Here is a 72089-nt window from a genome sequence, read left to right as displayed (position 1 = left end):
AGCTTTCAACAGTGTAGAAACACATGCTGTCCTCATTCGTTGTTCATACATATACCTACGAAAAGCACTACAATGTAACTCATATGAATTCCATACAAATTACTGTAGAAATGTATTCCATAGCAAAGAAGGCAATCAGGTGACCTAGTATAAGAATGCCAAAATCCGCATAGGGAGTAGAGCCGGGCTGGTGCATGGGTCCTAAAACACAGGCAGACTTTCACCCAGCGGACCAGTGTTTATGTACTGGAAGTACTAAGCCAAACCACAGTGAAGTGTATGCCTAGCTTGAGGTGTGTGCCAGGATTATGGTAACATGCGTGATAGCTTAGGGGGGATCTGTGGCGTGTGCACAAACTGTGAGAGTCAGCTCTGAACTGAGCGGATACGATATCAATCAATCAATCTATCGGAGCATAATGTCGGATTCAGTGAATATGATCAAACAAATGTTGCCAACTGCGCGTTCAACCAAATAATTTTGGTGCCTAAACATAAGCATCACATTTTGTTTAAGGGGCCACATAACGGTGGTTTTGGTGCCTGAATCTCACTGTCACGGAAATGTACCAGTCTCCATATGACAGTGTTACTTAAAATGTCATATTGCGGAGGATTTATTGATGAGAATCGATGAAAAACAACATACCAGTCTTCTATCAGTGGATAGAGATGTCTTTGACTTGATTTAAGAAAGATGAAATATTTTTAAAAACATGTTTAAACTGGATGAACATCTGCTGATGAAGATTGTGCGATGTGGTTGAAAGCTCTGGGGGAAAACCCGGTAAGTTTTTCTTTTTTCATCATGCTACATATTCTAGCACTTATATCATCCATTTAATCATTTAAATCATCAAATACCACTTTATCCAATACCCCTGTGTAGAATTATTGTAATTATCCTTTAGCCTATTAAGCTAATAAGCTAATGCATGTTTCCTCTTTTCCCACCAAATGGAAGCTTTTAGATTAGACAAATGTGTCTCCCTTTCCTTTAAGACATGGCTTTGATCCTCTCAGGTAGGCAGGGGGTACAAGAGTCCCCCTGAGGGACGATCGCCCCCTGATGGGAGAATTGTTTTACCCCAGCTGTGATTTGCTTGTGCTGCAACATCTAATTCCAAATAGTATTTTGTCAAATCAATGCCTGGACTTTGTCTTATTAAGGCTGGTCTGGTTTCCTATTCCAAGCAGGGTGCCAGGGAGGCAAGCTGAGGCTGCCCCTTACAACAAAACAACACATCACTCCACATGACACTTCCTCGACCAGTAAATGAGATGAAAGCTTGAAACCATGAAAATAGTGGTTTGAAAAGCTTCTGAAGCCCTGCTAGCACAGAATAAAGATGGGCTGTCCAACCGCAACAAAAGTAAGAAAAACATCAAAGTGTAATTTTGTCAGGGGAGAAAAGGGGTACCCACTGAGAAAAACGCAGGAGAATTTTCAGGTAATAGCCCATTGCTGTTCGACGCTGCGGTTTATTTGTGTTTCTAACTTTTCCATACTGTGATACCTTTCATTAGGAGTGTTAAACCTTAACCTCTTACAATGTTTTTACATCTTTAAACCTATACATTTTACTAAGAGTTGAATTAAGACCCACTTTTTTAGCATAAGATCATTAGATTATATACAGTATATACATGATTTTGTATATTTTCTGTGGACTTCTGCACACTACAAAGTAAAAAAGTTCAAATGTAGTATTTTTTAAAATTCATTTTAGGAACAAAGAACAAAAATAAGCACATCCTGTACTACACATTAATATACAGTATTTAATTCAACTGACAAGGTTCGGCTTGATTTTGGCATCTGTGAAGAAAGTGAATTTGATCCTACCTCACGTGTTGTTAAGAATAAGGGGACAACAGTCGAGTTTTTGTTCTCCATCCACAGGTGGATTTACCTGGCTATGTGCAATATGATCACTCTTTGATCCAAGTTAAACTACAAGGAAAGGGCTTAGCTTAATAAGGTGTGAAATTCTTTAAACAAGGACCTTTTTGTGGCACTTTGAGTAAACAGCGCACTCAAAAGAAACTGTCATAGTGTAATTGAAAGTCAGGATGGTAAATTAAATAAAGAAATATGAGCGTAAATATAAGTCTATTAAATTATATATCCTATTAAAATTTCCTTTATAATGTTCTGTGTTGAAAGAGAAGCACACAGCAAAATTATGTGAATCATTTCTAGGAGAACATCAGAACATTCAAATGATTTGGAAATGATTGTGATGGCATATAGCAAAACAAAATATAGCGTAGTATATGCACAAACTATTGCTATGTTAAGATGTGTTTAGCTGTGCCAGGTAGGCTTACACAGACATACAGACATATGATCAAATGAAATACAAAAAATCTTTCCAGCCTTTACTGTATATACAAAGTAGATATGTTTTTTTTTTCTCCATGATACTGTGTAATTTTGCATTTGATTGTATAGAATCCATTACTATTTTAATGGTAAGATGACAAGTCTATCCATCTCTTTTTGGACAAAGGGTCAGAATGTTGTCAACTTTAAATAAAAGGGTTTTTTTGACACATCATGTTAACCCCAATTTGCATTCTTAGCACGTATATTTGTTGGATATAAAATGATTTACTGAAATTGGAGCTATGCTAAAATGCTAAAAGCCTGAGGTTGAATAGGTGTCCTGAAAAGTTGCGCTAACCCACCCGATTCAAGTGAGATTGAACCCGTCTAGTCAGGTCGGGGCCAATGGGATTCGGGCAGGGAATCAAAACTCTAGCTAAAACATGCCATGTTCATGATCTCATTGTGAAATTCCAAAGGTTTAGGAGAAAACTGCCTCATGTAATCAGATTTTGCCATGCACATGAATGTTTATTAGATAGGCTTCAGTGAAGTGTGGGAGTCAGAATGCAGTACATTCCCCGGTTTAAGTAGAGGGATATCAGTACAGTGAAAACAACAATATGATGCTAATCTCTAACCTAATAGAAATCAACATGTACTTAAACATAACTCAATGTGATTACTGCTCAAACTGCAGCCCCATATTAAATAGTCTACGTAGTTCAATATAGTATTGAAGCATTGAGCTGTGAGCATTCATGTCCTCAGTGGCCTCAATCATCTTCTGAACAAATTCCTCTGAACACTGATGAACAGTAATTGCCATCCATCTCAATATGTGCGATGTCATGATTTGGCAGTAAGTGTACAAATGTGAAAATGCGATTTTGAGTTTGCAGGCGACACATGCTCAAGAGATCCCAATCTCATGAATAATTTACAGCCGCGAGAATAATGATGGCGGATAAAACTTTGAGTGAGTAATTGCTCAAGAAGACTCATCAGCATTAGGAGCGTGTGTGTGGAGTAAGTCTCATCCTTTTCGGCATCGGAATGTGGCAAAATTATGCTGCTGCACAATGAGAATAATAACAAGCAAATCACTCACTGCTTTTTTTTGCTCATGCATATACGATTGACTCACAGTTTGACAGCCATTGTGAGCAGGTCTGGAGACGTGAGAAAGTTTGTTCCACTTTTTTTTTTTAATCTGCGGGTGAGATTTAATTCACACTCTCAACTCCCAGCATGGCTGTATTCCTTCCACCTGACTGTGCTCTTTGGTCAGCCCTCTGTGCCTAAGTGACCATATATTGGTCTGGGCATCCATTCATGTGCTCTATTTTCTAGGTGATTGATTCTAAAAAACTACGTCGTAATCCCCAAACGCTTCCCCCGTGTTTGAGGGAGGGTCTGCATTGTTGAAACCCTGGGAGACCTGTCCGTTTGTTTGTCTGTCTGTTTGTATGGGCATTAAGAGTGGTGGAAGGAGAAGGAGTTTAACAGGTGGAAAGATACCTTAAGAGTAGGATGGACCAGATCTTCCAGAGCTGGTCCAGCCTGTCAGTCCTGTCCTTTCAGTCTTTCAGACCAGACACGTAGTTTCTCCTGAATCAGATCTTTAATGGGTTCTTCCAGGACCCATGCTGCACCATTTGCAACAAATTTCATGTCTTTTTTTTGGCCATTAGTTTTGTAACCATAACCTCCTTGCAGTGTTTAAGGTAATTCACATTGCAACAAAGCAGAACAAGACCAAGATTCTACAGCTATGCCAGCAGCTATATGAGGCGTGGTACACTATTGCAGGGCACATAGAAACAGACAGAGACAGAACACCACTTACACACATCTATGAGCAATTTAGAGTTATCAATTAACCTAAAACCAGCATGTCTTTGGAGCAAAGGCGTAGAACCTGGAGAGAACCAGGTGCCAAGAGCCACAGCCCTGATTTGAACCCACACACACACCTGAAGGGCCCTCTTGCTGTGAGGCACTAACTGGTCAGCTAGTCTTGTCAGGCCTGTACAGTTTGAAGTGAAAGATCTTATTTTCTTGTTGACATTCAATGCAATAAAAAATTTAAAAAAAATGATGTATTTACATTCATGAATGAATTATTTGTCATAAAATTAAGATAAGATAAGAAATAGCTCAAAGCGCCAAAACAAGGAAGAAAGCTGCTGCAACAGGCAACAGGCTAAAGGTATTAAATCCACAGCAAATGAAGAGCTTTCAGTACAGCTTCTGTTAGCAACCCATCCAAATGAATTCGTCTAATTAACGAGCTCCCTTCCCCTCTTCATCTTGGAGGAAAAGAGCAATGCCATGAGAAACGCCAGCGATTCCATCATGCTTCATTGCAATTGGCTGCAGATAAGGACCACCACCCACATTAGCACACAGGTAATTATTTGGATTTCTGCGAGCAGGTGGTGATGGAAGCAGGAAAGTCCGTGATCAGACTCCAGAGTATCTACAGATAAACATCAGGGACTCTGAGACACACCGACACCAGCCCCTCTGACAATCATCGGGAGCCCCCATACAGTATCTCACCCCAACCATGTCATACACTATGCATGTCGTGGATAGCTATATAGGCCAAGGGGCTGGTGAAAATACTGTACTCTGCTCTGGGTTATGGCTAATACCAGCATTGGTTTCTGCCAAATGGGACCAACAGCATTGATGGCAGGGAAAAAGAAAAAGTAAACAGTCAACCATAATGTAGCATGTTTAAAATCTGGTTAGGGCTTAAAGTAAAGATGTTGAAGTTGAAGAGTGACAGCAAGTGTTTTTATTTTTGGAGGATAATGATTATGTGCATTTGTAAAACTGCACTGCACTTACTTTACTTACTTTAATGAGAAAACATGCTAAGAGTCTTAGAGATGCTAGTTGATTTTTTTACATAAATAAAAACTGGTTCATATGTTCCTGGAAAAACAAAACTATCAGGTAAAAAAGGCAAATAGCTGTCAGGACTCCTGTACAGTTGTGATGTCACTACTATACTATATTTAGGTAGAAAGTGCGGCTACAGTGCTGTTACAGTCTTCCAACGGCTGCAATGATGGTGCAGAGAGGCGATGAGTATGTGGAAGACCCGCAAACTCTGACCAATGAGAACAGTCTGGGCTTTTCCAGGAGGGGTGTCTTAAAGGGACAGGTGCTAAAACTGAGTGTTTCAGACAGAGGGTGACAGTATGAGAAAAATAATGTGTTATTAAACATTAAAGCATGTAAACATGTTAAAGTAGAAACCGAACATACAAGTGTGAACCTGAAAATGGGCATTATATGTCCCCTTTAATATCAAATTTTAATTTATGCAGCCTTAAACTATCAGTTAGTGATGAGTTCAGCAACAAGAGCAGAAATTCTTTTTTGCTGTGACTTGTTGGTTGTCTATACGTGACAAATCCATCTCCACCTTAATCACTTCATCTCCTTTCTCTCTCTCTCTCTCTCTCTGTGGCTGTTGCTGTGTTTGTATGGAGGTTTCAAGTCATCGCAGATAAGGAACGTTTTCACACTGTTAATCAGATTGTCCTGACGATCTGCTCCCCTGCAACATGCATAGCTGGGCATGGTGCTTTCCTATGAGACATTCTCCTCAGATCTAATCCTCTTAAGCTCCCTACTCCTCACAGGACTGACGGGAGGTGGCAGGCAGCTGTGGATGAGTTGCTATGGAAAGATCATGATAGTAAAATGCAACGTTGAAGAAAGGCTAAGAGAACTTAATGGCAGAACATGCAAAGAAACTTCCCATTTACATTTTTTACAAAGTCATATCACAACATTATAACCATGTTGTTTCCAATTTTCATTGCGAATTGATTAATCCAGAGAGGGTTTGCTCAAAACCTGAAATGATCTAGATATTATCCAAAGGAGCTGTATGTGAGAACTCAAATGTCCAAATTATTTGGATCAGACATCAATCAAACTTTAGCCTGCCAGCTCCCTAGTACAAAGTCCACGTAATGTCCAAATAAACCCCTGTGTAAATATAGAAGGTCAATGTTTGGAGAATTTACAGCAAGTGGGTTGGCGTGTGGACGATGTTTCTATCAATGAAACATCAAACATCCTATGGTCAAGTGGACGGTTCATTTACACGAAGAGAGCAATGAAAAATATCTAAAGGGAACAATGACAAGATTCTGGAACTTCCGTTGGTAAGAACTGGCTCTGAAATTGTCAGAAAAATTAAATGAACAGCAAGAGACTCAGTTGTTTATGACCAACGTTTATGACCACGTACATGGTGTATTCCTCATCATGTTCTGTGTCCTGTACGCTACCCAGGCTCTACCCCAATCAAACAGAGTATACAATGTTTCAGCGATTTCCTGGTTTATCTAATACAGAAGCGCCAGAAATTGCAGTTTGCTGAGTGTCCACTAGGGGCAGGTTTCATAATAGAACAATTTCTCATTGACCCCCATGTTAAATAGTAGTATAAATTACAAAACAGTAAGACAAGTGCTGCAAATATAATAAAAGGACAGCTTCAGTTGCCTTGGGATATCTGAAAATGGCTCCTTCGGGGCACTAGTCCTCCATCTTGCCTGCAGTCATTAATTAGATCTAATCATCACCGCAGGGAAAAGTTACTGTCGAGACTAATTAGCCAAAATGGAGCTTCTGCAATGGGAAACAAATGAACAACAACAGTTAACTGTAGCAGCGCGCTCCATGCTTTATGACTCATTCAATCAGGGGGAGAGAGTTTTGGAGCAACACCATCCACAATCACGGTAGAGCTTGATTACTGTTTTGAGGAAATGTCGGAATGTCAGGCACGCTAATTGGATGACAAAATGATACTGAATGGGAAGCATTTTCAGATATGTATTTTGTCATTGCGCTGTAATAAAACTTTTTGTTGAATTCTCCACCTCTACAACACACACACACACACACACACACACACACACACACACACACACACACACACACACACACACACACACACACACACACACACACACACGCACACACACACATATACACACACACACCTCTGCCAGGTTTCCTATTGTAAGCACCATGCAAGCTTCCCCTCCAACCCCAGGCCTCAGAGGTCATGAGAAATGTTGACTTAATCCTTCTTGTTCCCCACACTGCTTCTGAGAGTCAGGGCAGGGAGTAAAAAAAAAAGAAGGAACCTTTGTTTCTCTAACAGCGCTGCGAACAAAAGGGGTCAGGATTGGGGGGGGGGGGAGCGTACACACACACCACCTGCAATTAAGAGCTTAGAGTTCGTCCTCTTAGCACAAAACCCTCCGCGACCGAGTGGAGGAAAGGAAATGTCAAGATTAGGTGGGAAGTGCTACGAGGGTATTAGAAAGAACTTGTGAGAAAGAAGACGTTTGTCACAGAATATTACTTACAGGATGCTGACGGACAGTCACCTTACACCCAGTGGAAGAGTAATTGTGGAGGATTTTATAACGAGTGGATATTGATGACAATTAAGCACTTTAACGACCTGGGTTGGAGGTTTGCACCACAGTCACACACATCATGAACAAAGACTCTGTTTGTTTGCCCATATGTTGGGTTGAGTCATTAAGTGGACATCTGCTTAGGAAAAGAAGGTGTTAAGTTGACATGAGAAGCACAAAACACTGATACCCATCAGCATCCATTCAAGCTCCAGTAAAATGTCTGAATCAAAAGTGAAAATGTGGGCCTTGAGATGTAAGACCTAAAAGTTGTCCCTGCTGGAACATTTCAGTTGGCTGAACTTTACTGAAAATGCCAACTTCATTAAAACAAAATTGGGTCAAATATACTGAGTGCAAATTAAAATCAGCCAAGGGAGATGAGATGATTGTAATTAACATCTCTTCAATCAAGCTGGAGTGCAAGAATTATATATTCATGTTTTACATTTATTGCTGAACTCCAAGGACCTTCTTAGGTGGTACAATATGACTTCTGCCACCTCAAAGGACCGTTTATATAATAAAGAACTCCAGACACACTGGATATCCTGGAATAACTTTTTTAATCAGAACATGCTTTACAGGGCAGGGAATATTAACTTTAATCCATATGGATTCTTATCACAAATTACGATGCAATATCAGAATCAGAATCAGGTTTATTGCCAAGGAATTTGCAATACAAGGAATTTGCCTTGATTTGACGGTGCTTACATGGAAGACATAAACATAAGCATACAAATAAACCTATAATCATAATAAACTATTAACCATAGAAAAAGAAAGTATATTCATATATGTATTAACACAAGTAGTGCAGGAGTGCTGTTAAAGTGTCCAGTGATTGGTGGTGGTGGTGGTGGTGGTGGTGGTGGTCGTATGTCCATAAGTTTCAGTCTTTAGCTGTGTTCCAAAGCCTGATGGCATATGAAAACCAACTTCTTTTGCATTTGGATATATGGTTAATACTGTATATACGAAAAATATATGGTAATCAATTTTAAAATATATATGAAAAGTTGCGTTAACTGGTATTTTGTGCAATATATGAAAGAAGTTTGGTGGATTTACAACACAAAAAATAATATCTCAACAACTTCAATTATTCTAAGAAGTTATTCATTTGCATGCAGATCTAGATTCATTCGCGGCTTTGGGAACTAAAAAAAATAGCTTTGGTAGGGATTTGTGATCTCATATACAGTAGCCCAATTAGCTCATTTATTTATTTCACAATACATTGATTCATTTGAGTATCTCGTAGAAAACCCTTGTTGTTGTTAACCTGCAACAAAAGCTCTTGTATCTTGTCCAGAATCAGATACAGGCTGCTGAAGCCGTTTTATTCTCACTTATAGACACACTTTTGCTTCCATACTTGGATTGATTCTCTCAGCTTCATTACTGGAGATAATTACAAAACTCACCACTGCATCTCATATGATAAGGTCGGTTGGCCTCCTCCAGCTGAGCTACGTAATAACCACTGGTATTTACTGTATTTATCGATGAAGCTCATGTTGGAAAAGGCAATCTTGTGTCTCATTTTACTGCTTGTAAGCTCTGCTCCACAATGAACTCGCTGTAATAAGGAGCTCATGGTTCAGGATCACTGTAGTTTGCAGGTACTCTCACCATTTAAAGGGGAAATATCACGCTCATTTACAGGTTGATACTTGTACTTTTGTTTTTCTACCTTAATGTGTTTACATGCTTTAATGTTTATTTTTTAAAAACACATTATTTTTCTCATACTGTCTATCTGGAGGTATAGTTGTGACATCACAGGTGTACAGAAGTCCTGACGGCTTGTTTAAAGGCAGTTTTTGAATTCAGCCTGTGTGCAGTCTCTCTGCGGATTGAGCGGTTAATACTTTAACAGTATTTATATAGCACTTCCATACGTATTTTTTTTTTTTTAAAGCCTTGGAAATCTTTAACAATATGGGACCTTTCAGTCTGAGTACATATAAATAGGTCTAGCAGGTTTGTTTCGGGAGATGGCACTGAATGGCGCCTGGTCCCGGATCATTTATAAACCCACATGGGCGCCATGCTGGTAGCCCCGGAGCAGCTGATGTCCTGTGGTGGGTGGCAGCACCAGTCCCAGCAGAGGCTCTAGGATGTAGACCAAGATGATGATGTGTAATCCCTGTCTCAGAGCTGGAACGCATCATTGATGCAGGAAAATAAATATGGAAGGCTGAATGGGGGGGGGGGGGGGGGGGTATAGGGGGAAGCTTTTACCAAGAAGAGAGCCAACAATTAAGACGAGGATTTGTGGAGAATATTTATATTGAACGCTTAAACATCGAAACCATCAAACTATGCAGAAAAGACTAGCTTTGAGGCTTTTCAACGTAGTATCTCGATTAACTAAACCTGCACAAATTCCTTTATTTGACTGCATAAATCATCACCTTCATACATACAGTGTGGTACTTCATTTGAGAAGTATCAACAGCACTCACATTCTGCCTTGCCCAGGCACTCGCGAAGTGCTTTAGGTCACTCTTTCCTAATTTGGATTAATTATCCCATTTCCCCTCTCTGAAACAGTGTTTCCCATTCAGTATAATGCACTGGCTATTTGTCAACGCCGTGTCATGTGCTCGCCTCGTCACTATCCGTGTACACTCGTGTCAGGGGGACTGAATGCTAGCTTTCTCTACTGTCTCAGGCTCATTTGAAATTCAAATATTGCCTCATTGCCAAGTCTCAATAATATTGACTTTCACTTACTCTCCAGAGGCAGCAGGGATATTTTTAGGACAGGATTGTGTTTTTGTTTTTTGTTTTCTTACAGTATGTATGCACCTAGGGCTTTTCTGGACTGCAGTCAGATGCTGCAGGCACTGCTACGTTTTGGAAATCACAGCCAGTCAAACCTGACAGAATTGTAAGACTTATAATCTGCATATATAATAATCTTTTGGCTGATGACATTTTTTAACTGGCAAACCTGTGATGCTTGAGGCGGAAATGCCTAAATGGCAAACTAACTGAAACCAACTTAAATCCCCAAACTGCATCTTCCCAGATCTCAATATATACAGTGTGACTTGTGTATGTACACTGTGTTTTTACAGTATGAGCATCAGCATCCCTGTCAGTGATGTTGACGCAGCAGCTGCATCAGTGGTCCACTAGATGGAGTATTACATCACTGAAGAGTGTTTCAGTTCCAGCAGCAGAGACATAGCTACATTATAAAGTGTCTGATTGTCCATGAATGTGCCAGCTCAGGGTGTTTGCATTTCTGCTCAGACTAAAGACACTTGCAACCCACATAATGTGACAATATTTAGAAAAGATCATTAGTATTAGTGTGGATGGATGAATTGTATATTTGTTTTCTATAGTTTTCATCTCTTCTCCTGTATTTATTACTTCTCATTTCATCATAGTTTTTCCTTATCTAGTTGTATTTATATGTCAATTTTATAAATCTGTGTGTGTGTGCCATTCTGTGTGAAAAGTGTTGAGCATTCATAAAGAAAAAATAATTAGTATATGGTTAACATATTACATTTAAACTGCAGTAATATGTTGGGGTGTTGAGAATTTAAATTCAAGATGCAACTAACATCTTCCTTCTTGTATATTCCGCCCATTACTCTCTAGACTAATTGTTTGGACAAAATAGATAGAAATGCATTATTTTCCAGAGTGTTAAGGGACATCTATACATGACATGATATTTTCAGGGATATGAAGCTCAAACTAGTGTTTTTTCTGCTTGAAGAAAAAAAACTTTTCTTGATCAGTTTCTTACTATGAGCGATGGAGTTCTTCATCAAAACAACATGTTCTACCACTGGAAGTTATTTGGTTATTTCTCAGGATAGACCTCTGTATGGGAGGCACGGTGGTGTGGCACTGTCGCCTCACAGCAAGAGGGTTCCCGGTTCGAATCCCGGCCCCGTGTCTACATGGGTTTTCTCCGGGTTCTCCAGCTTCCTCCCACAGTCCAAAGACATGCAGGTGTGAATGTGAGTGTGAATGGTTGTCTGTCTCTGTTTGTCTCTGCTGGTATGTGCCCTGTGATAGACTGGCGCCCTGTCCAGGGTGTACCCCGCCTCACGCCTGATGTCAGCTGGGATCACGACCCCGATAGGAACAAGCGGTTGAAAATGGATGGATGGATGGACTTCTGTATTTGTGGGTGGGGCTCAGATGGAAAAGGGTGATGTCCGTCAGAGTTCAGCAACATTTCAATCAAAAACTAATGACACACAGTCCTAGTCGCAGATCATATAGAGCGTTTAACTCTGAGTAAACACATAACTTATGTAGTTATGACTATTCACTGTTAGATAGATATATATTCAAGTTTTTACAGGCTTTAAATTATGAATTTATTATTAAATGAATGTTCTGCTAATTAATTAATCTACTATTTTTTAAGTCACATTTTTCAGCTCTACTTCATTCAGTTCATCAGTGAACCAGTACGAACATGTGGCATCTCACCACTAGCAGGCAGTGGTGTTAAACAACTACGTGCATTTGCTCAAGTATATTTTGTTAGGTACTTTACTGTGCTTTTTACTCCTTTATGTGTATTTGATACATTTAGTTACTAGTTGCTTAGCAGAGTCAGATTATCTATAACAAGATATAATATATAATAAGATATGATATATAACTATAGGATCATCTACACAGCAGTATTTTTTTAGTTGTGGTACTTTTATTATATTTCTACCCTAACACTTTTGTACTTTTACTAAAGTAAAATTTGGAATCCAGTTTTTACCTCCGTATTTCTACATTGTGGTATTGCTACTTTTACTTAAGTTAATGCTCTGAGAACCACCACTGCTACTGAGCTGTTATTTTTACATTTACTGTTAACGTTAATACCTGTATGTGTTTAAGTTTACTGGTTTGTTCTACCAATCCACACCGAAATCTCACCCACTCAGACTGAACCTTGGCCCATGAATCAATAATAATAATAATAATAATATAATAATAATAATAATAATTTAAACAAAAAATATATATATTAAAGGAACAAAAAATGTTTTAAATGCACCACTTGAAGCTGCTTTTGCTTGTTTGATAATTTGATCTATTCGCATGATCCTTGCACTTTTTGAGGGGAATCGTCATGAACGAATGCACAAGTGACTTTGGATAAAAGCGTCAGCTAAATGAATGTCATGTCACTGTATGAATGTAGATATGTAACCCCTAACGCACGCTGGAAAAGAGCCAGATGCGATGTTAATATTAATAAGAGTAATTGAGACCACTGGGGCACCGCAATATGGAAAAAAGGATCATTGAACTAATTATATATTTAAAAACAGTCATTAGTGAGATTATATAGAGTCACATCAGTGTGTGACATCAAAGTGTAGCATCAGCCCCAGAGACACAGAGGCAAATCTCTGCAGGCTGCACTTGCAACATCATAAACAACATGGTGGAGGTGGTTGAGGACAGGCGGACAGGGTGTGGCTTTTCTGTTGATAAAAGCAGAAATATAAAACTATGATTACTTCTAATCTAATCATTACACACCCGTAGAATGGAGCATTGGTGTGTGTTTCTTTATAAGGTTATTTTACATCAACCTCCATCCTATCTGTGTTCTCTACTAGCTCCTTGAAACACCAGAACCTGCATCACCTGCTCCAGCAGCCTTATTATGTTCAATGTTCCTCGAACCAACACTGTGTTTTGTGAAAGTGCTTTTAAATATTTAGCACCCCTATCTTGGAATAAACTACAGGATCATTTCAAACTGGAATCCCTCATCAGCATGGACCATTTCAAAAGCAGGATTAAGGACTTTTTAAATACAATTTGCACACTGAGCCCTGATCTGCTTTTTTTATTTTTAATGCTGTTTTGTTTTGTTGATTTATCATGTTAAGTTGTGTGTCATGTTTAGTTGGGTGTTGTTTTGGTTTTAAACGTGAAACTTGTCTGTTTATGCTGCTGTCTTGGCCAGGACTCCCTTGGAAATGAGATTTTAAATCCCAATGGGAATATTCCTGGTTAAATAAAGGGAAATGAATGAAAATCTCATTATGGTGTCTCTTTAAACAGGCATCTCAGATACAGTATAAAGTGCAAATTGGTATCAGGTGAGCTCAATAAAAAGTCAGAGCACAAACTGTCTTTATTGACAGCAATAAAAGTGATTATGGGTCGGTACATCCCATGTTATGTCATAATAATTATATGTAATTGGCATTCCCACCCCTGCAGTAGAAGACTCTTAAGGACAACCTACAGTAACCGAACTATTCAGTGTTTACCCTTCCATATTGTAGTGACACCAAAAACATCATAGCTGTTATTTCAATGCATACGGTTGAACATCGATATTATTATAGACATACAGATCAGATACACTGAGCACAGAATATGAGGGATAATGGAAATGGTAGTAGTGGTGACGTGTGATAACTATCTAGCTAAAACATGATGTAGCTATGCAGTAAGTATGTGCTCTTTCTATTCCATATCAGATTTGTCTGTTTCATTCCCAACACTGCTCCTCTGCTAGCTGTTATACTGAATGGAAGTGGATTCTTGTGGTAGCTGAGAGGCCTTACTGAGGTGTGAACAATGTATTCAGTATTCTCTCTTTATGTCCATATTCAACAGTGCAGCTCCGAGTACACAGCTTTTCCTCTCAAGAATGCAGCTAATAGTGCCCCATTGTCCAAGGACACAAGCTGAATGGCAACTACTTTGATACTTTAAAGGACAATGCCAGTGTTGTTTGTTAACCTGATTTATCCCATTTTATTACAAATTGACTGTACCTTATCACAAAGGACATTTTGCAAACAATGTGACTGTATCGGACTGAGAAGTTTGGATGTATTGTCTTCCAGCCATCCATTTGAAAATCTAAGCTGTGGTTTTAAAGTCCAGTTGAGTGAAAAAATTTCTGTCTTGGTCTTGGAATTAGTTGTCTGACACATCGCTCAGTATGCTCAGGTCAGGACTTTTGAGAAAGACACAAGCTGATTCTCTGTGTTACTTTTATGCTAAGTTAATGCTGCATTTCTGCAGACCATGATTTTTAAAAATTTTTAATTGTTTATTGTATTGTGTCGCATGATGTCACAGCGGTTTTTACCAGCTAAGAATCCCACCTACATTGAGGGGGTACTATCCGTGGTGGAAAACAAAATTGAGAAAAGTCAGCTATCTGGTACCAAAAGCAACTGAATCGCCTCGAGTCGAGTCGAGAGCTGCATCTCTTACCGCTATGGTTGAAATTGGAATATCTTCTGAGTTTGCGCATCAACAGATCCATATCCATGACAACTAAGCAAACCTCATAATAAAGACTGTAATAGTTGAAAGCATCAGACAATGTGAGTAGCAGGCCTTAAACTGGGATGGTTTTGTCAGAAATAAGGCTTACGAGTCTTTTAAAAATCAATTTGTGCTCAAACTGCATCATGCAACAATAGGGTAAAGCAATGAAAACATCAACGTAATACCCAATCAAAAACGAGGTGTTAATGTTATATATCAATTTCTCTGGCCACGGCAGAGTAGCGCAGTAACACGCCAATCAGAAAATAGCACTATTGTTTCTGGGTAAGAAGGAAACAACCAATAAAAAAAAAAGCATAGTTATCCTGATATTATTCTGCTACAACCATCTTGTGGAGGCTTCAAAATTACCCCCCCGATGTATATAAATTGACATCAGGACGCTGTCAATGCTCGTCCTCGTACACGTGTGCATGCTCATGCTCGTATATGTGCATACATGTTAGTTTGTAGAATTAAAAAAAAAAAGACAGCAAAAATGAAACAGGAATATAAAGGGGTGCCCAGGAAGATAAGAAAAAGGCTAAAGCCTTGTTTATTGTGATGTTTAAGCAATGTTGCAGTGTGAATTAATAAGGATCTGAATTAGTAGTAGTAGTAGACTAGCGAGACACTGTTTCAGCATGTTAAAGCCTGTCGCGATATAGTCCTAGGCCCAGCCTAAATTATTTATTTTCTTTATAACTGTACATGCGATGTTCTGAAAACATTTCGTAAAAAAATGTATGTAATGTCTGTATTGGTTAGCGCTGGTAGAGTTAAGCCCTTTGTGTTTAATGAACCTACAGTTGCTTAACAAACATGAACAAATATTGACACAAATGAATATGGACACTAATTAGACAGGCCTCCTATGATATGATATTCATTGTTTCATATACAGCAAACCTAAATGTAACGTAGGCACATAGACTTAATGCATTGCTGACCAGCCAGTCAAATCTGCAAAGTTAGTGGTCCGCCATGTTGGTTTGTGTGAAGGGCCTCATGGTTGGACTCTGCAGGGGGGCCCCGGAGAGTTGAGCTATGCCACTGTAAGCATGGCATGCTATCAAACACACTTGATGTCATTTTTTAAAATACCGCTATTGTTTGGTTTACCTACCCAGAGCAGATGCTAGCTAGCAGGTCAGGATCTGTGGGTCGGCCATGTGTCATTTCACTACGACTTCAAAGGCACTTGAACACAACGCACTTGTCATTTCCAGTTCACAAATGGAAAGGACCATCTTTTCTATAGCACTTGAAGTCAGCATTGGGCACAGAGTTAGTCATCTCCTGTTTTAATGTTACATTGCAACAAATTTACAACTTGTATGACACAATTAATGAGAACTTGACTGCTGTTAGAGAATGTTGCCCATATAATTAGCATCATTTTTTCAGTTGCAGAGTGAAACACATCCCCTCCCTTGTCACTCTTGCCTGTCTTCAAAACTGGAGAGCCCTGTTACAAAGTACTCATGATTTAAGGTGCTTTAACATGCTGGTGTGATGCAACTTTATATTCTGGACAAAAGTTCCCAGTATTTTTCCTTCAGGGCCACTTCTCTTTGTAAGCACGCCAGCTTGAGTTGTCACTGTCGAATAGAAAGTCATTTACGACTCATTTTCATGCCAGGCACAAACAGGGAGACAGAGAAAAGATAGAGGAACAGAAAGGGGCTCAGTTGAATGAGTGGCATGGGCAGCCATACAAACAGCCCTCTCTCTCTCTCTCTCTCTCTCTCTCTCTCTCTCTCTCTCTCTCTCTCTCTCTCTCTCTCTCTCTCTCTCTCTCTCTCTCTCTCTCTCTCTCTCCTGCAGAACAGTGCGACAGTGTTTAACTGTGCCAGACTTACAGAGAGTAGTTGCCCTCCAGTTATTTATTAGTGTATCCTTGAGGTCATGCGGCCATCGCCCTACATTTGACACAGTCTTTAGATGGCCACATCAGCAGACAGATAATCAGTGAGATAAAGAAGAGCCTCTTCCATGCCAACTCAGGGAGGGTGGAGGTAGAGGTAGAGGGGGGTGGTGTATGTGTGTGTGTGTGTGTGTGTGGGGGGGGGGGGGTGATAGGGAAAGGGGAGGGGTGTATATAAATGGAGGCCAATGGGCATTCACAATCCCACGGTCTGCTAGTGCTTCATCACCAGCCTCCTTCGACCCATAGCCAGCCTGCAGCCATGACGTTCAACGGAACCTGGAAGGTCGATCGCAACGATAACTATGACAAGTTCATGGAGCAAATGGGTGAGTGTGTGAGAGCCTGTGTGTAGTTTACACTAAATGGGTCGCTTTAAGTCATACTGTACTTCCACTCTGTTTTTCCTGCCGTGTCAGGGCCTTATGATCTACTTTATGAGAGCAGTGTGTGTAACTGTGTGGTGTGTTTCCATAAAGTTGTTGTATGTATGAGTATGTACTCAGCACAGTGAGGTGTTGATGAGTTGGAGGTGTTAATGGTGCTACCCATAATAATAGCAGTATCTAAATAAAAATCTTTCCTTTGGACTTGGACACTAGTGAAAACTCCAAATACAGTCAGAGTGTAGATAATTTGTCACTTACAAATGTATTTTCAATACATAATCTTCAGTTCATTCCTTAATGGAAACAACCCAGCTACATGTTTCTAATTTTGTGTTTAAGGTGTTAATATCATGAAGAGAAAGCTGGCAGAGCACGACAATCTGAAGATCACCATCGAGCAGACCGGGGACAAGTTTCATATCAAAGAATCCAGCACCTTCCGCACCAAAGACATCGACTTCACCCTGGGCGTCCCGTTTGACTACGCCCTGGCTGATGGCACTGAAGTGTCAGTGAGTGGTTCAGGCTTTATTAAACCAGCAGCCGTTTCATCATTTCAGTGCAAGAAGGAGTGGTTTGCTTTAGGAAAATATGGCTTCTTTTTTTAAGATTGATGGATTCATGGCTAATAGGGAAAGTTCAAAACAAGCCAACAAAGGCCAATGGAAAAGTTCCAAAGAATATTATTCTGCAGGGGATATGGTGTTGTTACAGTATGTATCACCAGGGACAGTGTGGGCTTTTTCTCAGCCCCTATAATAAGTCTATAATAAACGGTGTATCCAAAATACAGACATTCAGACCCTTAAAACCACAATATTTGATCCTATGGTCATTATAGCATAAAGTGTATTCTATTATGTCAGGCTTTCAATCTAAAACCCTGGTTTCAAAATTGTATTTTCCACCATATTGAGCCATTTTCTTGAGGTAAACCCCTGGTATTTTCATACGTTCCACTAGAGGCATTTGCTACTGTATAGTGGGGCATATTTTGTTGCAAGTGATACATATCCCTCACTGTAAAAAAATAAAAAAAAAAACAACCTAGCATTAAGTAAAGGGTACAGAAGAAAGAAAAATCATAAAGGCAGTGGTGTGGCATTATGTTAGCAGGCATTTAAAGGGTGGAATTTCTGAAAATGAATCAATGTTTGGTAAATGTGATCAGAACTGAAGTTGGTTAAAAGATGAACCCAGTGGATGTGGAAATAATATTAATATATCATCGTATGGCATTTTTTGGCACAGATATTTTTGTCGTCTTAGGACATCAGAGCAACTTTTTTAAAGTGACGCAAAAGGGTGAAGTGAATATGAAATAAACATACAAATATTGCCAATAAAAGTCTCAAATATATAAGTGTAACACACGGATGTGAAGATCTCCAACTGTATATTTCAAACCAGGGCACGTGGGAGATGGAGGGTGACACACTGAAAGGCAAATTCACCAGGAAAGACAACAGCAAGGTCCTGACCACCACAAGAGCTCTGGTGGGAGGAGAACTGGTACAGGTCAGTAGGTCCACATTACATCAATATGCATGTATGTTCATTTGCTTACCATAAATGTCTCCATTAAGTAACCCACGGCTCTTTTTCCCCCCTGCAGAGTTACAACTACGAGGGCGTGGACGCTAAGAGGATTTTCAAGAAGCAGTAACCTCTAAAGTCTGAGTTCATATTTTATTTTTATATAGATGACACAAAATAGATCTTTGTTAATGTTGTTTTCTAACAATAAGAAACGGTTAAGTCAAGTGTATTCTACATCATATAACTCAAAAAAAAATTCTTGTTTTAAGAGAGGACTGCCACAGCACTGCACTCTAATTATCAATGTAAAAACATCTGGAAATAGATGTCCACAGTCAAATGAATAGGTAAAGTGGGGTTAAGTCAAATATATTGTACTTAAACTTTGCTTAACTACGCGCAACTGGGCAGCCAGGCGAAGAAAATCAGATAATCAACCGAAAGATTAAGTGTGAGAGAGGGCGACATGTGAACAACAGTGTAACTAAGTGAGGGAGAACATCCATCACCATGTTGATGTAATGTGCCTTAGAAAGAATCTTAACAAGCTGTATCCCAGAGGTGGTTTTTCTTTGCCCAGATTATGAGATAATTATCTCTGAGATTTATGTTATCACTTAAAAACAAAAGAGGAGAATGAGATTTATTTTGTTTTGACAGTCGACAGTTTTCATCGGTTCACCGTGGTTCCAGTGAAAGCCCAATTAAACGTCGTTTTCAACACTGTGAGCAAGGTCAATGGAAACGAATCCTCTACCGTAGCGTTGAGGTGGAGGCAGAACTCTAAGACATGAATATTTAAAAAAGACACTGTTTATGCATTCATTCGGGGATACTTTAAATGTCACTTCACTGTGCTGTTAACTGCATCAAAACAACAGCATTTACTCCCACACTGGACTGCATCATTGGGATGAACAAAAGCACAATAATTATCCCACACATGACATGTATTAGTCAGTTTGCACTAATGGTTCTTATATAGTCTGTAACAATAAAGAGATTTTTTTCTTGAGTCTAATTCTCGTGTCATTTTTTCCAACACATTTGAAGGATAATATGTGCATTGTATTAAATGTGACTTAAGTTTGATGAATGAATTAGGAAACTGTTGTTCCAAAAGTCAAGAAATTTGCGAGTCATGTTGCCTTTAGGCAAGTTAAGTCAACTGTTATGAAGTCACCACAATTAAGCTCAAAGATCCTGTTGTGACCATTACATTACATGCGTCATAAGTTCATATCTTGATGAAGGGAATGATTCTGAGAAAATGTCACTTTACCTCATTTCATACTCGTTAAAAAAACTCTCCTACATCACATGATGACAGCGGGGTCTTGTGCTGTCATGTGTTGGCCTTTGGGTGCTATCTTCGGCCGTGGGCCTGAAGAGATTAACGGAAAAAAACACCAGGAATCCTCACATGATGGGTTTGTAGAAAATAATTCAATCAGTGGGGAAAATGCTCATGAAGTACATGTTTTGTTTTGGGTTTTTTTGTTTTGTAATGGTAAGAAAAGGAAACCAGGAGTGTGTGTATATATGCACTGAGTCTCTCTGACCACAAGAGGGCGACATGTGACTACTTTTACTTTGGAGTTGAACTACTAGATACTTCAGCACAGTATGAAAACTAAAAATTCTTGCTTTTGGATTGATCTTAGGATAACAAATACATAAAGATAAAAAAAAAATAATAACTTGATGAAAGCCCAAAATTCAGACTCAACATTTTATTTCTTTATCATTGCTATTTCTTTTCTATTCCTGGCAGAAATGTGTTTCCATACGATAGGGTTGAGATCTTTACATTGAAAAAGGTATTCTCCAATATATATTATAAAATAGACATGTGTTTTTTTAGTGTAATGCATCAGCCAGACAAATGTATTCAAACATGCTACACACGACCTTCCATAACTTCTTCTGTTAAGTTCAAACCCGAATTTGCTTAAATCCAATCTATTCCATTAATCTATCATATCATCCAATATCAGATGATAAATTATAGAATTGCATCATTATATGTGTGTCATTTTGCTGGGTTCATAAAAGCCATTGCAAAATAGAACATAGGCCTAATAAAGAGTAAAGGTGTTATGATCCCTACAGGCACCCATCTAAACCTTGAAAGCCTGAGGTGACGTGTAGTAACAATCGATCGACGCCCCCCCACTGAGCCCTGAGTGGCACCTTCTTTCATGGAGGTATAAGCCCACCGCGCACAGGGCTAATCTGGCAGTGGCGGGGATGCTTTGAACACCGCTTTGCCCCAGAACCCGCCATGGGGAGTCCTTTGAGACTCCTCAGATGCTGTGAGGCTCGATGGCTGTGGGCCTGCAGAGGATAAAATTGGTTGGTTGGTTGGTTGGCGGGCCTCCCTTCTTTGTGTTTGGATCTGCAGTCCAAAGTGACTTTCATGCTTTCCATTTCTAAATTAGCAATCCTTTGAATAAGACTCCAGTTGTGTCCAGTCTTACAGTTAGTGCCAGTTGTGTTTTGGCATACGACCATTCGGCTCATTTTTGCAACATCCACATACATGCAGTACACTTACAGTAGTGTATAATGATGGTAACCTAAATCCCGTTGTACATACACTGACATTGCTTTTTTCTGAGATTGCTCAAAATCGACACCACATTGAAACAGACAGTACCGTTCAACCATTTGGACGCGCTTTTCCATTCAAGTTAATGAGAAAGCGTGTCCAAACTTTGCTTGGTTCTGTATATTTTTCTAATGAATTTACAAAAATGTTGTAGAAAACCTTTTAATGAACTATGGGCAAGTACATTTATTCAGATAGGCTGCTAGGGCTGCCGCTGCACGATTCTTGCTGAAATGTGAATCACAGATCTTTCCCAAAGAATTGAGATCTCAATTCTCTCACATGATCTTTTAATTTTTTTTTAAATATTTACTGCACTGAGACACTTGCGTTTTAAACAGACATAATGTGCTCAAAAGTCAACAACAAATACCTAAATTCTCTTTTTAAGATGACTAACTTTAATGCTAGTTAGTTTGGCGACCAGCCGGGCTAACTAGCAAATTAAACTTTTTCCATATGTAGTTGGCAAAACAGCAAAATCAACTTTCCTGCAAACGGAAGATTTGGGTGGTGTTTTCTGTTTTTTTTTTTTTTTTAAAGTTAGGTCCACCTCGTTTAGAGTCTAGGCCAACGCCATTTCAAACAATCACTGTTCATCATCCACAGCCATCTTTGTTGTTTACTAGGGACTTTATCAGCGATGATTAAAAAGGGACGGCTATGGCGTTCCAGAACAGTTCTGGACAGTCGTTCTCCTGTAGTAGACAGTTGGGCTACAACGTCAAGAACCCACTGGAAAGTTTCCCGAAGGCCGTAGCTGTCTTTTCAACTGTTGCTGCTTAAAGTCCCTACTATTAAGACTGCAAGGGCGCATCGCTTTTATCATCCGTTACGCCCACCCATAACAGATAGTATGATTTGATTGGTGATTTTGGATTTTGGGATTTGGCATGGTTAATGAACTCCAATGGAGAGTGCCCAAAGCCAATGGCAGAGGTGGAAGGTCTGGATTTCCAGGGTATTGCCAAAACATTGGTTGCTAATTATGGTCTCTTGTTCCTCATTGTTGGGTTTAAACTCTACGTTGCTCATTTTCATTTTTATTTCACATCAACACTTTCTGCTTCTGAATTGGAAGTAAAATAGCTAATCTTATTGCCTTCTTTCCGCGTGTTCAGGTTAATTACTACTGTAGTTTAAACATAGGCCTACAAACATTGTAGTATTGCTATTATTACCAAAGTAAAGGATCTGAATACTTTTTTCAGGATGGGACTTTTACCACCTACTGTAGATGAATCCTGTAATGTGTTTTCAACACCATTGGGTAGCGCTGTGGAGCTTTTTTCAATTTCTGAGAGAAAGGGCCTTGGTTGTTCTATGATGTCATCCCCAGTCAAGGTATCATATGACACACACCCTATTTGTACAGGCAGACACGCACACACCTTTAATTATTGGATCTCAACTCAAATTATTAAAATAATATCTCTGGAATCAAAGAGTGGACTGAAGCAACACAGAATGAGTGAGAAACAGGAGAGAAAGGGTTCAGTGTTTTGATTGCTGTGAGACTGAGGGAAGCAGGGGCCCACCCGAGGGAGATGGAAGCTGTGGATGAGAGAGGAGGAGGAAAAATAGTGAGAGGTGGACAGAGAAAAGACAGAGAGTGAGGACACAGGGAGCGAAGAGAGGACAGTACAGGAAGAAACACTCCTCTCCCCTCCCCTGCTGTGAAATCAAATTCCCTGACTCACTCTGAAGTCAGCTTATCTGGAAGAGTACCGATCACAAGAGACACCAACAGAGTGTTGGGGCTTATGGTTGGGCAATCTTTCCAAGAAGACACAACCCCCTTTTGGCCTATCACTGTTTAGACAATGACTGTGCAGACATATGCAGGCCGCTGAATGATGAGTCACTGGTTAGTCAGTGCTGTATACTAAATTTCAGCCTTTTTAAATGCCTTGTGACACAGGAATTATTTAGGATTCATGCCACTGCACATGCTCAGATGTGACTTTTACTTGCCGTGGTGCTACAAGTATTACAAGCATGATGATGAGGATTTCACGTCAACTTTAAAGGGATAGTTCCGATTTCTGAAGCTGTTTGTGTTATTGTGTGACTATTGTGTTTTAAAAGGGTTAGTAACTAAGAAAGCTGACACGCTAACTAACCAATCAATGCAGCGGTTTAACAGTAACTTTATTCAGTGTTTTGTGAGGTAAAATGACTCTGGTAGCTTTGATGAGATCATAGATTATGACTTCAGTTCCTAGTGTAAACTAAAACAGGGCTGTTGACTGCAAAGTAAAGTCCTGAAAATATTCTCAAATAGAGTACATATATACATAGTAACATTTCAGCTGGGCCTTTTTTTAATTGGTTAAAATACAATTAGATCATTACAGTCATTCACAGCGTTACATTTCTTAGCTTTTTTGCCTATACTACCTGTTTCTCCAAACTAGGGATGTACAAACCGTCATCTACTACACTTTTTAGGGATGATACAATATACTAACCTAACTCTCGCCAGATGAATTTCGTTGCGCCTTGCTTCCCCCTGGGCCTTATCCAAAATCCTTGCATATAATTGGATAAACCACATGACCATCATCTTTATTGATGTGCTACTTCAACTACCCACGTCGAAACCAACCCGTGACGCTGATGAGCGACGCAGGAAAAAGCCAAAAAGAACAGCCGACATTGTTTCCACCAACAAAAGCCTTCAGAGCCGTTCCCAGGTGTTCTTTTTAAAAATAAATATTTGCTAGATGGGACTATTCGGATGAAATAGCAGCATCGATGTTGACGTCTGCTTCCTCTGTGCGAGCCGCCACACTCATTTCTCTGCTATGTCACCTCTATAAAACCCCGCCCGGCAGTCCTGATTGGCCTGACCATTTCAAGTGGAGTCAAGACGGAAGCAAGGCAGAACGAAAATCATGAGTCAGGTTAACAATATACAACTCCACTTCAGAAAAACTGATCTATCCCTTATTGCTCAAACATCACCTTTTGCAACTCGAGCATGGAAGTAAAATGCTCCTTAACAAAGTAAATTTGGTACATGCAAATTTGGTGATCTGACTTTTCATCTAGTGCAACCACAAGGCCAAAACATTAGCCTGTTCTTTGTTTAATGATTAAATACCTGCAAAAGGAATAACATTCCCATCAGCATCAGATATACCTTGCGTTTGGTGGTAAAGTACCAATATAATAGCATGCTAACCAACAAAACTAAGACGTTAACATGGGGAACATTATCTGCTAAACTTCAGCACGTTAGCATGCTGGCACTGACTATTATGAAGGTTAGTTGTAGTTGAGTTCAATTTAAAAAGAGTCAATCGCTCATTGGTTGAACTGCTGGCGACTAAAAATATAACATAAACTTTTGACGATGCGTAACAAGTAGACTTTGCTTCATTTTAGGGGAGCAAAGTTGAAAAGGTTTAGGAACTAGAGCGTTAAATGGATCATGCATACATTGTGAATGCGTATGATAGCACACCACAATTGCCTATTATAATCAGCAGCGTGTTCAATGTTTTACTGCCCGGAGCCGGACAACACAGTTGATAGGGAATCTGAAAAAATACAGGCTATGATATCCTCTATGAAGTAATGGATTTAAATCCAAAGTGGAGAGATTTTTTTATTGAACTGTAATTTTGATCGTTCAGCGGTGAGTAAAATACTGACACATTTCAGCAAGGACGTTTGTCTGGCATGCTGCAGCGGGAAGAGGATGAGTGAAAGGGGACAGGAACACCTCTTTAATGGACTTGTCAAAAGGAGTAACACCATTACAAAGTGTTGCCAGCTGAGAGTATGCATGCATACACCTAGATGAATATGTCCCCTCCGCACGCATGCACACACACAGGCACTTTTATCCCCCACTTTACAGCACTCTGATACCCTGCGTGTAACCCCTACAGGCATGGACAAGCCGTGTGATATGCGGCTGTGTGTGCCACCTGGTGTGACTGAGCAGACAGAAGAGAGTGAAGACAGCGAAGAGAGAAACTAAATTGGCTGTGGCCGGTCCCCCGGAGTAGCCAGCCCCTGGGTTAGGAGGGCTATTCTTATAGAGGGCAGTGAGAGGTCTCCAGCTCCCCTGGTACACAAACCACTTTATAGGATTCCACATCATGTTTTGATAGTCTCCTGGGATTGTGGGGAGGTGTTATCCAATGACAAGTGTGAGGGAAAGGAAGAGGAAATTGAGCTTTATGCTGGTGGATTTCTTTGTTGGTAAAAAAGAAAAGAAAAAAAGAGGCAACTTCTACTGGAAGTGCAGTCGGAATGTGCTCTTTGAATATGGAGCCTCAAAACTGAGATACAGAATCAATCAGTTGGTACCAAAGCTTTTCTCCCATCTAATTAGTTGATAAAATGAATCTTTAAAACTTTTTAGCAAGCCACACACTCCTTTTCGATTTCTCCAAGGTATACAGCTTTTTATTCTCCTTTTTGAGTTTTTATGTAACTGATCACGTTTTTGACTCATCTTGTTATAAAATGTTTTGTTTGGGGGCTCCATACTACAAATGTGTTTGGTTTAAAAAGAGTTCATGAGATTCATACTTGTATTATGTGTTTATATTAGAACATGTTTACATGCTTTAATGTTTAAAAAACAACAACACTTATATATCACATATCGTCTGTCTGAATATACCTGGTTTCCCTCGGAATGCTCCATTTTAGCGCCTGTCTCTTTAAAGCCCAGTGTGCTCTGATTGGTCAGTGTTTCCAGGTCTCCTGCATCTGCGCTCTCTGTGTCTCTGCACCGTCATTGCAGCCGGGGAATAACTGTGACAGCACTGCAGGGACACTTTCGACCTAAATATAGTCCAGCTGTGACATCACAACTGTACAGAAGTCCTGACCGCTCGTTTAAAGACACAGATTCTGAATACGGGCCGTGTGCATTTCTCTGAAGATTGAGCGTTTTGATACTTTCACAGTATTTATTGAGCACCTCAACCTGCTTCAAGGCATAAACATCTCTCTTTTTACAATATGGGACCTTTAAAGCATGCCTCATGAAGAACTATCACAAAAACCTTCAGAAAGATGAACAAATCGACAAAAGAGATGACGTCAATCTTTAATGGCAGACGGCCTGAAATGTCTTCATTTAACATTTTCATAAAAACTTCTCATTTTGATCACCTTTTGTTTTTTTTTGGTTTCAAACAAACAAACCTCTGTAATTCACTGAAATACAGTTTCTCCTTACAGCGGCTAAAGTACATAAATATCAACAGTACTGTATGCATTAAGAAAAAGAAAAGAAGAGCACACACATGCCGTGAACATGCACAGAACACACAGGTACGTACATGGTATATTGAAACGAGAAACGAATAGTTCTCATTGACAAAGGGAGGAGGGATCATCATATTCATTTCCAGGAACTTCTGTACTGTACTGCTGGCAAAACATAAAAAGATCCATTCGTTCAAAGTTTTTCTCTGGATTTCACAGTGAATTATGTAGTTTAAACAGTATTCATATATCAGATACAAACACAAAAAGAAGCTCTAGAAAATTACCAAATGAATATACAATTAAACTTACAATAATACTTACAATTAATTATATGATGGGCATTTTCTATTAACTTGAAAAACATAATACCCATAAAAACACACACACACATACACACACACACACACACCTTATAAATACTTGTTCTAATAAATTTGGTGCCACACTTGGCTTAAAAAATGTCTGTAAAAGCAAAAACTGCTCCAGAATATCAGTTGACATGATGTGCATATAATTATTATTCGTTACAAACACTGACTACATTATTCAACCACTCTAATATGATTGTACACACCTGGGCTAAACATTACAGGGAAGAGTGTTTTTCTTACAGTTTTAGATCATCACATCACTGAAATGTGACTTGGCCTCATCAGAAAACTACAAGAATCACTGTTTGTTTTTGTAAGATTGCGACATGAATGAGGATTTTGGCGTCAAAATGTCACAGGAATATGATCACTCGTTGATATGTCAAACAGCAAAGACGTTATTGCAGGCCCAGAATACACAAGATTACAAAAGATTTTTTTTTTTTTAAACATTCCAATCATCACTATGTAAATTCAAACTTTACAAAGGCAGGTTGAATCACGTTGGCTCCCTAAAAATAGACAAAAAAAGACAAATTGCTTAAAAGTGAATATCCTTTTCAGATGCAGTGGCCCTTTGGAGTGACACCAAAAGAGACATGCAGAAAAAATAAAACGTCATACTTCATAAGAAATCAGACTGAGGACTACAAAGCAGTCAAAAAACGGAATAATTCCACTAGCCTAGATAGCTCTCCAGTGTAAAAAAAAAAATGCCTTTGGTCTTTTGTTTCTCTATACTGTGCTGCTGTCCTGCTACACAATGAAGGAGCAATTTCCTTTTTATAGCAGACCTCAGTTTGCCATGTTTTACAGTGTCTGAGGTCACTCTACCTTCACCAATGACAACTTATTCCTGTCAGTGTCTCTTGAAATCCATCTGTTTACCTTTAACTGCAAAATTATGATCTTTCCTCACTCAGAGTTAACATTGACTGCTTAGTTGAACCAAAGCACATCAGACAAAGGACTAATATGGTTTCTTCGTCGGGTAAAAACACCACACGTAGACACACAGTATGTAGAAAAGACAAGAAACCCACAGGACTGCTTTGGTATAGCAGGGCCACCTACCATTTTAGAATGGCACGAAACAGGAAGGGCAAAAAAAAAATAAACAGTATGAAAGTTCCTCTCGCACTTTAGCACATAACATGAACCAATCAAAAAGAATCATCTCAAACGTTGTCTCGATTACAAAAATACTTTTTTGTATTTCTTTAAAATATCTAAAAATGTACAGCATTGTTTTTTTCTTCTTTTTTTGCAAAGTCATGCTTCAACATGTATTTAATAATCATAATAACATTAATATGAATGATATACAGAATAGTAATAATTATAGTCGTATAATAACATTACCCGGCAGTGCTTTAGCCACACTTTCGAACATCTGGCCTTGCAAAGTGGCTGCATAAAACGTGTTTGCACTCCTTTGGTGGGCTTTCTTTACACTTGCATATACAGAATGCACAGCGACAGACCTGCCAACGTTCGACGGGCCTGTGTATGTGCACACCTTTGTCATGCATGCCCAGTACCTTTCATGGAGGTGTCAGAGGAGGTGTAGCCAAAGCGCTGCCGGTAAATCTTAAGTATGTAACAGTATAAAAAAGAGTTGGAAGGACTTTAGGGACGGGGAAAGGGGGGGGTGGGGGCTCGATGTGTGATGGAGGCTGGGGTCTAGTATGTCCTGAGGCCCATGAGGCTGCTGCTGCCTAAGAGAGAGAGACATAGAGAGACAAGAAAAGGGGTGAGGTTGCCATGGTCACCCCACACTTACCTTGTACACTAATGAAAACACAGGGGAACTGTTGCATGACACAAACACATTCACACACCCATAAAACCATGTGCAGGCACACACACAAACACTAATGTACGCACTAAGCTTGTTTCTTTTTTTCTCCTCAATTTATCGCACTTGCCGCCTCGACGCCAAGACCACACACACTTTTATCCCACAATATCTAATACTGCGGTTGTGGGTTTGTTTTCAAAACATTTTCTGTTGAGGAAATCTGAAACATACACAGATGAAAGTCGACACGCTGTCAGTATGGCTTGGTGCTGCAGATGTCTTTGGCAGTGCAGTACCACCCCCCTGAAAAAATACAAATAAAAAAACCCGGGCTTTCACAGCTTCTTCTACAAATCTACACTTTCAAATTCAGACACAACACCAGATGGGAGAGGCGAGTTGAGATTTACACCTTTTGTCCTCACCAGTCAGGATCAATGGTCATGATTCCGAGCCGAGAAAAACTCACCGACGGTACGCTGCTGCACGAGCCGGAGACAGGTCAGTCCTCCTGGTTTCTAATTGGACATGAGAGGCAATCAGCAACGCCCGTCACAGCCGGCCACGGCCACCATCACACATCAGGAACCTGGGACACAAAGGACGCAGTTTTACTGAAGTGAGCAAGATGCATACTGTTTGATTGACACTGTCAGATTCTGTATCATTTCTGTTATTGCATCTGACCACTACATATTTATTTTAGTGTTGCGTGTTGTTATTTTAAATGGATAAATACAAGTAATACACTGGCTCAAACTAGAGAAAAACAAAGCAGAGGCTGCATTATCATGATTTTTTTGTCCGCAAAAACGGCCAAGCTCCAAACATCTGGGAACCTACACTTCCGATAATTCAAGCTGAGCTTTTATTAGAAGCTTTCTGTCCGGTAAACGGCCAAACCTTTTAAACTTCACACTCCCGGTATGTAATGCCGGCAGTCAGTAAAAGTGTAGTCTTCAAGCCCACACCAAGATTACTCAAGTGATGCCTCTAAAATAATTTTCTCACACTCAACAAAGCTCCTCCATAGCCACAGAAGACATTATACAACTGTTTTCTCATGATGTATAGCATAAACTTAACAAGCAAACTGATTACATCTCGTTAAATCAGCTGACCACCCCCTCTTAAAAAGACAGTTTTGCTATCTTTTGCTGAATCTCTCAAGCTCAAAGTCCAACTGTGACAAACAGGATGTCAGCTGACAATAGTCTTAAATACTTATGTGAACTTCTGCCTAACAACCATATCTCCCATGATCCACTTCAACTCCACTACTTGCCCCACCAGCAGACCGAAGAGAAAGGTCAACCCCCCGACCCCTCACCCACCCCCAGATGTATCACCAAAAATAGACATGTCTTGAAGACCGTGGTAACTCGGATTCCAGTGGGGGGGAGACTCCTTGAAACAATAAACAATTAGTAAACCAAACATGACCTTAGCAGACAGAAACAGAGAGACAGACTGTTGCAGGCAAAGAAGGGAGACGGGGTTGGGAACTGTTCCCCTGTTCAGAGAACAGTGCGTTTTGGAAGGGGCACGGCTGGCCTAGCTAATGCCCTGTTGCATGTTCAATCAAGGATGAGGGAATCGATGTGTTATACAGCCGCTTGGCTAAGCTGATGCAACGCATACTTCCAGACCACCCTATTTGTTCTGGCTGAGACACCAAGGTTAAAGATTGGGTTGATCATTGAACATGTCTGTGCAGATTAGAGTGAAGGTTTAGTGATTCGCAAGCTTAATGTGTTACATCCAATAACTCGGCCCAGGCGCATAATGTGAGATAGGTAAACAAATAATGTTTGAGAATGTGGGAGGCAGCTCGGTTTCTCATGAATGTGTGCACTGTTTCCTTTTTTCTTTTTTTTGTTCAGCTATGTAGGCTTCATGAAGCAAATGTTCAAATGTCTGTGTTATCAGCGATCATCGATCTCATGCTGCAAATGAAGAGAGAGAAGACTTGTTCGTATTTATACCAAACATTTGACAGTGTTATGCTCTAGCTCTCCGCCATTTGTAGACCCATGGATGAATTACTGAATGGGCTTACCCAGTATACACAAAATGATGACAAAGAGACAAAAAAATGACTGTAGGGTTTCAAAACGACCAATAAAAGATGCTAAATGGCTAAAAAAATAGGCACGGACCGACCACATGGTCAAAAAATGCGTCAAAGACACGCAAAATGATAAAAAATAGATGTAAAACGATCACAGAGAGAAACAAAATGATGACATAGAAACGTTAAATGAATAAAAATAGATGCAAAACCACCACAAAGACATACAAAACAACTAAAAATGGATGTAAAATGACCACAAAACAACTAAATTAGACTATTTGTTTGGGTGTCTTGTTCCTATGTAGACAGAGTAGGGGGCCTCTTACATGTCTGTGCCCAGGGGCCCATTGTCTCGTAATCCTTCCATGTGTAGACCATATTAAAAAGGACCACAAACTAGCCCAACCCACTCACTACTAATCGCACTGCTTTTTTTTACAAAGTTGAATGTATTTTTGCTTCCATTCTGGCATCTGTGGTTTCCATTCATTCCTGTATGATAATTTGATATTATCAGTCAATTTCACATACACTGGTTCTTTAAGATTTCTACCTGTGCACAATCGCCTTGTCTGAAGCCTCTTTAATCTGGAGAAAAGCCTTTAGGCCCTGGCTGTGTTTCTCACATACCGGCAATAGCTGCTGGAGCTGGGTGGTGATGAATGCAGCTGCTGACATGTGTCTAGCTCCTGAGACCGGGTGCAGGGACGAGGCCACAGTGTAGCTATACTGTGTGTGTGTGTGTGTGTGTGTGTGTGTGTGTGTGTGTGTGTGTGTGTGTGTGTGTGTGTGTGTGTGTGTGTGTTCGTTATGTGTCAGTAGGGGGTGAAGGATAAAGTCCCACTTCCTTATTAGAAGGGGCCCCAGCTGGCCCTCAGCTCTCCAGTGGGAGTTAGTCCAACATTGCACAGAAACCATTGGTTTTGTCGGGCTATTGGCCAAAATGCTCCTCAGGGCAAGCAGCCAGACTGCACACACACACGTCTCTCTCACGCTCACACACAAGCATGCATGATACACACACTACATCCCCCAACCATGTCTTGTCAGATGGAAAATCCGGATTACCTTTCCCTCCAGTTCACTAGGCATTAATGTCCACTATTAGGTTGTCTTTGGATCTAGTTCTGTGCCGGTGCATGAACGTCAAATATAATTCTGCTTCACAAACACTCAGATGAATGACTGGCCTAAGCCTCCAGGGGTACTACAATAACAAAAACTTAGAACTGAATATGTTTTTAAAGAGTCAGCAGTGGGTAGCTACCAGTTTCGACTTGCATGAAGTGACACTGCTGTAAATAAACTTTTCAAAATGATTAGGATAACTCATTACCAGTGTTGACTAAAGACCCCTGTACACACACACACACACACACACACACACACACACACACACACACACACACACACACACACACACACACACACACACACACACACACACACACACACACACACACACACACACACACACACACACACACACACACACACACACACACACACACACACACACACACACACACACACACACACACACACACACACACACACACACACACACACACACACACACACACACACACACACACACACACACACACAAACTTCCCAAGGCGAGCCACATACTCTGACCGTGAGCGGTCCCCGTCCGTCAGATGCCGAGACAACCGCTGACCGACCACAAGCCTCTCAGGACTGTGGTAGCTGGAAGCTTCTTTGAATTCCCATTGTCAAGGTTTACTGTCACCAGACGCCTTCAGCATGAGTAACAAGGAGCGCTGCCTCTTTTTTTTTGAATACACACGAGCCATCAATAACAGACAGACTGTACAACAGTGGTGCAACAGACAGCTTCTATCTGTAACCTCAGTTCAAGTTTATTCTTGTTGTCTTGTACCCAAAATGGTTTAAAAGTGTTTCACAAGCGTGGGGCTTAGCAGATTGCATTGCACAGATAAGCACCCTCGTCACAGCCCACGTCAACACATCAAGTGACTGTGTTTTTAACTGTATCCATTTAACAGAAGGGTAAAAAAACCACCCAAAAAACACAAGCTGTTTGTTTGCAAAGCTGCAAAATGTCAGGGACAAACAGAGCAGCGAGGCTAACTCAACACTGACAGCTGACTGAAGGAAATGACTAGTAATTTTTTTTTATTATGGTTACCATACAGATACTGTGAGTCATGAGTAGCATCTTAAGTCATGCTCTGATGCAAAGTAATTTGAACAAAATGACTGATGAATACTAGAAACAGAATCTTCCATGAAGTCCTTCAGGTCTTGTAGGCCACTCCGGAAGTTTGCATCACCCTGGTTCGCTCGACAAAAAGCCAATGGGATTTTTCCATTTGTCTGTGGCAATCTAAAGTTTATGATTCTGTTTTTTTTGCTCAGCAAGATCACCGTTGACCCTGACAGCCTCATTTTTGATAACATGTAACCGAAAATCCATTGACTTTGAGACGAAGGAACCGTACGTTTTAGGACTCGTTACTGCATCACTCTATTGTGGAATAGTCTCTTTAGTCATCTTGCCTTTAAGGGTCAGTTCTCAGATTTTTCTACCAACTGAGAAGTTGTTGTTCAGCGTGAACTATGCTCCAAGTTTTATTGAGACATATTATCACTGGGTTGGGGAATGCCCAGAAAGTGATATGCACTGGTTTGTCCGTCTGTCTGACAATGTGGTTCCATACAAACTGTTCACAATAAAGTCTGTGGTTTCCCAGAGTAACATGCAGCTGTAATTTTTCAATTCTATGACCGCCAACAAAACCTTTCACCTCAACAGTACTGGGATGGGAGCATTGATCACAATGGCAGACATGCCAAAACCCGGCAACTCAGCATGAAACGATAACAGAAATGGCCAGAACCTCTTTTCCTGCAAGAGGCCTTATGTTTGGGCATGTATGCCGCACACTACATAATTTGAGTGCATTGCATATGTGTCTATCTGTTGCAGTGGCCTGTAATTATCACAATATCAGCACCATGGATGTCTCAGCTTCACCCTCCACTGAGAGCCGGATGTTTGGATGTTGTTGTTTCATAGAGGGGCTAATATCCACTGGGGCAGCCTGACCAGCCAAACGACTTCCTCCTGGTTTGATAGAGGAGTAATTATTTCCTCAAAGCCCCTCCCTCCTCCACTCCCTTCCTCCTTTACTCCCCCGACAAAGATGCAATCCCCCAAAACATCAAATTACTCAAACTTGATTTTTTTTCCGCATGCAGTACGTTTTCAGTCTTTGGAAATAGATAAATCAGCTCTAATGTAGTGTTACAAGGGGACAGTACAAGACTAGCACCAATCAACAGCTTGATGAATGTTACCCTCCATGCTACCCACTCACTCCACCGTTCACTCCCTAAGGGGTCGGGAGAAACATGTTTCTTCCTGTCCCGAGACGTTGGAGGGAGGTAACTGGTGACAGTGTGACTGGCGCCGAGTGCAAACACACACACAGACACAGTCAGCCAACGCAGATACAGAGACCAGCAGGGGATTTGTTGTGCTTTGTGGTTTTGTTTTTCTACAAGCACAACAGCGTTTGGGTTTGTCTGAACCAGAGAACGAGGCACATGTGCTGTGTAGCTAATGCACGGTTACAGTTGACTCATGTATTCATCTAAGCACTGATTACAATCCAACTGCTCTGTGTACTTTCTGCAGCTCCACTAAAATGAATTCATCTGCAATTTCTTTTAATAAAGCCCCATGCTAAGGGCCATTTTGATGAATCTTTATTCATCAAAATGGCCCTTCCGGCAGTACCCAGGTACCCCAGCAGTTCATGGTGCATATTCCACATTTACAACCTTTTGGAACATCATCTCCGCCGTCTCTTTGTGTCTTAATAATTCTCCACTGTGTGTTTTTGTCATAATGCGGAAATGCCAAAAACTTTTTTAAAATTAAAAAATGTATCTCATCCTGTCACATTTTGGCAAAATGACAAACATGCCCTAATATCTGCTGTACAGCACAGACATTATTATAAGACAATATTCAGTGTTTTTTATGGCAATGTCAGAGAGTGTGCAGGACTATAAACTTTCCCTCGCATACAAGCGCAATAAATATCAGCCGTCCTTTCAGTCTGTGGAACCAATAAGAATTCCTCTGAGAATACTCAGCATGTCTAATCTTAATAAATAAAAGTTCCATTGTAAAAAGGGGATGTTTTTCCTGAAATTATAGAGAATCATAATCAGTTAATTATAAGGGGTGGTGGAATAATTCAGGTCCTATACTTAAAGCTGCACTAATGAATGTTTTTACATGACATTAAATGCAGTAAAGTAAAAAGTACCTCTCAATTGTAAGTTGTTGTGGAGTGGAAGTAAAAATGACCGTGTAGAATAAACAAGAAATACTGAAGTAAAGGAAAAGTATATCAAAACTGCACTCAAACACAGTGCTTGAGTGGATGCACTGAGTGACTTTCACCACGGGTTATAGTAACATTACCTACCAAAGCAGCTGATTTTAGCATTTTAGTCATATTTGCTGAGCTCTACCCCGTCTGTTTTATTAAAATGTCGGCATCTGAGCTCGTTGTATATTCTGTTTGACTCTCTGCCTTTGATGCCTGAGATCAAGCATCACATCAATGGGAAAAGTCAACCTTCCCCTGTGACCTGAGTGGAGAAAATAATGGAATTTCCCTTTAAATCTCCTCCTTGGTGTCTCATGAAGATGTGTAAGGGCTGCCTCTGGTTTTTATTGACCCACAGGGCTTTACACCCCCACATATACTTCTAAAAGGCTCATTTGTTTTGTGTTTTATGTCTGCATTTCCTATCAACTAGCAGAAACGTGACTAATTAATTAATTGGTTTACAGTTAGCTGGCTGGAGGTTTTTCATGTGAGGTTTGAGGGCGAGAAGAGGGTGATCATTTGACACACACAGGCCAAGTGCATTGGGTAACACCCTGTGATATGCCCGACATATGTTTAGGAATATCTTTGCGCCTGTTTAAACAGTGTCAAAGTGTCATAACATTTACTAAAGTTTTTTTTCTTCATGGCACGGCTCTATGTACACTTCTTGGTCATTATAGGGCAGGGGTCTGTGTGTGTTTGTGTTGTTACTCACACATACTTCAGCAGAACTGCCTGGACTTCCATCCCTGAGGAGTTCCATCTGCAGGTGGGAGCCAGCGAATCTAAACGCACATAATCACACAAACATTAACACCAATATTTGATTCCATACAATTTATATTTATACAAACTTTAATGTAATATACAATTTATTAAGTACTTTACTAAACATTTTTAGCATTAGTATTATTAGTTTTTAGTATTTTTTTTTAAATCCTGTAACTCCAAGGATCAAAGACATTTAAAGGAATAGTTTCACATTTTGAGAAATCTGCTTATTGGCTTTCTCGCAAATCCTGTGGCTGGATATTTACAGTACAGACATAAGAGTGGTATGAATGTTATGACAAACTCCAAGCAATAACGTAAATAACACATAAAGCCACAGTTACAACAGAAGGACTTATTGTTTATTTTCTGAGATCTATTGCTTTGCTAGCAGCCTAGTCGCTAAAATTAACTAAAATCCAATAAGATTTCTGTACTCTCACTAGAAAAAATGATAGCAGCTGATTAAGCGGGAGCCAGAAAGCTGCTCATGTTAACATAAATTAGATTTGATCATTTAGTCTTGTGCGTGTGTCGTAAGAGCTGTTAGTATTCATATTTCTATGTCTCACATCAGCATCTGCTCAAGGTCAGAAGGGGCTGTGAGATAACATTACCCACCACCCCCTGCTGAAATCACAAAGCCTGATTCTCTTTGTGTGTCAGTGTGTGCTCACATATCCAGCGCATACGGGAAAATGCCAGCTCGGCAGATTCATCTTGCTCTCATTTCAAATTCTGACATCAACTGAGCTTCGGCTTTAGTGTCTTTGCTAGGGGCCTTTATACTTAAATAACCTTAGCATCTGCATTATATATGGTAATATACTCTATAGACTCTCTAGCAGATGAAAAAGACATTCATAACCTAGATACTGTAACACTTTGAGCTTAAAATACAGCAAAGCACTGATAAATCAGTTGCAGGCTTCAAAAACCAATCAACAAACAAGAACTGAGAAACAGTATGTCTAATACTGAGATGGTATCGGGGTCAGCCAGCACCAAACACACTTCATGAGAAGAATTCACAAGATCAATAATGAACTCTTACGTGAACTCACAGCGGAGCTGCACAGATTAGAAGGCAATAAAGTGGATCATGGTTGGTTGAAAAAGAGGGATTAAATTAATGAAGTAGGTGATGGTCAAATGATGATGCAAACCTTTTAAACCGCTGAAGCTTTCGGTTGTACGGATGATGCCACTAATTGGGATAAATAGAGTGACATGAGTGACTTGTTACCATCAGCATTAAAGGGTCATTCAACTACTACTGTATAAACTTGTGCCATTTTGAATTATGGGGATAGCTCTTTTGTCAGGGAACATTGCGTTTTTTTTCCCTACTTAGAGCTCTTAAAAGTAAGTCGAAGCCACGGATGCCTCTTGTGGTGAACGGTGAGATTAGTTTAGTTTAGTTCGATTCCCGGAATGGGATCAGATAGCAGTTCATCTCAAGAGGAGGGCAAAACTGCATTACATGTCTGCAAAAATGGACTACACCCTGTAAATTAAATATTTATAGAGTCAATTATTTCACTATCGATATACATGTTCAATACATCAAACTCCTGATCCACTTCCTGCTTTTATGGAACACATTCACAGCAGATGAACATGATGACTATCAGTATTTCAGTTTTAAGGTATAATGTGATTGGTATAGCATTTATTCTAAAAAGCCTACATAAGTTTTCCTGACTGAAAGAAAAAAAGGAAAATTCTCCCAAATCCAAACTACCCCCTTGACTTCAAAATAATACATGTTTAACCAGCAGAAGTAGCAATGTAATCAGAGACCGGATGGTGTGTGCTCTGAGGAGCATGGATGGAGCAGAAAGTGATTTCAGAGCTGACGGCAGCAGCTGCTTGTGCGGTGGGCTCAGGAGGAGGTGAGAGGCAGTGGTCTAGGCGGCGGTGGTGATGGTGATAATGGTGGGGGAGGAGGGGGATGGGTTGCAGGTTACCTGAGCGTGGAGCGAGGAGGGGTAGGTGAAAGCGGGTGGGAGGGCCGGCGACAGCTCCGCCGGGTACAGCGGGTATGAGGCCCACACGTCTGGGCTGCTGGGATATAGAGCAGGCACTGTGAGCTCATCTGTGGAAAGAAGAAGAGGAGGAGTGGAGTGAGGAGAGTGGCCAGTGGATGGGTGGGTGGCTAGAGAGACAGGGTGGAGGTGGCGGCGGTGTAGGTGGCCATGGTGGTGCACTGCAGGTGAGTATGAGAAGTAGCTTTCTCTCATTTAATTTTTTTAAACCAACTGACCTTTCGCTAAACCGTCAAACAGCGATGTCCAATCATTGCCTAGCAGACGGAAGTAGGTATGGCAGGTCTGTCAAGCCTTGGATTTCTCAACATGCCAAAGCGGTGCGCATTAGGCTGTAGTGAGAGCAATTGTACTTGGCAGATTATTTTCTTGTTTGGAGGAACTGTGTGTCGATCTGCTTCAACCTAAGCTACAATCGTTAGCATGTCCATCCACTAGCTTACTTACTACAATACGGTGCTTTTAGAGTTTAGCCATTTCTGGCAGCTCTGTACTACACTACAACAACCCCAACCAACAGTACCTAAAACAACCTAACGTTTGCCTGATATAGGTAATGTCATATGACGATATGCTTAAATAAATCGTCTATATGAAATAACCATGAGTTAAAGCCTATTTTTGTATACTCCTATGTGAATTAAATACTTGACAAATGAAAAGTACTTTCTCATTTTATTAAGAACTTTAGTGCAGGCATCTCCAATCCTGCTCCTGGACAGCCGCTATCCTGCATGTTTTAGGTTTCTCCCTGCTCTAACACACCCGATTCTAATGCTCTGCTCATTATCAAGCAGCTGAAGCTCGTCACAGGTTTAATAATCATTAGACTCAGGTGTGTTTCAGCAGGAAGAAACCTAAAACATGCAGGGCAGCGGCCCCTCCAGGAGCAGGATTAGAGATGCCTGCTTTAGTGCAAAATTGACATAACATACAAGGTTCAGAAAGTGAAGCTTCATCGAAATGACATATACACACAAATATCGGCAGGACACAGTTCTGATGTTAGTTTTTAAACAAAAAACTAAGATTATCTCGATCAACACTGCGATACATCCATGAACTGATGAGAATACTAACTTCGACCTCAGTATTTAGCACACTATATGGTATAATACTAGTATGTAGCATCAAATGCATATTTAAGACGTCTCCTACCCTGATTCTTGTTTTGAAAATAAATCCACTGGAGGCTAACGTTAGCTTGATTAGCTATTAAGCTACAGCTCTGACAGTGGTCATTTACAAATGAAAAGGTTACATTTGTGTACCTTTGTCTGAAATAAAGGACACATTGTTCTTCAAGTCGTAAATATGTCTCCATTATTATTTTAAACTGCACATGTCCCACATGAGAACAGAAAGCTTAACAGGCTAACTCACTAAGGGGGCAGGGATTACCCAACAGTCAATTAGTAAAGCTGACTTAATTCAAAATAAAATGAGAGGAAACCGTCCCATATTTGATGATTTACTCACTGAGTCGAGTATAAAAGTGACTGTGAAAAAGAGCATGAGGGAAGAGACAGGTGACAGTGCAGAGTGGTACAGAGTAAGTATGATGCAGAATCAGAACAAACAGCAACTCATTGGAGAGGCATCAGATAGCCGTACAATCTTGAGGAGCATTTTCCCTGTGCACTCTGTGTCTCCTGCTAACGGTTAAACACAACATGATCACAAAACTGGCTGATTTAAACATGTCTTATCAGGAAATGACAGCAATTTCTCTCCTGCAGATTACGTCATGGTTTCATTAATCGTTTCCTTCCATTTCCCACTGAGGCCCCATACACACCCTTGTTCTGGCAAAAAAAGATCTAAGATAAGAGCGGTTTGGTCATTTAGGAAGAATGTACAACCACAGCTGGCCTATGTTCAACTATCAATGGCTGATTCTTGCAGAGTCCTTAGAGAAATATTTAACTAAATGGAAAAACAGAACACAGAGCTGCATTAACACATTTCATACTTAAAGGCCATGAGTCCAAATAATTGGCCAACAGTGGACATGAACTTATGAATCATTAATCTAGCGGGCGTGTGTATTTTAGGGGGTAGAAGTTGAATTCTAATCAAGTTAACCCATTACGGCACAGAATATGATTTCAAAGAAACATTTTGCATGAAGAGTTGGAAAGGATTCAATTTTGGTTACAGATTACTGTAGAGAAATGTTTCAATGAGGGACAAACACAACACCATTAAAAGAAAAATGTCCTTTTCAGCGATTAGCAGCCAAGTCGGTCTCCATTTTTCATCCAAAGCTGAAGCACAACTCCTCCATTAATGACAAATTAGCTGTCCAGTCACCACAAATAAGGGCAACTAATGGCCAAAGGAAGCAGCAACATCGACAGAAAGTAAGACAACAAATGGTCTGGCGTACTCACATGGATCTCTGCTAATGAACTGTGGCCCGGGACTCTGCTGAGAGGGAAGAGGGTTGGGGGTGCCAACCAGCTTGTTCTTGGCCATCTTGGTGTTGGCCTTGGCGAACTCCAGACGAAGGGTCTGGGGGATTTCTGGATCAAACCGGACCCCCTGAGATCAAACAGAGAGATGTGTCAGCAAAATATATTGTTTCTTAGCAAGCTTTCATCCATGTGCTTAGAATAGTTGGACTAATTAATCAAAAAGCTCAAACATCATAAGGACTCGCTGTGCATTGCATTGTTTTTTTTATATATATATATACTGTAGATTTAGTTTTTATGATAGAGTTTATATTGATAACTATCATTAATATTTTGACAAATGTTAGAAAGTCAGATATTTTGGTTGTGAGATGTATGTCATTGTGTAACATGTACAATCATTGTGTAATTTTGATGCAGATGCAGATATCTCTGTTGGTAATGAATTCTTTCACACTGGGTATTTCAATTCATATATTGGAAGATTCAATTGTTTTATAAACTGTTCAAATTTTAGTATTAACTAATTTCCTGCAAGAAGTAACAACATTTTTCTCCCCAGTCAACATATGGTGAACGCAGATAAGTTGTTTATAGAGTTCTTAGATGTCCCTTGTTTTCCTGGAAGTCAACTTTTTGAGAGTGGTCTTTGTTGAGCGAGATTAGGATTCACCACAAGACGACGGTTAATGATATTACCCATTAGTTACAGTAATACTTAGCTTTAGCAACCGTGCTGTAGCAATTGATAGACTTGCTCTTTTGTGTCTTGAAGTAGTGATGAAGCAGACTAATTTAGACCGCAGAGAAGTTCTCATGCATGTCTTCTTCTTTATTCTCAGCCTTGTTGTGTCTTTTTTAGATGCCCACTGGGACCTGGCTGATATCTGTAATTGCATTTTATGACTGAATTTACTGCTGGAATCTCAGAGGGGAGGAGACATTTTTAGTTTCTGAGACTTTGAAGCCTGCTGCTGTTGCAGAGGGCCCACTGTGGATGTGAGTGTTATTCTGGTTGGACACACGTGATAACGGGACACCCACAACTGAAAATCAGAACCTGATGACACAGACCTGGCTAGCGCAAGACGTCGTTTACACCACGAGCCACGAGGCCCTCGTTATGCTCGCTACTGAACTCTGTAACTGTAACTTAAAACCATGGCATCAAATCCGCGTTTCGCCATGACATATTGCAAGCATCACTACTTAAAGTGAGCCAAAAATGTTGGCAAATTCTTGAGATGACGATGCTCGAAGCCTTCTGATACACCAGTGCTCATGACAAGTCAAGGCTGCTTTTCTATTTTACAGTTTGATCTCCACATGTGCAGCAGTCCAAATCATTTTTCTTCTCAATTAAATAAGGAATGTGACATCAACAAAGCGGCTACTTGTGTGCCTGCTGTGGAAGCAACAAGCAGCAGGAAGAATTTCACCAGCAACTATAAGCACCCTCTAATTATACTCGTTTGATTGTGTGTAAAAGACACATAGGATAACACGGAAGGTCAGATCAATGGAGGAGAAAAGCGGTCAAAGAGTAAAAGAGTGAGAAGGATGGGTTTTCTCGGCTCGTCCCTGCAGGCTCTGGCAACGCTGAGCTGAAACAAGCGAGGGATGACTCTTCTCATGAAGGGGAGGGAATTAACTAGGATTGCCTTGGCTCAGTGCGCTCGCAGCTTCTGCCAGTTGAGGCTATAGAGGTATAATAAGGTACATGGATATAATGAGGCCTGAGTAGATCGGTTTGAACTGTGTCAAATCTCTACCTTAAAATGTGTTTTTGTGGCATCTGTCTTTGCATTGTTTTTGGTGACGATTGTAAATGTTGTAATGGCGTTGTTGAGAGAATCGAGTGTTCTTTTAAAAGATATCTGCTCTGCTGTGACGGGAAACAAATCCCCTCCCTTCTCCTCAGTTTTCTCCATCTTTCCAGTATTTCAATATGCAGATAGATGTTTGCAAAATCTGGCTTATCTCCATATGACCCCCGGGACGTAGCTTTCCCCGAAAAAACAAGAGCACTGTTCAAGTCTCAGCCCCACTGAGTGATACTATGGAAACAGTCTGACTATTGTTGGCTCATAATAAAATGATAATTTCTATCCTTTCTTCAACTCTCTGCACTGCCTTTGATGCGCACCAATGTCTCAACATTTGAAAGTTGACAGACTCCACTCTACTGTCACAGTCCCACTTTAGGAGAATGATAAAACTGATCGTTTTCTGTGACAAAGGGATCAACAAAAACTTTAGGGGGGTGGTATCTAGACACTAAAAAAAATGTTTTAAAACAATGGGAAAATGAAGCTGGATGAGAGCCGGTGTTCATTACTGTCTATCTACACTTTGTTTTAAAAGAGCTGAATAAAACCCTGTGAGGATGGGCTGTTTTTCATATTCTGCCTCATCAAGGCTTTTAACTGAGCCACATTCTGAAAAAAGTGAGATTATAATTAAACCCCAGATCAATATCTGCTATTTATATGTAGAAGAAGAGCTAATGTTCCTCCTGACCTTGCAAGATCCACGGCAAAGCTTTAAGAAAGGCTTTATTTACTCAAACAGAAACATTCAGACTTAACGGCAGCCATATGTTTGTCTTCACTACCTTTTTTCTGTCTTGTTGCATGTGATAGAAAATGTAGGAATGTCTGGATTTCCCTGATACAATATGCATTTGCACAGAAAGGCGGAGAGATGCGATTCCAAGTCATCACAAGATATACCAGCGCCGAGTCTGGTGCTTGAGTGGAGCACGAAGAGGGCATGACACTTACGTTCAAGGCATTCTTAGCAGCCTCCGCCTCTGATCGACTGTCAAAGCTGACAAACCCCACTGGCTGGGGAGACAAGAAGACAGAACAAAAGAAAGAAACATGGTTTAAGGCAGAAAACTGAGTCGGCATTTCTGTCTGAGTGACATAGACATGTTTTTTTTCTTTCATTTTTTATATCAAATCCAACCCCCTCTATCTCTCTCTCTCTCTCTCTTACTCTCTCTCTTGCCCTGTTTATAAAACTGTGGCGACATAGAGAGGGGGAGAGAGAAATGGAGGCTGGACGCTTACATTGTACAAGGAGAGTTCATCATTCAGCTCCCCTATGCCCAAATACGGGCAATGTGAGAGCGAGACAGTGCGTGTAACAGTCAGTTTGAGAGAGGGGGGGTGAAAGCTGAAAAAGGAGATGAGATGGAGAGAAAAAAGAAGATACATTGCGGGGGGGGGGGGGGGGGGGGGGTTCTTGAGAATGGTTTTAGGGAAGGTTTTCGTTGCCGTTCGTTTTCGTTACGGGGGAATTGTAATGTTTTGGCACTATAAATAAAATTGATTTGAATTGAATTGAGAATGAGAATTTAGGGGTCAAAGGTGAGAACAAAAATGAAAGAAAGTGAGAGGCAGAAACAGTTTGTAAGACCTCCTCGAGTCCTGTCAGTTGAAATCCATGCAATGTATTTATTTCACCGGTGCTTGTTTAGCAGTCTGGTGACATCACTCCGGAGCATGTGCCCACAATAATAAAAAGGTGAGTGAACACATGAGCAGGTTCGGTTTTCAGATTTCTAACAGCTGCTGCAGATATGAACAAAGAATGCACGTTTTCCCAGTGTGTTTGTGCGTGGATTGGGATGTTGAGACGAAGTGGGGGTGAGGAGGAGAAAAATGAAATTTCTAAACATGTTGCTCCCATGGGTCCGCACTGCTGCGTGTGATCTGAAAAAGCAGTCTTGGGTTATGGGAATTTTGAACAAGTAGGAGGAGGAGGAGGAGGAGGAGCAAGGGAAAAAAAGAAAAGATGAAAAAAGAGAGAAGGAGTTAAGTGAAGACGTCAGGAGGAGGAAGCGTAACAGGAATATAAATAGAAAGGGTCTGAGATCTGGCTCTTGCTATATATGGAGATGGCTGTGTGTTTCGCAGACTGGAAGGGAGATCGATCGATTTACGCCGTCATCGTCAGTCGTTAAGTCGGGTGGAGAGTCACTCAAAACAAAGACGGGCCTGAGGAATGTTGTACACTGCTTTGCCATACCTGAACATAAGCATCAGCTGACTGTCTGTCATGAGGAAGACATGTGAAGCATCAGTACGAGGCGACGCGCGGAGGAACAAAGAGAGGCCGAAGTGCACGAAGAGTTGCTGAGTGTCTCACTTATTCATTAAACAGACAAAACAAAAAGAGCAAAACCTGCACAAAACCACATTCTCTACATTCGCAGTCACGCCACATTTCTGATTTTCTTAAAAAAATAATCATAAACAGATTCTCTTGATGGAGTACAGCACTATGAACATTTAATTATGATACAGTGTATGAAAACAGCGCAAATATAGGTTACTTTAATCCGTGTTCTTACTCTTTTACCCCCCAGTTTTCTATCTGTAGTATTTTTTTAATTTGTTTTCATTCTTTTAGATATTTTAAATATATTTGTGTTCATTTGTAAATTGGTGGCAAGCATGTACAGCCATTGAAGGTCAGTTTAGCCTTTGGATTAAACTTTTGAACCTTCAATCACAATTTTAGGTGCAACACTTAACATCTCGGAACGAAAACTCTTCAGAGATGCTGGGTTTAAAGAGGTGTCGCACCTTTAACCGCATTCAACAGTGATGTCACAGAGTCCTGGAGTACACCCGCACCTGACTGCACTAAGGTGAGAAGTTAAACTACTGGAGGTCAGCATAAACAAGATTTACAGGGAGTCATTTTTAAGCAAAAATGTTTGTTATACTAGAAACGAAAGAAAATGGAGGCAACTTTTTTTTTCAATATTTTATGTGCAGCACCTTTAAATATAGAAAGTATATTAGAATAGTTGCCAATTGCCTTAGACGTTTTTGACAGCATGCAACCCCAATGAAACAAAAACAGGGTAAATCCCAAACCATGCAATGGGATTCAACTTTTCACCACCAGAAAAAAAAGCTTTCCTTTTATCTTAGTTTTAGAGGTATTATACTCAGCACATTCGATCTAAATCACCCTAAACCCTTCTAATGAGCATGTCACGTCTTTATGGGAAACAGTGTAATGTGGTAATAAGTAAACTGACATGAAGCTAAATTGCTTAACTCTGGATGTGGACACCTGCCAGCTGAGCTCATTTTCAGTCCCGCATCCCTGGAGGCAAAACTCAACTGTCAGTACTGTTCTTGTCTAAACGCTCGCATTGACACCTCAAAATTCTTTTCCCTGTCTCCCTTCCCATCCCCGCACATCCCACCGGAGTTGACTGTCTGTGACTACAAGCATACTATGAGACTGCCAAAGGCAAGTTTGTGCAGCACTTTTTCCCCGATCAACTTCTTTTTCCAATCCCAGGTACTTCCTGACAAAGGGTGCTAATCCGTCACAGTCAACGAGCCGAGAACACAGAGAGGGGGACAAAGGAGAGAAAAGAAATTGAGGGTGTTGATGAGCTTGAAGAAATTGGGTAATACAAACAGTAACAGCATGATGAAAGAATGGCTGATGTTTTCTTTCATTAGTTTCTTTGTATAGAAACACAGTCCTCAGTGTGTCTTGTAGCATACCTGTTTAGATGTGAGTTTTATCAAGGAGCCTTCATAGCCCTGAAACAAATAAAATAAAATGTTAGAAATGTGGAAAAAGAATCTCATAACAAAAACAAAAGCTCAAATTTGATGTAAATTCTTTTGCTTCGTGCCAAAATAACTAATTTAGCAAAAAAAAGGTCTATAAATTTAAATTGCAGTGTCACCGCTGGCTAAGCTAGGTTGTCTCACGATTCAAAGAGCCTTTATGAAAACCATATGGACCAATTGTTGTGTCTTACCTGATTAATCGAGATTTACAGCTTTCAGCACTCATGATATAAACCAGTTACTCAGAGTACATACCACGAGCATTATCTAAGAGAGAGATTAGATGCATAGCAATTGTGCCATTATTCACTGTAACTGTTTTGTAGCTGAGCCATTAAAGCGCATTATTCTAGGGCGACTGTCCAAAAAGCTTGCAACTTCTACATGGAGTCACCTGAACTAAACTCTAGAACTCTTTGTGCCTGTGACAAAGTGAAGTTTCTGAGGTGAGGCAAATAGCTTTGTTTTTCTATCGCAGGCAGCGAGCCATTTTTCCATCACACACACACACGCACGCACGCACGCACGCGCACATACACGCACACACGCACTTCCTGTGGATCAAGGTGTGATTGAACCTCGGCTTTAGGAACACAGACACTTCAACCTCGCGGGACAGTTTCCATTGCCGTTTATTTCATCACCATTAATGGAGGTCCCATTGACTGATGGAAAGAAAAGCTGCAGCCCATCCATTTAAAACATACAAACATACCTTAAATGGTCTGAAGAGGAGATAGAGCTCCCGCGGCTTGATATCCAGTGGTAGCCCACTGACGAATAGCGTTCGGACCTGAGGAAGACAAGAAAGAGATCATGTATTTTTCATTAACCTCTACTAGTTATAAATAGCTACCTCGCATACCTGACAGTAACTGATGAGGTAATGAGGAAAAGGACAATGAACATGAGTTAAATAGTTCTCGCACTAAAAGATAGACTTTTCAAATACTGATAGGGATGTCTTTCAGCTCAGCAAACACTCACACACCCTATCACACACACACACCTACAGTTAGTGTATTGTATTCTCCTGTGTAATCTACGGCCTGCTGTGTTTTATGGCAATCCTCCCTCACAGAGCTAGCCTTTGTTTTGCATTTGAACTTTTCAACTTGCAACTTGAGCTGGCATTGCCGGGGAATTAAAATGTATATGTTAGCAAAGAAAGACTAAAGGGAAACTTTTATTGTTGCGGTCCATAGCGAGTCAGAGAAGGTGGAAAACCACACAGGGAGTAACATGGGAGTGACTCAAAACGGGCTTTCAGGCAAAATAAGTTAGTATCATCAACACACATTAGTATTGTGTGTTGATAGAGAGGAAGGAATTCAGTGTAAAGTAAAGTTTACATTTGTCAAAAGGACATTTAAAGCCACCATTTTAAACTTCATATGTTGTCTACAACCACAAAGTCAACTCTGAGAGGTGAAAAATGTGGAGATGAAAAAAGGTAGACTGTGAGCAAGAGACACAAGATAACTGATAGCGGTTGAGTGGGGGTGAACTCATCTGCCATACTATGTGCTGAGAAAAGAGATCAACTTGAAATATTGCTTTGTAAACTATGGGGAGAATGTAGTAGAGAACACGTTACCAATTTACTGTGCACTAAAATGTACAGAGTGCAGTTGAGCAACAAGGCCTGCCACTCAAATCTCAAACAGAACTGCACACAAATTTTAAATGAATAAAGAAATACTGTTAGGCATCTAAGGTTGGACAAAAGGTTCTTAATATTTTAAGGAAAAAATACTTATAATAAATATCCATATGAAGCTGGAGCCAGCAGTCAGTTGGCTTAGCTTCGCAAAAGACTAGAAAGACTGTGAGCTAGCAGGGGGTCATCCCTATGTTCCCCGGTCGCTTAAGCCTATGGCTTCGCTGATTTAATTAGGGGTTACGTTTAGGGTCAGGGTTAGGCGGCAGGGTACATTAGCCTGATAGTGGAAAAAAATTGTGGATTGTGGGAAAAATAACAGACCGGGGAACATGGGACCCTTTTCTTTTCTTTTTTTTTATGACCCAGGGAACATAGGTACGCTCCCACTAACAGCTAGCTTCACTCATAGACTATAACATATGGACAAAGGTTTGTAAAGAGTCAAAATAAAGCTTGAAGTGGTCGCCATCTACCTAACGCAAGGCAAATAAGAAAAATGGGCAAAGAGGTGGAGTGTGCATGGATCATTTTTCAGCCCCGAAGGTTGCCGCTCGGTCCAAAAGTAACAAAAACACCTCTAAAAAGGTCACTAGTTAGCACATTATATCTTGTTTGTTTACTCCGTACAAAAGCAGAGGTGTAACAAAGATATGTTGTAGTTTTATATTTTTATATTTATTATATATTTGATATTTTTATTGTAGTGGTATAGATATTCTTATCTAACTCCCAGAAAATTGTTTTTTAATATAGGTCCCAAACCCTTCCCTAAATTCCTGTTCCTATTCTCTAAGAATTGATATTAAATGACTAGTGGTAAAAACTTTGACTGGGTAAAATGGCCAAAGCACTCAGTACTTAAATAGCACAATCATTAACCTGGCTGCCAATCTAAAAAGGCTTGTGTGAACAGCAGTGGTTCTTTCAACATATATGCAGACACATTAGCACCAATGACAACATTTTGTAAACACGGGCATAGCAGTACAAGACACAGGTGTTGAGACAGCCTGTCACAGCTTATGAATGCAGATCTGGTTACATTTTGGAGGCAAATAAACGTTCTTCTTGTCACTGTAGATTTCTATGTTCTTAATGATGGGGAAGGAGTTGTTCAAACTCAAGTTTTATACTAGAAACAAAATGTGACTTCTATCGACACAACAGATTTTGCATTTAACCTTTCTTAAGCTTTACAATCCCTCCCCTTATCCATGATACCAAGATTCCTGGGACGGACATTGAATTATTTTTCACACAATTCTATTAGATAAACAGGCACTAATAACACATCATACCTGGAATTATCACCTAATTGAAGTTGGCTTGTTACAAGAAAATAATTGCTTTAGCGTACATGAGAAATCGGAAATCAAACAATAGACTGTGTGCATCCGAACTGACTTCCAAAAAACTCCACCCTACACACCCACATCAATAATGTGATAGTGGATTTGGATGTGTAATTTAATTATTTATTCAATATTCTGACTCTATTTAAGGCTGAATTTGGAATAAAATCGTAGGTATGCAATTACACAGGGTAGATTCAAAGCTTCCACATTCATTAGATAGTAGATCCACAACTCGGGGGGACAAAGGAACTGCTGAACTAACACTACACCTCATTCCCACATGTAACCTGATACGCACCACTGATGCCAAAGGCAGAGCAACACACAAACAAAGGAGCTTAGCAACTGGGGGAGCAATCGCTGGCGAGTGCCAAACTGGCCATCCTGCCAAGATATATCACCTCTTCGACTTTCTCACCTTTGCTCTTATCTTATCCTATCTTATCCAAGTCGAGCTGAACCATGCAGGGCCGTCACTGGGCTCTGTCTTTGGCAGTTTAGTGTAAATAGGCTCTTTTAGAGGGGCTCCTTATATGGAGTTACATAGGAAGAGTAGGACAGGATGGTATCAATCAGACACGAGCATGAGCAGTCACTGGCCGCAGCTGAGGCTGATAAAACTAAGTGTGGTGGTAAAAAACAAACCAGCAAAAACAGAAGTTGTGCTAAAACGGTTTGAAATTTCTATTTAGGAATGTTTTTGTTTTTTTCATTGTTTTTGTGCTTTCAGTGAACATCTAGCCAACACTTTGGGAACACTATAAAGCAAATGTATTGGTTCTGACTTTTCAAATAAGATTACAGTAATAATATGGGGTATTATTACATGATGCCAACATAAACTGCACCCTTTCCTCAAATTGTACCTTAAACACAAGGATGGCACACATCCTAAGAAAATCTTGCCATCTAACTCTCATTCGCCAAGTTATCTAAGATCCCATCTTTGTTTCAACTACTATCTTTGGTCATGAGGCCAATAGACACTTGAAAGCCAGATAGGCTGCACGAGTTAAAAAAAACACACACACAACAATGAGACCTCTACACACTCCGAACAATGGGGCATTCTTGGCTTTGTGGAGCCTCATTCCTGAGACTTTCTGACGTCAGCTGTTGTGATATATGATCGGTTCGCCGTGTGTCCGGTGTGAAGCTGACTGACTGCACACCCTGGATACAGGATGATTCACAGACAAATGTGTCAACAGCTCTCTCCTGCAGACATCTGCTGTTTGTTACAGTATCAGCCTTTCTTCATGCTGCTTTGAGACTAGCTCCAAAAAGGCATTGTAAACGCTCTGCCACCAGGTAAAGTGAAATATTAAAGTTTCATGATGTAGTAAACTAGCCTGAAGGTCAAGCCACGGGTTGAGTGGATTCTGCTGATTCATAAAAAGCAAAGATAAACCCTATTTTATTTGGTTTTAGAAGCGTTGTTTTATTGGTTCCTTGTGAGTCACATACCTACATTTCCATAGTGCTGAGTGGCTTGGTATGGGCCTTTGAATCATTGACCATTTATGGCATGCTCACACACCAAAACAACGGCAGGCTTCGATCAAAAACAGCAGCTCCTACCTACCACAAGCCAGCTGAGTACTTCACAGCCGGCGTACCATTGCAGTTCCCTGGCAACGCCTTAGTGAAGTACAGCAGAGTGTGGAGCCCCAGGCCAAAAACATCACATCCTATTAAGGCCACTTCTGCAGCAAGTCCCAGGGGACCAATGCACCTCTAATCAGAGATCCTTTTTTTTCGTTCTCAAGAATATTTTTATTGAATGGAATTAAGTGGCTACAACATCTGTGGAGTGCACAACAGATAGGCCTGCATCAATTTAACAGAGCAAATCATAAAAAAGGGGCACAAAAGGCAATTTTGACTCCACAAGCTGATGAGGTCACTATCTTATTGATACTTTTCTCACTGAACCCTGACGGTTTGCTGGGGCCATCCTAAAGCAGAAATTATCCTTTCCACGTCTGTGTATTCACATTGGGCTACCTTACGTAAATGCCGCCATCCTGTCTTCATTCACCTATATCCGCGAGTATCCTGTGGACTGTCTGCCTGCAGCCCAAAAAACTCTACCGCATGAACTGTGCGTACAGCAAGTGCGCCTACTGCTCATGCTCTAGTTCTGCACCTCTAGCTAGTTTGCCAAGTAGATGGAAAAGGAGAAGGGGAGTAAATCTGCCGTCCTTACCGGAATACAAAGACTGGAATCCATCTGGAATAGATCGGCACCGTAGGATAAAATTTGAACCGTTTGGGTGTCAGTGTAACCGGTACAAGTCATTTCTGAGACCTGGGAACTATGGGTTGTTATGGATTATTTTCACTATTAAACCATCTACATTATTTGAAGCTGGAACCATAGAATAGTTGACAATATTGCTTGAAAATTACCGGGACCAATTGATTCTGCCCTACTAGGGACACAACGATATTGTTAAAACAAAGACAAAAACCCAATCATCATACAGGTTGTAAACAAGCCAACGGTTTAGCCAGGTTTAGCCACATTTGGAACCATCAATTTCGAAAGTGTAATGACAGACAGTTCAGTGGAGAGAAACCTGCATGATCATTTATTTTCGATTTATTTTCATACTGCTACCACTATAAATGATGGCCAAACCTAGAAAAATAAGATCCGAGTTGTAATAAACCAAAATGATCATTTACAAGTTGTAATAAACCAAAATGATCATTTAAATGTTCACGGCCAAGGACCAAAATTACCAAGATGGCTAATTTAGCTCAAATTTGTTTTGTTTCTGGCTTTACTAATAAAGAATTCACAGCTTACTTAGGCCCTGAGCTTCCACTAAACCGCCTTTCCACTATAAAATGTTATGGCGCTTTAACAAAACCAAAACTAACACCTCAATACTGACTGCAACACCATTCAAAACTCAACCAAGTATTTGTCAGCCATTATAAAAGCTACTTGATTTGTCTAATTAAATGTCATTTCTATTCAGCTTGCGTTGTGGATAAAATGTAATACACCTATGGCCTGAAATGCCCCATTAAACTCCACAGCACTGTGTGACTTTCTCCGATATTTGCACCAACTTTAATTGAGTGCTTTTTTGACTGTTCATTCTGTCTGAAACGAGGGACACGACCTTGGTGCAATGTGAGATGATTACTGTGTGTTTCTTTCTGCTTCCCTGTGTGTGTGTGTGTGTGTGTGTGCATGTGCGTGTGCGTGTGCTTGTGTGCGTGTACGTGTGAGTTTGTTTGACAGCCACATTAATAGATACAGGTCCTTCGAGCCAGATGTGGCAGGAGCTCTAACCCTGATGCCTTAAAAGCAAGGGTACAGTAGACTATTGTAGCGTGTGTGCATGCAACAATACTGTGATTACCTGTGTATGAAAAAAAAAAAAGCTCAGATAAAATATTTCATTGTAAACCCACAATAGTTGCTTTCAGATCCAAACACAAGTCTTGGTAGGCTGTGACAAAGTCTCCCCAGTAAGCCTGCGTGAGCTCAGGGCAAGTTGAGCTTTCTTGCATCAGTTGAGCGCTGCGTTATTAAAAACAGTCTAACTGACAGACTCCCACACTCATTTTCTACCGGAGTTGTCGTGGCTCTGTGTTGACATCGCTCTCCATCATCCTCACAAGTATTTTTTTTTTTTTGCCTTCAACTTCCATGTCGGAGAATGTGAAGAGTGAAAGACTGCAGGTCAGAGAGGTGTCAAACGACCATAAATGGATGACTCTGTTTGTGTGTTAATCGCAATGGTTCAACGGGTCAAGTTTCACATTGGGAGGTCAGAGGTCACAGGTTAGGCACGGGTTATTGTGCATGTCAGGGGTCAACTGTTGAGGTTGAGCACACTCCAAACGTCACGACTGAACTCAGGAGAGTTTCTTTGTGTTTTTTTTTCTCTCTCTCTCTCTCTTACTCCCACAAGGGCTTTTGACCAACAATTACAGCTCAGTAAGGGCCTGTAAATGTTCCAACAGGTTAACCTTTAAAAAGACATTTAAAACAAATGACCTAGGAAAAGCTGCGTTTTTCCTCCTCTTGCTCTTTTCTTCCCCATCTCCATTAACAGTTTCCCTTGTTTTAAATCCAACCTGGAAAAGAATACTCCTGTGTCTTAAATCAATGACACAAAGTGCTCTCTCTTTCGTATCAACCCTTCTTCGACCCAAGTGAAAAAAGGTGTCGCTTGGATGACGCGTGGAAGATAGGTGCGATCCATTCACAGATTGTCAGCTACACATCAGGTTGACTCGGCTGTCAGCTTAGAGATCATCAAAATCTGTCATACTAGTTAGCCCTCTTCCTCCTCTCTCTTATCTGATGCGTCTCCATGAATGGACTTAACATTCCAAAGCGCCCATTAACGGGAACTAATCGGCCAAGTCCACGTCTGCCTATCCTGGGCTCCTTTTGTTGCAGCCTGCCCAAGTGGACACCTGAAACTGTTTGGTTTTGAGGTTGGGTGGGCAGAGGGTTAAAGAGTCTTGTGCAAGTGGAGACAAAAACAACAGTGGATACTCGGTCATCCTCTCTCCGTGAAGAAATGTTAGCTTACTGCTGATGGGTTGCCTTCGTGTAATAGTGCAGCTGTTCCTTTGTGTTTTATCAGTGATGGAACTTAAAGATCATTTTAAGGGTGCAGCTGATGAAAATGAAATGTTCAAAAAAAAAAAGACCAAGATGATATATTCAAATGGCTTTGAAATCCTAAAATGTCATAAAATAACTAAAAGTATAAACCAGAAAAACTCACATTAGCAAAGACCAGCAGATGTTTAGCATTTTTGGCTTAATATCAAAAATGATTTTCTATTGATCGACTTCAATGGCCCGACTGACAGCACTAAATATAGCTAATTTCGAGGTTTGTGTTAAGAGTCCGTTTTTTAAAGACTATGTAACATAAAGAGAAAAAATGCACATTTGTTCAATTCAGTACACACAGTGTGCTAATTTTGGCTCCAATTACTGTTACATTATGTTCTAGCATTTTATCCCATAATTGTCACTCATGGCCGCTGTTCAAAAGTTACATAGTCCTGCTTTAATTAAGTACTTGACATCGGAGCGAAAACAGCTGTATTACCAGATTGCATAGTGAGTGTAGCCAAACAGGGCCAGCAACTAATGATTATTTTCATCATAAAATACTTTGCTGATAGTGATCTGTAAATTGTAAGAGAATACATCAGAAATACCCATTAAAATGTCCCCTACAATGGACAACATAACAAGAAATTAGTTTCATCTAGAGCATTTAACGACTTTTCTAGTATCGTCTTTTGTTTCAGCTTTTCAAGCTAATCTTAAGCGGTTTGACCTTGGCCAAAAGGCTGGTGTTTGCACACGATTGGACAGTTGGACAGACAAGTTTCTCCTTGTTACCGTTCTGCCTGGCTCGCTCCTGTCTTTAGGGCTCTTCCCATGACCATAAACGGTCCTTCTGTTCAGAGATCTCAGGGTCAGGCTCTCAACGTATGGGGCGATAAGGGCTAAGGAGTTTGCCTACTGGGACCAAACTGGGCGAGCGAGAGAGAGAGAAAGGGCAGGATGAAAAAGAAGGGAGTGGTAGGAAAGAGGAGAAGAAGAGTGGCAAATTATAAACAGTACCAGGGAAGAGGGAGGGAGGGAAAGAGGGAGGAAACGGCTAGAGAACGAGATAAAGAGAGGGAAGAAAATAGGGCGGGACAGACGAAAGGAAGGAGGCAAGGAAATGAAGGGGAAGGGAGATAAAAGTGTAGTGAGGGAGCAGGAGAGAAGGGGGGAGGATGGATGGGGGGATTTGGAGAAACTAAATTAGATGAATAAGAAGAGAATTATTGACTGAAAACGTGTGCAGATCATAAAAGAAAGGAGGGTTCAGAGACGTTGTATTCTGTAAGGTGGGTAATTATAGCTTGTGAGTAAGCAATATTAAGTGGAGGTGATAGAACAAGTACATAAATACAGTATGACAGAGCAAGACAAGATGGCTGACACTGTCTCGACACAAACTCACACTTCCTTCACTGGCGTAGAGTATCAATAATTACAAAGCAAACTCAAAGTAGACAACTGAGGCCTTTTAAGGAAAGCAGCACAACACAGCATAAGAGACTTCACTCCTCACTCTCTGTCACTTTTAATAGTTTATATATAGCTCTATATAGCTATATGTTTAAATGTCTGGCACAAGTCTTCATCTCTTTCTCTCTTTTTTCCTCTTCTTCTCACATCAGTTTAGCAGGATCCTGTGCCAGCCGTTCCTGACGCTAAGCCTTGTTGTTGTCTTTTCAAATACCTCTTGTCGCACAGCTGACAAATGGCTAAGATAAGATGACAATTCCCCCCCGCGCTTTTATAAATAAACCCCTACCTATCAGACGCTTAGATGGAGCAGGGCTTTACAGTTTCTCTGAGTCGGTTTCTACTGGGTATATTAACTTATATTTCATGTGATAGCTTTTTTTTTACTGTGTAATTTTATTTTATTGTCTTAATCTACAGTAAATCTCTGTTTATATCGCCTTCAGCAATCCGTGAGATTCTTTCTATGTTTCCCCTGTTGCCCTATCATGGCCACTTTCCCCCTTAAGCTCCCCCCTGATAACGTTTCATGTCACGAAGCGTTAATATATGCCCTTTTCATAGATACATGTGCATGTACGGACCACACACATGCCCACACCACTGTGCTACAAACCGACTTGGCCTCCCTCCGCTTCTCCGTGCCTCTTCCAGCAGCAGCACAGCTCCCCACCTACATCTCCTCATGGAAAAGGTCACGCTGGACACATGACCTGCTATTTGAAGAGGACCTGGTGGATACCCAAAGCAGGCCAAGCACAATCCAATTACACCCCAGGGAGATACGGCGCATTTGCTGAACTCTGCTTGAGCGATATTCTGTTTCTCTTCGGGCGCGTGTAAAGATCCACTTACATGTTTATGGTCAGCCAGGAACTAGAATCAACAGATACCTTTTGGAGATTCAAACTCCTGCTGTGTGTTCAACTGGTACATCCAGGAGGGATAGCTTTGAGTATGATTTCAGGAAATAGTTATATCCCGCAAAGGAAATAGTAAAAAGGTAGATACTCTGTGTTCACTCATTTGTAAAAGTCAGGTGCGGTTTGACGGTGGACATCCAAAGCTGAGGAGGCTGGGCAGGTCTTAAATAAACACCAGTACGCTTGAGGGAAATTGACAACAAGGAGGTTAAAGATCGAGCTTAGTAAGGTCACTTGGTTAACCATGATGCATTCCATGTACTCACAATCTGTACTTCACTGTGTACTATTACATTTACACAAAAAAATAATTAAAAAATTCATAAATGATTGTTTTTTCAACACTGATGAAACTCTCTATTGTTGAACCTGGAAGGAGCAAAGCTTTGACACTTTTTGCTTGATAAATGATGTAAATGATTAGCTGATCATTCAAATTTGGGCCGCAACTAATGAATATTGTCATTATTGATTAATCTGCGGATTACTTTGCTTGATTAATTGTTCGTTCTATAAAATAGAGAAAAATGCCCATCATAGTCGCCTAAAAGATACCGTACACAATATTCAGAACATTAATATAGTAGCAAAGAACAATTTTCTGTGTAAAGATATGGTGGAGTAATGGTGTCCTGAGCAGAGCATGCAGACACTTTTCTTCTGTGTGTGTGTTGTAATTTGAGCTTCTCTGTTGTTTGTTGTGATAGAACCAGGTGTCTCAAACTGATCCAGTAAAGGGCCGCTGGGGCTGCAGGATTTCATTCCAACCAAGCAAGAACACACCTGATCCAAAAATCCAACTGTGTGAAGGCGATTCAGTTGGTTGAATAAGTCTAGTCAGGTGTGTTCTTGCTTGGTTGGAATAAAAACCACAGCGGCTCTTTACTGGATCAGTTATGATAGACGGTCCGGCCTCGCATGCATGTTCGTGAATGTTGCCACGAAAAAAAAATGTATAAAGTTGTTTTTTTCAACGACTAATCCATAAAGCAAAGATTTTCAATATAAAATGCAAAAGAGCAAACAATCACATTTTAGACATTGGAGCTTGAGAGTGTTTGCTATAGTTGAAAAATTACTTAACAATTAATTAACAATCAATATAATTGCCGATCTATTTTATTTCAACTGATCAAATCGATCAAGTCTTGATATTAGTGTATATTGGCTATTGGCAATGGCCGGTTGTTGTTTTGTGTGTCAGTTGTTATCATTTCATTCAGCTACTTTGATGGTCTGCCTCAGAAGAATGAGCTCCTGTTGTGCGACTCGGACAGGGTTGCCACTGCTGCGCACACACACCTGGGCGAATACATCAGCAATCTCCAGTTGCCGGGGTGATGGTGGGCGTCTGGAAATTATTAATAAATCGCCAAGCTCTACTTTGTATGATTAACTTTTGCCGAACTGCGTGCGCTCTGTCATGAAATGCTACCTTCCTGCTAATTCAAACACGCCTGGAATTTGTCACCTCACCGCAGTCATTATGAGTTAACTCCGCTTCACTACTCACTTAACACTACAAACATTCACATTACAATGGATCTGTTAAAACCATCTCACTTTTCCAAAATCAAATCTACTCTGAAGAGTCCTCCAGGTCTCTTGCCCATACAAGGCCTGGAAACCACAGCTGATGGAGACATATCTTTGACATTCGCCATGTCAGAGAGGGTAAGTCACCTCGACTACACCAGCGGGCGTTGAGTGCCACAGTATGTGAAAGCATCCAGAACACCTGATAATAAAGCTTATCAAACCAGCTCACAAGATTAGATGCTGCGGGGGCTGAAACCTGCATACCTTGTCTGCAACAAGACCATGTTTGGTGAGCACTGGTCCACAGAAGATAAACATTAAGCATCATCAAGCTGCAGTGTACAGTGATGATGGCGTGTGAGGTTGAGCGATGAAGCAAGCATGAGAAGCCAAGCTCGCTACGGCGCTTTACTGGTGCAAATCAGTGATCCATTGAGTCGCATACTACACTGTGCAATGGGGGGGGGGGTGCTGCTGTTCAGCATGTGAGAGTCATACTAACAAGGCTGTTAAAGATTGGCTCTCATAAGGTCATAGTTTATGGTTACTTTAGTGTTGTTAAGCACAAAGCTGTTTGGCATTTTCCATTCAGTGCTTCTATGAATGTTTCCGCACAGACGATCTGGACAGGAGAAGTGTTAAAAGACTGAAACACAACAGTTGAAAATGTCGCTTAGTCACTGGATCATCCATGAAGCAGTTTCATTGTTCTTATCTCAAACTCTATTTATGTGACGAGAATTAATTTAACCTCCATGAATCATGATGGGGGAAAATTGCAAGTCATACTCAGAGATTAGTCACATTATTTTTAGTCTTGTGCGTATTTTTGTGTGCACACCTGCCTGCAAAAGTATGTGTGACTGCACCTTTCCACGCTTGCTCTTATGTGTGAGTGTGAGTGTGTGTGTGTGTGTGTGTGTGTGTAAGGTGTGAGAACAGTATCCCCAACACTTGACGCTCCTCTGCATGCAACACACATCATTACACAAAAGATAAAGTGATGCTGTCTAACCTTACGTTAATTCACCAAGTAAATTTAAGTCCCCGCCGGTCTGGAAGGTTTCCAAACATTTCCACAACCATTAGATTAATCTGGCCATTACTCTGTGTGTGTGTGTGTGTGTGTGTGTGTGTGTGTGTGTGTGTGTGTGTGTGTGTGTGTGTGTGTGTGTGTGTGTGTGTGTGTGGACATCACAGAAATTTTCAAACTGGGATTGAAGAGCTAGAGCAACTGATGATGATCCTCGACTGATTATTGTCGATTAATCTGCAAATTCGTTTCAAGATTATTCCATTAAGTGTTTGGTCTATACGTCATAAAGTATCAATTACTGAAAATACTAAACGGCTATCAAAACAGTTGAGGATTGTAAGGTCATTTTCCGTCGATAATCGTCTATTAAGGGACCAATTGTTTCACAGAAAACAAAGCTGCTGTACTGACCAATGTATGAGAGGATAGTTGGAAATAAATCAAGTTATTTTAATGTTTTGTCCTCTTTGCTTGAAATGATAATAATCTTCCAGTTGAGGCAAAGACGTTGAGCCGTGTAGTGATTTGTCGATAATCAATCAACCGTTTAAAGGCAAATGCTGGTTCCAGATTCTAAAATGTGAGACTTTGCTGCTTTTCTCTGTTTAATACAACTTTGAGTTCAATATCTTTGTAGTGTGGGCCAGCATACGGTATTACAACATCAATTCAATTCACAGACAAGATAAGTGTCAGATTATTTGTTAATCTATGTTGACATTAATCATTAGTTGCAGCCTGGGGGTCATGTGCTGGTACATACAGTATACAGGCTCTGATATACTGCAGTACCACACTGAGTACATAAGGTCACAAGGTGAATGAACCGAAACTCTCCATCTTGTTTCCAAGAAGTCAGGTCTCTACTCTGTTTCTCATTGCTGCGGTGCTACAGTTACTCCCTGCATCCATAGTTACCTCAACAGTGGACCAAATATGGTATTACATCAGGCAGGGTATGTTTGGCTATTCAGTTACAAAGTGACGAACAGTACACTGAGCCTTAATCGAATTGCTCCAAGAGAAATATCTGATATAATCCAATATACCTTTCTTACATCACTTGGCTGCGGATGTGTGGAGCTCTGAAATAACAAGGCTGTCGTCTGACACGGAGACAGCGCCGTGCCAAAGAAAACCACCTCACGCAAAAAGCACAACTTATTTACAGAGAAAGAGGTATTATGCATCCGGACTGTACGATGTTCACAGAGGAAGAAATTGGGCTCTTATTTGGCATGTTAGAGAGAAAATACTTTTTCACCATTTGGCTCACTTTTTTTTGTTGCAAAAACGATGGTGTGTTAAGGTGTAATTAAGTCATATTGGCGGAGAGGCTACTCTTGCCTGACTGTAATGCAATAGGTCTGGGTAACAAAGACTTATTGCGTACATGTTGCAGCAGCAGTTGTTTGAACTTCAATTGCTCCCTCAGCTTCAGTGAAAACTAATTTGCTCCTTGGCCCTGAATTCCCTTTACTAGCGCTTTTCAGTGTTGTGTGAAGTCTAGCTTCATGGTACAGTAAGCCAGGACTGGCAACACTTTAGTCTGTGCAGGTAACTTATCATTATATCCGCAATATAGGTATTCAAGGACTACGTATTATTCATTTATCAATGATGGAGTCCTGCACTGTTTCTTACTTTTTTGTGGGTACATAGTGTAAAAAAAGAAGAAAGAAAGAAGCACGCCCCCAGTATGATAGTTGACAAATATGAAAAGAGAAAAATATGATAAGTGTTAAACAAAAAATGAAGGGGATATTAGATGGCAGGTGCACACTTTTGTTAATTAAAGAATGTTACACTCCCTTTAGGGTAACCAGATAATAAATGTTATGAGTGCGCAATAAAGTAGGTCCAATAATATAACACTTGCAACTTTTACAAGGTAAGACACTCGGTTGCAGCACATAAAATGTTCCACTAGACAGTTATTTTACACCACTAGAGAAAGCTCATATGAATGCTATAGTGATACAGTAACAAAGTAGGCTATGGTGGTCGAAAAACACGCTATTGATGTATTGATAAGACGTCGTTGCGGGTCACGGACCGACCTATTTTAATGAAGACAGCAGGTAAGTGCTCTCGTGCGGGTACGTACCTCCTCTTCGTGGTTGGTGAATTCACTCTGCTCGTTTTCTTTCTCGGTTTTGTTGTTATTCATTCTGAGCCGGACTCTTTTCTCACTTTCACTCGGACTGTCTTCTTCTTTATTTTCGTTTCTGTCGCGCTCTGTTCGTTTCCGGGACCCAATTGTTATTTGGTTTTGTTTTGGGTTTTTTTGAAAGAAAAGCACCCTCCGACAGACAACAGTCCGCGTGCGTCCGCCTGTCCTACTGACCCGAGCTTCCCACTAGTTTGGCGACATCAATGATGCGGAAAGATTTCTTTGTTGTTGTTTTTTTAAGAGGGAAAAAGTCAGCTGGGAGTGCTGCTGTTTCTGTGCGGTCGGTGTATTCCTCAGCATTCCCTGGAAAGCTTCTCCGGAGGCTCTTGTTGCTGTTCCCCCGAATGAAACACGGTAGATGTTCACTGGACTGCGCTGCAGGCAAACTTCTCTCTCCATCTCCGCGTGAGGGAGGGAGAGAGGGTGGGGTTTAGGGTGGGGTAGTGGGAGGGATGCACCGTCTACGGCTGGGCTTCGTCAAGTTTTATCAAGTGCTGTTCAGAGCTCCAGTGGAAAACCAGTGGCAATTACCAATCGCTTTTTAAGAGCAGCTGAATGTTATTTTAGTCACTGCAACATTCCTGCAATAGTTATTAGGCTACAGTGTGATTTCTATCCTGCCCTGGCTTATGCTTTAAAACAAACATTCATCTTTTATACTTCTACACTGTACACAGGGTACTTATACCATACATTGTTTTAACCATGAGTGTCACGTCCTGTTTGAGTGTAAGGCTACGTTTACGCGGGGCCGGCTATTTTCATAAAAACCGACATTTCACCGTCTATGATTTCAAAAATAACATCGTGCAAATCTGTGCGTTTTCACAAAAAAATGTGTTTACACGAACCCGTGTAACTATGCCGTAGAGAGCATGCTAATGGCAGTGTTTAGAGAAGCTCAAGCCCACGTTAGCCAATGACTCATGATCACAACAGCCAAATGAAAATGGAAACAAAGGTCGCACCTGTGACGCAGGGGCAAGTTCTGGGGCATACTCTGACGTCGGCTGCCGGGAACTTTGTTTTTTTTTTGTTTACATGCAAATGTGAGACCAGAGTTTTTAGAAAGAATCGTTTTCAGAAAGAATCGTTTTCAGAGAGGCGAATTATCCATTTGCTTTTCCACAAAGGTCACAAACGCAGGGAAAGGTCTCTGTTTTCAAAAATAACCTTGTACGTGTAAACGGGGCCTAATAATATAAATGTAATGTATTATAGAAATAAGTACCTGCCAAATATTATGTTAAAGCTTGAATATGTAGAATCTTTATTATAAAAGCTGTATATTTTAAAAAAATTAAAAAAATACCCATATACACAGAATGAAAGTATTTCTTTCCCATAAAAAAATATATTTAGTCTGAATTAATATTTTTATCTTTCTTTTTTGACGGGTTTGACAATGACTTTCTGTCATGTTTTGTTTCCATTGTAGCAGCCAATAGCGGCCGGCAGGGTTGCCAGGGTTGTCTGTTGTTGGGCTACAGAAACAAGGAATCGTTTTGAGTTGATCGCTAGCTAATCCATTACACACCACTCAAAGAAAGACTTTCAGTTGAAGACTGGCCAACGTTAAAACTATTGTAAAATTAATTGATTAGTCCAAATTAGTCGTTACCCTGTATGATTCATCACTGACATGGAGCGGGCTGATCAAACGAACCTAGCTTTTAGTCTGCATTCCAACTCCAAGTTTATTAACTTCTGGTCAATAGACACCTGATGCCAAAACATTGCATTTGTAATCTGACTAATCTGATTACTATGATTTTACAGGGCACATATGGCTTACATTGTAACTTAAGAGTTATTTCTGTTTTTGTATGCCTTCTTTAAATGTATTTTATGAGGTACTTTCCTGGGAACATTCCATACAATTTTATTTACATGTGAACTTGAAAAGTCACGTAATTTTTCTATATCTCAACCTGCTGACTGTTTAACCTTCAAGCTGCATTACATGCTATCAGTTTCGGTCATAAATCTGGCATCACAAGCTGTACCCTGCACAGTCAGGAGTATTTTCTCTTTCTCTCTCTGTCTCAACCTCTTGAAATGTAGCCCTCAGCATAATTCATCATCTGTAAAGAGGTACAGAGCGGTAGACAATTATCAACCTGACTGTTTAATACATTTCACGTGGCGTGGCTCTTGGTTTATCACTTCGTGGCCCCTCCGAGTAGTTTTGTGGTTTCGGTACATCTCCTCGCACACTGATTACGAATATTTCTTTCTGGATTTACAAAGGCCGTGGCAGGTTGTGCATGTAAGGAGGTACTGGAGACAACACCTACATTGCTCAAGATTTTGTATATGATAACAAGCTGCGCTAATCCATTGTGAGCTCACCCAAGACTATTTGATTTATTACCTTCGAGTTGGGCAAAAGCCAGGCCCTGGAGCTATGGAAGTGATGTCTCAACAACAGTGGAGATGAGCAAACACTCAAAAGTTTGGCGCACCTATTATTGTCTACAGTGCAGGGTGCAAAACAGCCTTAAAAGCAGCGATCAGGTGACAAGGCAGCCCTTGAACGCCCCCCCCCCCCCCCCCCCCCACAGTTTCAAAACATTTATTTTGAGCAACTGCCTCTCTTTGTATTTCGCGATGAAAAGTTCAAGAGCTGACAGTAGTGGAGACTTTGACTATATGTTGCATGACATTTATTGCGCGGGACAGACGCTCGCTTTTTATGACAGCCAGTGCAGAAAACAGAGCAAGTCACTTTTGCTGAACTTGCACCTCAAAAGCAACAATAAAAAGGAAAACCAGTCATTGTGAATCGGTCGCAGAGATTTCTACTCTTTCCCCTCCCAGATCATGTCTGTATCAATTACACTGCACCTGAAGCATACACAATGAAGGAGGGACATGGCTGATTCTTTTATGCTGATGAGAAGCAGTTTGAGATGAGGAAAGAGGGAGGAGGGTCTCGGAGTCTTCGAAGCAGATAAAAATGGAAATGTTCCCCTTGCTGCTCAACACCCCTGTATCAAAGCTTACTGCTGGAGTCTGGGGAGCAAGGGGGGGTAGGAAGGAGGAGGAGAGGGTAGGAGTCGGAGAGGGAGAAAAGGGGGAGATGTCCCAGCTGTGTTTGACAGGTCTCAGGGCTGAGCTGTGTGGTCTGATGCTCGGAGAGGGAGGGAACAAAAAACACACAGAGACACACACGCAGAGTGGGGGAAGGAAAAGAGGAGCAGCTAGGAGACAGTCTGGTCACGGTGTCCTGGCTAACATGTCAGGGAGCTTTGACACGGTCCAGCCTTACATGAAGATATCTTTGTGTTATCCAGACACAGCTAGTTTAACAAGATGCAGTAATGTTGGCTGGTTAAGGAAGTGAGTTGAATGTTTGATAATTTCACATTATGGACAGGAATAGGTTTGGGAAATGTGCCTATTTGCTTTCTTGCGTGAGGAGATCTACACCAATGTCATGATTGTTCACTGAAGCTACAACCAGCAGCTGGTTAGCTCAGCTTAGCATTAGTATCCACGGGCCGGATGCCTGGGTCCGTATTCCCATAAATAAATCTAAAAAGGCTTAAAGTGGCTCCTGATTTAGGAGTCATTCTTTTTTTTGAGAAATGAGTGTGTCAGTACTAGTTTTAGGACTTTAGTCAAAGAGTATTTCAGAAAGCCTTTTAGCACTAAAAGCAACTCCTTGATCTAAAGTAGTCAAGATGACTCCACAGATGTCCACGGACACAGAACACAAAAGTATGCCTGAACCTTAACTCCCAAAAGACTATAAACAGACTTGCTAGCAATTCTTACCTTTCTGGCATTTTCACCCTTTTCTTTTGTAAACTTTGAAACTCATCGATATTAAATTCTCAACAAATTTCTGATCAAAGTCTGACCAATCATTTTATTCGGTCCGAATAAGCTGCATGGTTATCGTCACATATTTAGCATAATGTTACAAACATTAAAGTAGAAATCTTCTCTATATATAACGCCATAATGTTTAACCGATCTTTAAGACATCTATTGTTATTGCTATTGTTGATCTATTTGTTGCACAGATAACAATCATTTCAACTATATTGCAAGACCCTCTGCTGGCACAAAGGCAGGGCCGAGAAAAAAATCAGTTGATCCAACATCATCTTCTGGATCACTGACTCATAGCAGAAAAGCCAGCTTGATATGAGCACAAAAACACAAATCTATCATGACACAATGTCGATGTATTGACCGGTGGTGGATCCCTGAGGAAGGACCCCCGCGGTTTTTGCAATCTGCTCAGTCTGCAGTCAGATTAGAGATGTCTTGCTTTTCCCCTTTCACTTTTTCTTCGCATTCCTGCAACTCAGTATCAAAGCAAACTCCTCACCACTGCTCTCCATGGTCACTAACTTCCTCCAAAACAACCGAGAAGAAAAAAATTGCAGTAGAACAATGTTGCAATCCATCTAGAGGTCATCTGTAAAAGCAACAGGCCTGCATGTAGCCCTGACAGCAGCTCTGGGTTTGGCAGAGCAACACACTTCACCCTTTTGAGTGATGTGGGGTAAGTGGCTCTCATTGGGCTTAGAGCCAGGCCATTCCATTCCTTTGACTTACTGATACACAGCGTCCCTCCCTTATGCTTAGTGGCCCTTGATCTTCTTCTAAGATCACAAATGAGCAATTTGTGGTCAGATTGACCCACACTAATTGGCCCAGAGAGGCTTGGTGCTTTGTTTGAGTTTGCTTCACAACCAAAGCTCTGTTTCTTCAACCTGTGTGTGACATAGAAATCATATTAAATGACATTACCAGCTCTTTTTTTCATTGTCTAGGTTGTTCTCTTTCCTTTCTACCATTTCAAGCGTGTCTGTACAGTCTGCGGGGATAGGATGCCATTTGCTGCAATAAATTCCTATGTTTTAACAAGACTATGAGTCTACAGCCATGCTAGCAGCTCTGAGAGGCTGTACTTATGAGCTACGGTAGATGCTAACATCAACTTGCTAACATTCTTACTGTCCAATCACAATGCTAACATACTGATGTTTAGCAGGTAAAATGTTTACCATCTTAGTTCTAGCTTGCTAACATTAGCAAATTTGGTCTACGAATCAAAGTTTGGACAAAAAACATTTTTGATCTGATGATGATGCTAGAAAGAAAATCAGGGGCGCACCAAAGTTGCTACCATTAATCCTGAGTTGGATATGAATGTCTGTATTAAATTTAATGGCAATCCATGCAACAGTTTTCGGGACATTTCATTCAAAGCCACAAATGTCAACCTCATGGTGGCGCTAGAGGAAAAGAAGGGGATCACCAAAGTCAGTGGGTTTCATCATCTGGGAACATGAACATCTGTACTATGAACTGTATCAAATATGGACGTAGTCTCCGTGACCATCACCCATAGGTTTCTGAAGAGCAAAAATGGAATACAGTTGCTATGAATGGAAACTGTACTAAAAGCTTTCATGGTTCAGGCAGAGAAAGAGTTGAGTAGGGGAAGAGACCATGCTAAGTATGTCTCCTAGGCTTACCATTCCCAGATGTTGACACAGGTCTATGTAATGGACTATAATGTTACCTTTGAATGCTTTTGAGTGGTCCTAAAATGTATTGAAGCAGTCAAAGGAAAGAACGTAAAGGTACGTCTTCTCTGTTGTTGTGCAGTGTGGAACCAATAAAAGGTTAAACTTTAAACCCTGAGGTCTTTGTCTTTCCCCCGCCTTTAATCTTTATTGAACAATGTGTGTGTGCGTAAAAAACAAATGTGTATTTGCTTCCTACTGTTCTCTCTGTGTTTTTCTCTGTGTATTTGTCTGTACTGACATTGTATTTAAATCTTGTACCACCAAGATTTTCTTTTTGCTACATCTTGTACTTGTCATGTCAAAACCACAAGTGCATCCTCTTGTGAATATGGTTATCTGTATAGATTTTCATGGCAATCCATCCAATAGTTGCTGACATTTCAGTCTGGACCAAAATGGTGCACCAATCGACAGACACTCCCATTCACGGAGCCATGCCGCTACCGTGGCTAAAAAGGCCTGACGTCCAGTGTTTCAGGGTCCCTGTTGTGATGAAATTAATTATATCTGTGGGATTGCAATGGAAGTCACTGCGGCCTATAGGTCACATTTCACTTTTTAAAGGTGGAATGGACCTGGAGGCAAAGGTCAGCTGTCAGAAAGCTTTTATCCTCTTTCCAACTGGTGGCCTGGTTGACCATGACCGACTGTGGTGGACTACACCCAGACTTGAACTGTATACTGCTGGAAACACAGACCATAATAGTGTATCCTTTTTTTATAAAGTCATAGTTTGATTTGACTATACATGGTGGAGAAATGTGAGTTTCAGTCACATTGTTACACCAACTTCCTCAGTACCCAGTGCAAAATAAATCTCAAACTACCCTCTTTGTTTATGATAAGATATTATTGACTCTTCAGAGAATGCTGCTTATTGTAGCAAAAGCCAAATATTGACTTGAGATAATCCTATGAAAGGAAAAGCAAATACCACTGTGATGTACAAGTCCCTTTAACTCGCGAATGGAAGCTGGATAATTCAGTTTCACAACAGTACAGTAACGGAGGGGTATAAATAACTGCGTCCAAATATAGAACAACATTTGAACTTCCTCTCAAATTCCTGCCATGAGTTGCTATCATCATAGCCATTTTGCCTCTCTAAAAACCTAGCGCTTATTAAAGGCCACACTTGCCCCCCCATGAGGCCCTTGTCACTCTCCACATCCGTGCAACTGTGCCCAGCATCTGTCTTCCTTGTCATATTAAGGTAAACTGACGCTTTGGCAGCACCCAAAAATAAGAATGATGGTTGTGAGGAAAAAAACAGAACAAGTGAGAACAGAAAGGAGCCTAGACGTGGCCTCGGCTGCACTTCGCTGCTGAAATAATTAGCCCCTGGTTGATGTGGACTCCTTGTGGGACTCCACCGTGACATGTTCAAATGAGTATTGGCAGCATGCGACACCAGCTGTGGGCCTCCTACAGGGAGCTGCTGTACTGTGCAGTGCCCTGCCCACTGAGCACGACACAAAGCCTTCAAACTCTGAAGACCAAGAGCATTGGCCTTGAGCTTTTTTACAGCTACAAGAGTTTAAAGGAAAACAACTGCAATAGCTGAATGTTTTTATGCCAGGTGTTTCAGACTGTTATGTGCCACTGGCTCTCCATCACACACATCTATCCGCACCCAAATCTGCAAGGCTGTGGCACAGATGGGAGCACCACCCAAGGGGCTCAGATGTGAGGAGGGGAGCACCAGGCATTATTCAGGACCATGCTGCAGTAGAAATGCAAGTTACTACCCTAGCCGTGTCAATTATAATAAACCAGGCTCTGTGTGGAATTCCCATGGCACTGATTTGGCAACCCCAGTGCGAGGGCACAGGACTAGCTACCACCAAATCTAAGATAGGGAATACCACACCCAGAGTTATCTATGTAGGCATAATTGGTGCTATTTGCACTTGGTAAATCAGCTGAATCACTAATGCATGTCATTTGTCGTGACTATTTCAGACCCATAAACTTGATTTTATGACTATTTTTAACACAAGAAACATATCATATTGATATATTTAGTCCGATTATTAATACATGCCATTTTATATCACCTGATGAAACAAAGCCTTCAGAGCAGACTACAGAACAAACAAACAGCTGCTCAATAGTCCCTCCTTGTGGTCAAATATAAAATAATTTGAGTAATATGAGCTGAAACACAATTTTATAAGAATCTTTATTGCAATCTTTTTGTACCTTTATTGGAACAAATATAAATACATATGAGCATGATTGATTTACATTACAATGGCAATGGCACAAGAGATTTACTATTTCAGGTCCAAATGTGTCATAAATAGTTGTAATATGGATCTGAAAGCAAAAGTGCAAAACCAGAAATTGTCACGTGTTTAAGAACAAAGAAATGTGATGTGAGTGTGTGATGGCCGTTTCATTGCCAGAGGTATTCCATTAAGGAACTACATTAAAGTGAAAGACAAGTGCAAGTTGAGGGAATTGAGTCAGTGTGTGGTGCGGATGCTTGCAGGAGGTACAATCCCTCTGGATCCAACTTCATGTTAGTTTCTCACAGGTGTGCTGTTTCCTTTGACCGTCTTCTTCAGGTGGTGATAGTTGGGCAGAATTTTCATGAGGAAGTCGAGCTGCAGAGTCTGAGGCTGCGAGATAAAAATAAATAAAAAATCCTTTCCCGGTTACACAAACCTGCACACAAGCAAAAGTTTGTGACTCGCAGGCATAAACAAGCATCGACAGAGACTGACCTGTGGCTTTTCACTCTGCACACGGCGGCAGTTTGAACCGTACACAACCGTGTTCTCTGGCAGGGCCTCACACGTGTTGACCTGGCAGCACGCGCCAATGATGCATCCACTGGTCAGGATCACGTTTCTACCAAGATCAGCTGGGATATAATATGAGCAGAAAGATGCATTTTCTTAGAAAAATACACTTAAGGGATATGGAATTTGGGATTGGCCAATCTGATGATATCCCCTGTTGGACAGAATAAATGGATCAACTTCATCATACTGTTTATGCCATCTATAGTAGTATGTCTGGGTCATCTGGTTCAGAAAATCTACTATGATAGTGTATACTTACCCTTAGACTCAATCACATTGTTGTCTCCAATTTTCAAAGCTTGAGAGACTGTGACAGAATCATTAAGGATTCAAACCTGTGAATAGGTGGTGGAAGAAGTACTGAGGTCCTTTATTTTAGTAAAAGTACCAAGACAATAATGTAAAAAATACTACATTATATGTAAATGTGTTTTACTTGAAAATGTTTCTGACGGAAAAGTATAGTAGCTATAACTTATACCTATTCATATTCTATCAGTAAAATGTATCAAAATGAAAAGTTCTCATTAGGCTGACTGACTGCTGCCAAAGTGTTGTATTTTTAGACTACATTATATTGTGCTGTTGTTTTCACTAGCATTTCATGTTGTAGTTTGTAATTATGGAGCCAAAGGTATGTAAACATAACATAAACATGTATTTTTTTTGTATGTCAAAAGTAACTATAATTCAAAAAGTATAAAACATTTTATTTTGCCATGTAGTGGAGAGAAGTTGGAGTAAAACCAAAAGAAAAGAAATACTTACGTAAAGTACAAGTAGCCTACCTCAAACCTGACTTACTGTAAATGGACAGTTAATCCAAAAAATAAAAAACAAATACACATAGATGTCTGATTTCACTTGAATATAATGGAACTATAAGAAAATTAATTTGCTAATCCGCAGACCTGGTTGTGAGCAGTTTTCTGGGCACTATTTTCTTTCTACCGAACTACACTCTTACAACCGTATCACCACGCAGATGTAAACATCAATGGGCTGTAGCACGAAGCTAGCTCCGGTGAACTCACACCAAAACAAGCTAGGTTGGTAAATAACACTACAGGTAAGAGGAAACAATTGTATTTTTTATTTTGGGGTGAACTGTAGGGTAAATGTAGAGTACTTAGTAACTTCCCACCACTATGAATTAGTAGGCTATTTTTTAAAAGAGAACATATATTGACCATTATAACCATATGCCGAGTGGGACATTAACAGCTGGAATAAACTTATCACTGCTCTCTGGTGGACAAACTGTAGGTTTATAAATGACCTCAAACACGTCTTTTGTATTTCTGTAGACACATTCAGTCACATGTCCATACTGTTATAAGTATGTAAAGGATACCACATCCAACTTCAAACACATTATTGGCCCCAATTGTCATGGTTTTTGGCTCCACTCCCTCAGTGTCTGGCATGATATTCTCTGGATAACTACAGACAAAAACACATAGATAAGGTGAAACTGTGATGATCAGACAGGGAAATTATGCTGTAATAATAATAATAATAATAATAATACACACACTGCAGCCTACCTGTTAATAATAAGAGCCTGCTCCTCTATCAGATTACCCTCTCCAATGATAATAGGCCCTGCCTCTGCTATGATCCGTGCTTTGGGGTGGACAACTGTTCTAGCACCTGTAAAAATGCAAACATGTCGTGTCTTATTGGAGCATACAGCTGCTGGATAAGAAATGAGACAAATGGGTGCTACTTATTAGTTAAAAGCGATTCTCACCAATGGTCACGTCTCCTCTTATTTCGCTTTCAACACACACAACAGCTCCGGATGCAACTTTAGCACTGCGAGAAAATGGATTATAAAATAATAAAATTAATGAAACACTATTACTATTAAAGCTGCATCACAGGCAGAATAAAAAGCTGATCATCACTGGACTGTTACAATGTCAGCAAAAAAGTATCTTGGTAATTACTGTCTGTGCGACCTATATATAAATAAGGGTGTTGCCACCGGTGATTTTGCAGGATTGTTATTATAAGTTTAAACGACATTTTTTTTCTTAGAGCTTAAATAACTCATAATATAAAAGGTTAACGCCGATCAAATGTAGTTATCTACCTTTTCTGTGCCATGATTTGCTTGGCGTCTGACATCCTCGCGATGGTGAATAAATATATCGATAGTTGATTATTAATCCTGGTTCAGAGTTGGAGCTCAGGGTTGATTACGTTTGTCTGGAAAATAAGTAAGCCTGGGATTGTGCTGCCCTCTACTGTATTTTTATGGATACTGCAATGAACAGGTGTTAATATGTTTAAACGATAACTAACCTGGCCACACTGAATATTTATCTTAAGCAACAAAGGAGTTTTACATCAATTGTATCTAGGTACAGGGCCTATAAATCACCATTCATATTCATAAACTGAAAGTAATATCAATATACTATTTCTGTCTTTTTTTTAACTGAATTATTCCATTTATTCATTTCACTACTGTATAGTGTATATACAGTATACAATATATACACGTGCCACACATGGACCTGGTTATCTGAATGAATAAATACAAAAATAGAAAAAAAAATAGCTTGAATATACTGTAAAATGACTTTATGTTTTTGATATAGACCCTACATCTTTTACTCTTATTGCAGTGTCACCATGTCTCCTGCAGGGTGCATTAAATACCAATGAA

The 72089-nt window shown here is 40.5% G+C and overlaps 3 protein-coding genes across 4 annotated transcripts; 1 reads left to right on the top strand and 2 right to left on the bottom strand.

Annotated features, from left to right (window-relative positions):
• The first annotated feature begins 17232 nt into the window (after nt 1–17232).
• Nucleotides 17233–19966, top strand: LOC310964244 (fatty acid-binding protein, intestinal-like). The gene is made up of 4 exons (XM_083937302.1): nt 17233–17346; nt 17746–17918; nt 18817–18924; nt 19022–19966. Exons 1-4 carry the CDS (start codon nt 17280–17282, stop codon nt 19070–19072), a joined length of 399 nt encoding a protein of 132 aa, XP_083793428.1. The 5' UTR covers nt 17233–17279; the 3' UTR covers nt 19073–19966.
• A 6676-nt stretch (nt 19967–26642) lies between these two features.
• On the bottom strand, nt 26643–61395 carry LOC310964038 (RNA-binding protein with multiple splicing-like). 2 transcript variants are annotated; one of them, XM_083937019.1, is made up of 9 exons: nt 60985–61395; nt 47001–47078; nt 46214–46252; nt 43457–43519; nt 40650–40800; nt 38179–38306; nt 36153–36222; nt 29436–29555; nt 26643–28883 (listed from the first exon to the last, which is right to left on the bottom strand). In XM_083937019.1, exons 1-7 carry the CDS (start codon nt 61045–61047, stop codon nt 36160–36162), a joined length of 585 nt encoding a protein of 194 aa, XP_083793145.1. In that variant the 5' UTR covers nt 61048–61395; the 3' UTR covers nt 26643–28883; nt 29436–29555; nt 36153–36159. The 2 variants fall into 2 exon arrangements, with proteins under 2 accessions (XP_083793145.1, XP_083793146.1); XM_083937020.1 differs by having other exon boundaries at nt 36159–36222.
• Nucleotides 61396–68945: 7550 nt separating this feature from the next.
• LOC310964324 (dynactin subunit 6-like) lies at nt 68946–71557 on the bottom strand. The gene is made up of 7 exons (XM_083937407.1): nt 71511–71557; nt 71166–71230; nt 70960–71065; nt 70767–70855; nt 69672–69719; nt 69332–69471; nt 68946–69226 (listed from the first exon to the last, which is right to left on the bottom strand). The coding sequence occupies exons 1-7, from the start codon at nt 71543–71545 to the stop codon at nt 69128–69130; spliced, it is 582 nt and encodes a 193-aa protein (XP_083793533.1). The 5' UTR covers nt 71546–71557; the 3' UTR covers nt 68946–69127.
• Nucleotides 71558–72089: the final 532 nt, after the last annotated feature.

The sequence above is a fragment of the Echiichthys vipera genome, assembly GCF_963691815.1.
Source record: "Echiichthys vipera genome assembly, chromosome: 22".
NCBI classification, from domain to species: domain Eukaryota; kingdom Metazoa; phylum Chordata; class Actinopteri; order Perciformes; family Trachinidae; genus Echiichthys; species Echiichthys vipera.
The sequence above is the reverse complement of the archived record's forward strand: the minus strand, read 5'-3'. Positions and strand labels throughout refer to the sequence as shown.

Excerpts from the sequence above, each read along its gene's own strand:
- LOC310964244 (XM_083937302.1), top strand. The coding sequence starts at position 17,280 with ATGACGTTCAACGGAACCTGGAAGGTCGATCGCAACGATAACTATGAC. Across the intron at positions 17,347-17,745 it reads CAAGTTCATGGAGCAAATGG|GTGTTAATATCATGAAGAGA; the intron begins GTGAGTGTGTGA and ends TTTGTGTTTAAG. Across the intron at positions 18,925-19,021 it reads TGGGAGGAGAACTGGTACAG|AGTTACAACTACGAGGGCGT; the intron begins GTCAGTAGGTCC and ends TCCCCCCTGCAG.
- LOC310964038 (XM_083937019.1), bottom strand. The coding sequence starts at position 61,047 with ATGAATAACAACAAAACCGAGAAAGAAAACGAGCAGAGTGAATTCACC. Across the intron at positions 46,253-47,000 it reads TCCTCTTCAGACCATTTAAG|GGCTATGAAGGCTCCTTGAT; the intron begins GTATGTTTGTAT and ends TATTTGTTTCAG. Across the intron at positions 38,307-40,649 it reads GTTCATTAGCAGAGATCCAT|ATGAGCTCACAGTGCCTGCT; the intron begins GTGAGTACGCCA and ends TTCTTTCCACAG.
- LOC310964324 (XM_083937407.1), bottom strand. The coding sequence starts at position 71,545 with ATGTCAGACGCCAAGCAAATCATGGCACAGAAAAG. Across the intron at positions 71,066-71,165 it reads AAGAGGAGACGTGACCATTG|GTGCTAGAACAGTTGTCCAC; the intron begins GTGAGAATCGCT and ends GCATTTTTACAG. Across the intron at positions 70,856-70,959 it reads CAGGCTCTTATTATTAACAG|TTATCCAGAGAATATCATGC; the intron begins GTAGGCTGCAGT and ends TTTTGTCTGTAG.